The sequence below is a fragment of the Perna viridis genome, chromosome 13 (assembly GCF_037379345.1).
Source record: "Perna viridis isolate PV_CMFRI_1.1 ecotype Kerala chromosome 13, ASM3737934v1, whole genome shotgun sequence".
Classification (NCBI taxonomy): Eukaryota; Metazoa; Mollusca; class Bivalvia; order Mytilida; family Mytilidae; genus Perna; species Perna viridis.
In genome coordinates this window covers 11,808,192-11,880,280 of record NC_142457.1, presented here as the reverse complement: position 1 = coordinate 11,880,280, position 72,089 = coordinate 11,808,192, and the positions used below count along the sequence as shown (strand labels likewise).

General features: G+C 32.5%; 4 protein-coding genes and 2 pseudogenes across 10 annotated transcripts in view; 4 read left to right on the top strand and 2 right to left on the bottom strand.

Moving 5' to 3' along the window:
* The window catches only part of LOC148599594 (uncharacterized), a 2,809-nt gene extending 1,792 nt beyond the window's left edge, over window positions 1-1,017 (top strand). Inside the window, exon 3 of the mRNA XM_088558090.1 lies at window positions 846-1,017. Within this exon, the coding sequence (XP_088414216.1) occupies window positions 846-978 (133 nt within the window). The 3' untranslated portion in view covers window positions 979-1,017. The remainder of the gene's footprint in view (window positions 1-845) is intronic.
* A 4,699-nt stretch (window positions 1,018-5,716) lies between these two features.
* LOC148599593 (uncharacterized) lies at window positions 5,717-7,878 on the top strand (annotated as a pseudogene). Its single transcript, XR_015917866.1, has 2 exons — window positions 5,717-5,933; window positions 6,480-7,878. The product of XR_015917866.1 is annotated as an uncharacterized LOC148599593 (transcript).
* A 60-nt stretch (window positions 7,879-7,938) lies between these two features.
* LOC148599592 (uncharacterized) lies at window positions 7,939-9,942 on the bottom strand (annotated as a pseudogene). Its single transcript, XR_015917867.1, has 2 exons — window positions 9,470-9,942; window positions 7,939-8,991 (listed from the first exon to the last, which is right to left on the bottom strand). The product of XR_015917867.1 is annotated as an uncharacterized LOC148599592 (transcript).
* A 13,152-nt stretch (window positions 9,943-23,094) lies between these two features.
* On the bottom strand, window positions 23,095-38,635 carry LOC148599591 (cyclin-Y-like protein 1). Its single transcript, XM_088557564.1, has 8 exons — window positions 38,143-38,635; window positions 36,803-36,883; window positions 34,693-34,757; window positions 33,323-33,499; window positions 31,391-31,510; window positions 28,419-28,585; window positions 26,936-27,098; window positions 23,095-25,108 (listed from the first exon to the last, which is right to left on the bottom strand). The coding sequence occupies exons 1-8, from the start codon at window positions 38,336-38,338 to the stop codon at window positions 24,995-24,997; spliced, it is 1,083 nt and encodes a 360-aa protein (XP_088413690.1). The 5' UTR covers window positions 38,339-38,635; the 3' UTR covers window positions 23,095-24,994.
* A 714-nt stretch (window positions 38,636-39,349) lies between these two features.
* Window positions 39,350-50,219, top strand: LOC148599590 (uncharacterized). 5 transcript variants are annotated; one of them, XM_088559178.1, is made up of 4 exons: window positions 39,350-39,531; window positions 41,396-41,557; window positions 45,984-46,136; window positions 48,745-50,219. In XM_088559178.1, exons 2-4 carry the CDS (start codon window positions 41,509-41,511, stop codon window positions 50,217-50,219), a joined length of 1,677 nt encoding a protein of 558 aa, XP_088415304.1. In that variant the 5' UTR covers window positions 39,350-39,531; window positions 41,396-41,508. The 5 variants fall into 5 exon arrangements, with proteins under 5 accessions (XP_088415304.1, XP_088415305.1, XP_088415303.1 ...); XM_088559179.1 differs by lacking the exon at window positions 41,396-41,557; XM_088559177.1 differs by lacking the exon at window positions 39,350-39,531 and having other exon boundaries at window positions 41,396-43,578.
* Window positions 50,220-50,367: 148 nt separating this feature from the next.
* Window positions 50,368-67,190, top strand: LOC148599589 (uncharacterized). Its single transcript, XM_088557346.1, has 5 exons — window positions 50,368-51,857; window positions 52,129-52,187; window positions 52,531-52,638; window positions 60,975-62,156; window positions 63,898-67,190. The coding sequence occupies exons 1-5, from the start codon at window positions 50,368-50,370 to the stop codon at window positions 64,887-64,889; spliced, it is 3,831 nt and encodes a 1,276-aa protein (XP_088413472.1). The 3' UTR covers window positions 64,890-67,190.
* The last annotated feature ends 4,899 nt before the right edge of the window (window positions 67,191-72,089 follow it).

Sequence of the window (72,089 nt, the reverse complement as noted above, 5' to 3'; positions counted from 1 at the left end):
AAAGTTTAATTTCAAACGATAAAATATAGAATCATTTTTTTTTATAATAACGTAATGAACAAATATTGTTGCTCTTATAACCAAGGTGTATTGCTGGAGAGAAGGAGATGGGTCGATAAAGGGTCTTTTTGGTCTAAAATAAACTGAAATTAATTATAATCATGATTAAATTGCGGGTTTGCAGATTTGAATCCATCACAAATGAGAAAAAAAAGACTTCTGCATAGAAAGGACAGAACAATTGCTTGTTGAAGTTTACCAATTCTCAGATATTCTGTAAAATTTTGTACTTTTCAGTCACGTAATGGTCATATCTTTGGTAATGAAAATATGTTCACACCCAAAAACGACTTCATATTTAGTGAATACATTCACTATTTCATCGTTAATCATATCTAAAAATATCTTTCTTTGGTGTGGACGTACTTTTCTGGATGTAAATATATCCAATGAAAAACAATAAAAATTACAATGCTCACTTGTTTTTACAAAGATCATGTGCCACAAAATATCGTTTTTTTTCTTATATTTGTATATACTACTGCTGTGAACAACTTTTGTGTAATTACAATAAAGTTGATAGTTATTTGCAATATCCATAGCTTAATGCCCCTATACCTTTGGGTATAGAAGTAAATGCTTATTCTCTAAACAATAGGTATTCCCCAGAAAACAAAATAAAAAAAAAATGATTTCGTTTTTGTTTTTATAAGAGTAAAAGGAAAAAAATGAAAAATATGCTATCTTATTGAAAACTGAAATTATATCACCGTGATACAAGTAGTTCTTGTTATTGTGCATATGTTTTGAAAAAAATAATAAGCTCTAAAAAACAATGTTTTCAGAATTGGGCAAGTGATTCGACACATTGATCCGAGATGTGAAGTTGTTCAGCTGACAAGATGTTATCAAGCAGCAGTTCTAAAGCGTAGTAGAGGAAAGCCATGTCCCTATCCGTATGGAGGTGTGCCAAACTAAAGAGCTTGAACATTTCCTAATAAAACTAATTGTATTTGATACGAATTTAATTTATTATTCATCGATGATACAGAGTAACCCTTCCATCTGCAAATAAATTATATTCATGTCCAAGTGCACGTATGCCTGAAACCAGTTCCTATGTTCAATTTTGTGCATAGAGATCTTTTCAATTTTTCCAGGTTTTGCTAAATTTTTATGATCTGGCCCAAAAGGCTAGGTGAGTTATTGCCATCACGTGGCAACTCTCGTCGTCGTCCGTCGTCCGTCGTCGTTAATCATTGTTCAAAACTCTTCCCCTATGAAACTACTGGATCAATTAGAACTAGACTTGGTATGAATGTTTCCCAGGGTGTTTTGCATAGAACTTATTATATAGTTTTTGTTCTGTCGAAAAACATGGCCACCGTTACTAAAATAGAATATATGGGTCAGACAGAAGTATTTTGTATGTATCCCCAAACACGTTAGGTTTATTAAAATTCCGACATTGGGTAAAAGTGTTCAACATGACGAGATCTATCTAAGGTAAATTTTTGCGTAAATCTGTTAAGCCATATTGCAGTTTCTGCTCTTCATGGAAATTTTTTTATATTATTACTTTCAAAAACTTTCTCCTCCTTCGGAGGTTAAGTTTTGCTTTAACAAGCCAGGTGTACTAAAGAGCCTCTAATTTATATTTCAGCTTTCTTATGTCTTTTTCATGTTTTCCTAGGTCTACCTCTGGTTTTCATCTTAGTGTTTTTCCTGCAATGATCTGTGTAACTTTACGAATGACATATAAATTGTCTTGCTTCATTGTTTTAAAATGCTATTTTATTGTTCAATTTAGTAACTGCATGAAAGATGTAACACTCGTTTGTACTTTCTGTTCAGGTGATCTTTTTCAAAATCCTTGGGTTTTTCATGAAGCACGATAGGCTGATCAGAAATGTCATCTGAACAGAAAGTAAAATGTGAATAAGGAACTTTTCCCAGCAAATTCATTTCAATTATGAAACACTTAAACTCATTCTTATCTGTCTAAAGTCTTTCGTGAGACAGTTGTTTTTTGGCGGCATCCGGTAAGCCATGGAGTCTTGTGATTCAGAGATGTCATCTGAACAGCATCAAAAACCCATAGTTCAATGTGAGTCAGACATTAATGGACAGAAGATATGAGATCTATTCACAAATATTGCAACCCCAAACGTTAACGAATTACTGTAGAGGAAAGGAATGTAAAATCTATTGTAACGTGAATTGCTAAACAAGAAACAACATACACTTTCTTCAGATCTGATATGGTATGCAGAATGTTCTGAAGACAAAATAACCTTTCGACATGCAAACAAATGGTCATTGCAGCGACTTCAAGTTCCGAAAGAAATTGACAAAAGCTTCCAAGCAATATCCGAAAGGAGCAGTTAAACAAGGGAAGTCCATACAACAAATGACATATTCCAGGCAAAAGAGGAAAGATGGAAACAACAGCAATATCTCCGAGCTGGTTCATAAATTTTGCGTTACCCAGAATATATATTGCACGAAAACTACAGATTCTAATACTGTTCTCTGGTTCTCGTATATTGCAATATATACCGGTTGCAAAAAGTAGCCACTGGGGAAAATTGGTAAAAGCAGGAGTCAAATCTGTTCAGAGAAACAATATTGATTGTGATGTAAAACGTAATCGCCAGTAATCCTTGTGTTAGAACCATGAAACGTAGCAGGTAGACAAACAACGTTCACAGATGTACCTTTTACTCTGGACTTGCTACAAGTCCCTCTCTTTATATTGAAGAATATATGAAAAAGTTGTTGATTGTATGTATCCCTCTGATAGCAAATCTACTAATTATTACTTAAAAGAGGGTCTTATAAAGTCTGATTTTGATACTGTGGTGATAATAATTGAGATGGACAGTTCATGCTGATAATAAATCTGGCTGACTAGATTTTAATGTAATATGATATTAAAGTACCGTTAAACAAATTGATAACTCAAGCCATTCCCACATGTATGTTTTCATGTAATAGTCTGTGGTCGTTATAGTTATAAACAGCTTTTGATTGCTTTTGGCAGAATCTTCACCAAGAAAATTTTTTGCAGATTTATTAAATTGAAAATGTGACTATAGAATGAAACTGTTTCATGGATCTTTCAAAATTGACCTTTGTCATTTAATTGAAAATATTTGGATATAATTGTGACTGAGGACACACATACTGATACTTCTTGTAGAAAGTGCATAAGGGATTTGCAAAAGATTGACAATAAGTTAAGCTCTCTCAAACAAGGCTATCTGAGCACTTTATCCAAGTTAAAAGAAACACATGGATGTGAATCAGTGTCATTTAAAATACATTTTTATGATGACAGTCCTTCTACCAGCAGGAAAGCATTTTTTCTCTGATAGGTCTGAAAACAATTATGAAAGCGGTATTGATGACCTGGAAGAAGTGTACCAGTCATCATTAAAGGTAATGTATATATTCAGAGAACTTTTCAAACGATATATGTAGTCTTATTACAAAAACTAATATCTTTTTTTAAGACCAATACCTATAAATAAGATTTCTGTATAGTTTATAAATCTCTCATACAAACTTTTAGTATGAAGTACGTGTACTTATTCTGTATGTTAGTAGTTAATTCAGAACAAAATAACACTGTGAAATTCATTTTGGGTTACATGTATTTAGTGTGAAATATGTTGTACTGTCTGTTTAGATATGTTTCACTATATTTTCACTACATAGTAATTTTAGTGTTGAATTTTTCATATTGATATGAATTAAGTACCATTCTGTGTAAGAATCAGGCAATGGGTGGCACATCATATTTCTCAATTTGGTCTTTTGTGCCTCAAATACATTCAACACATCTAGAAAACAACTGAACAGCTATCTAAAATTATCCAGAAGCATCGGTGATGTAGATATTTTTTGACTGCTTATATAAGGAAAAGTTCGGGAAAATTTTCCCGCCATTTTTCCACAGTGCATTTCAACTAAATTTAACCTATCAATATCTTAACAAGGCAAACTTTCAAACACTTTGACAGTAATTTCTTGAGATTATGAGGTATAAGTACTATTTACAAGGATTATTCAATAAAATGTGTATTCCTTCTTCATGTGCCACACCTTATACACATTTGCGTGATTCTTAGACGGAGAAGTACTTAAATGTTTAGAAAACAATGTGTAAAGCTATACTGTATTGCTAACTGATAGGCAAAGAGAAAATTACAATTAATTTCAACCACGTAAAAATCAGTGATAAGATTCCTTATTTTTTTTTTCTCTCAACTTTTTTTCCATAATATTCATTATTTTTTTTACATTTTAACTACATATTTCTGTATTTACTTTATATAGGTTTCACCTATAGGAAATTTATCTGAAAAAGTATACTCTGTTCAGCTACAAAATACACCTTTAGTAGAAACTCTTGTGTTCAGTGACAATCGATTATTGGTGAAACATATTTGGAGTTTGCCTTAAATTAAAGAGTTGGTACAAAGGAAACTTTTAAATGATATTCAGGATGAAATACGGGTACTGTCACTGGGATCGACGAATTATGTTCTAAGGAAAACAAGTTTCGAAAATCTTGAATGTTTCTCCTATCAAGCAATTCGTGATGAAAGGAAAGAAAAAGCACCAAAATTTACATGTTTCTATTGACATGTTCTTCAAACCCATCCCAAAAAAGAAACATATGCAAAAAAGATGATGCTATCTTGCCAGGATTAAAATCAGCTGGTTCTAAGCTTCTTTCTGTACAACAAAGTTAAACATGTTCCAACACATTAACAGTCTGATAGTATGGAAAGGAGGGTTGAAGAAGTCAGCATTTTCGAGACTCAATTCCACCAACGATTGTTTGAGTTATAAGGCTACATTAACCATGGCAGACCAGACAGATGGGATGAAGAACTATTAGCGTGGCAAAATGATGTCATCATGGGTAGAGCACATGAAACTATTTAGTCAGCGAAATTATTTAGTCAGCGAAATTAACTCAATTAAAGATTCTATCAATTTGCTTGAAGCTGATCCAGTAGTAACATTTTATCTTAGAACGCATACCCTACCAGTGCACCTTGTCCGATCGTGCGTAATATTTACAAACCAAAACAAAGACCACCATATTGTATCAACTATGTGCTTATTTGAACAGAGACTGGAAATCATCTGCAAAATGAAAAACATAAGGCAGATATAACAACAACACCATTGTCTGGACTTATGCCAAGCATATCTGATAGAAAGAAGCTAGAAAGGGACTTTGCGTTCCTGGTTGGTTGCAAAAATCTGGACTAGATATATATACCCTCCCTAAGTGTTTTTGAAGCATGTCTACCTAATTTCATAAAGCATGACTACTTAAGTGAGATGAAACAAAAGAGCAAAAGGGTTCGTGTACATGTACCAATTATATAACTTAACTTAATTATGTAACTTTAATTAACAAATTATATATTTATTTCACCTTACTTTTATTTTATTTTAAGCTTTATTGCACATTTTAGTCCTTTTTGACCAACTTTAAGAACAATTCGTGACAAATGGCTAACAGTTATTGATTGCAATAGCATCACATAATACTTTTGATATATAAAAACTACCCATCACATATATGCAGTTGTTTGGTAGATACCTGTAGCTTACTGTCTACAGAGATTCTTAAAAGAGTTGATTTTTTTCAGAAATTCACACATTATAATGTTATGATACTTGTATTTGTAGATAAATGTTGGAGTACTAATAAATTTGTACCAGGTCATGATGAGACTGAGGATTGGAACAAAACGCCATGCACATGTTTGAGTGGTGGTGACTATCTGACCTTTGAAAGGGATAAACAAGCCCATTCATCAAAAAGAAATGGCCGCACACCAAGCAGACGTTTAGAAGGATTCAGTACGAAAATGGAAGAATTCCATAACCAAGGGGAGCTTTTAAATGTAAGATATGAAAAGTACATTGTGATATATATATCACCACCTTGGCAATCGTGCATATTTCTAGAAATTTGTGATCCACTGAAGTTCATGGTAATGATACCCATTTGAACTTTGGAATGGGGTAAGCATATTTTTTGATGGCAAAAAGGTTAATGTTTCATTGTTTTTCATCTGATAATTTATACCCTTTCTTTGTTTCACTATTCTTTTTAAGGATCTTTACGTTGGTGCATAGTATCAAACGGCATCCTTTGTAGCATTTTCATCTACATGCATGACATCATCTTGCATGTCATTTGACAGTAAAATGCCATTCATTTTAATCGAATGAATAAAGTGTCAATTTTGTTTTGTATTCCTTTTCCGCAGGATATAATCATTTCGACTTATCATTTTATAATAAACAAGGCATTTGTCAATTGTTGAAACTTGGTTACATGAAGCTTTTTTTCCCTCTGCACTTTATTTTAAGTAGATGCATTTGTTTCATTTAAAACATTTGATGCATTAAATGGCCAATCTTGAACAACTGTATATTCATTTCAGATCATTTGGCAGTTATTATACTCTACAAATTCATTTAGAGATATTGGAACACTCTATGCTGCTTGAAATGTGATTAATGCTATGAATGTTACTGAAGACCATGGTGATAATGTTTATGCAAGTTCCGATCTAATTGTGAAGACAACCATTGCGTACATTATAGTTGGGGCAATGAAAATATTTGGCATAAAAAATGTAAATGAAAATCCGAAGGAAAACATGTATTAAGGTGAATTATGTCATAGTGAAAAGATGAAAAATGATATATTGACACTGTCAAGGTCATTTCTCAGGGACTATTGTGTACACGAGTTGTCTGTCTTACCAAATTATGGACCCCAAAGCCTAAATTTAGCATGTCGCTACTGCCAAAAGCAATATAAACAAGTTGCTGTATTAAGGCGACATGAAGCTCAAAATCACAACCATTTGGACCCACTGTACTCTGAAATCACCGACAGTGCCATTAGTACAGCGACTCCCATAAGTAAAGATGGTGTTTTTTAACTATACGCGACTGTGTCTAACCATTGGTTTGCTGAGACTAACACCGCAAATAATATGGGAGATGATGCAAGAATAATGAGAATTAATAAGTTTCTTTTCTAGTACTATAAGTCATGTGCGTGTACAAAATATGCCTTTGGAATATTAGCAACAATTGCCCGGAGTAAGATACTTCTAACTCATCGCCAAGTCCATTGTCTCATTTGAAATAGAACAGTCAACCATAAAGGCAAGTTAGATTCTAATCATCCAAATGACTTAGACATTGAACATTGCAATAAGGTATTCAAAGACCAAGCCTACAGTTACAGGGGTGTTTTACAGAGAAAACTGTCAACAGAATGAGCAGAAGTGCTTTAAAATTTCATTCCATCACAAAGCAGTTTGACAAATCATGTAGTGTATCCATACCAACAGGACACCATACAGCAGCAAATTTTGAAAATGACATCAATGTTTTTGTGGAACAGTTTCAAAGAGAAAATTCGTTTGAAGAAATACCTAGGCGATTTCATACTGCTTTCCGAAAAATTAACCATGACCTGTTAGGAACCCTTGACATGGCATATATTCAAAACTGGATTTATTCTTCTCTAGAAAAGTATGGAAGAAAGCAATTCTACCCGAAATTATTCTTAATTTACCATTTAAATCGGCCAAGTGAGAATCATTAAAGTCTAGATAGTTTTCCTATTAACTTAATGTAAAATGTTTAAAAAAAAAAAAACAAAAAATCCCCTCACGACCTACCGTGTTTTCGTCTTGCTTATAACTGGAAACAAAATTATTACTTTTTCTGCCCTAAGTGTTTTGAAATGTTGTTTTGATCTTTTGTCCGCTTGTATCATGAACTTTTAAATTGGGGCATTAATAAAGTTTGAATCCAAGCTTTTTCTATTACTTTTTTTAAAATCGAAAACTAGTACATGTATTTGATACATGATATATTTCATATTTATTAAGTATCTACTAAAAATCATTATCAGAATAATAAACTACAACTGGTTTTCTTTTTAACAGTTTATCATCACTATCACTAGATGTGTCTGATGTAAGATTATCTCCAGATTCATATTCTACAATACTCTCCACAATACTTTGCACCAGTGTTTCACCTCTTACCGTACATAAACAATTGTTTTTGCAGGAACATAAACACTTACAGTGTTGTCTGCAAACATAACAACATAAATAAGACATTAAATTTGTTCCATGGTAAATCCAAGTTTATTCAAAAGGAGTTTTCTACGACCCTCTGACCCCCATGTATACTCTTTCATTGAACTTGATATGTTTTTACTTACTAAACATCTTTTATAACTTAATAAAACTGAATTGGATAATGAAGTATGGTCTCCTCCAGCGCATCCAGTCTCCTGTATATAGTCATCTATTTCGTTGGCCGGGCCATAATGAATAACAGTATTTACATCTTTGACGTCTAGTCCCATGCTGAAGGAAGTAGAGCATAAAACAACTCTTATGTTACCTTTAGGGTCTTGGTATGATGTATAAATGGTTTGTTTTACAACTTCATCTGTTTTCATATGAAACATTTTAAACAGTCTGTTCCGATCATCATTTAGTCCACCTTCTTTATAGTCAACATATGCGTCCTTACCAAGTGATGTTTCCAAGAGTTCGAAAAATTCGGCTATAAATTTTATTCGGCGAAAGAAAATCAGCATTCTTGGTGTTCCCTGTTTTTTTTTTTTTTTTTTTTTTTTTTTCTTTTGCTTAATAATATAACCAGCCAAAATCTTGATTCACATCATCGTTTATTACTTTTAGAACCCAATATGTTATATTAGATTTATTTGGATTTAACATTACTTCTTCACAATTTTCCATACTAAAATCTTTTATAATGTCACGCTTCGTTTCCTCAGAAGCTGTTGCAGTATCTGTTATCACTGGTATATTGTGACCAACAAGAGACCGTAACTCAGCTAGTCTTCCATAATATGGCCTAAATGCTTCCTTTGCCTTTAAATCGGGTTTTCCACTACAATTAAAAACATTCCATAAAGTATTAATAGAAGTACAAGATGTGATGATATTTTAAGAGTCTAAGATACTGTTTTGTTGGAGTTATTACTTCCACCTGGTGTGTTTGTGTTTACTACATATAAATGTAAATTAAATACCTAGACATACAGTGATGTGTGTTAGTAACACATGTACGTGCTTCTTTACATGTATATTTACATGTTCATTTGCAACAAAAAACGACATATACATGTACCTGATAGTCATCTGTACCCCTCAGCTATATACATGTACATGTAGAATTACTCATAACATTGTGTTTTTTATACCATGTTTAACCATTTTTTTTACTTGTGTTGTACAAGTACATTTGTATATGTATGTAATCTTGGGATAGTTTTGGATATAGTTCGACATTGTTATAATAGAATCTTTGTTTCAAATCCTGTCAAATCAGTTAAACTTGGTTTTCATTTATTTGTATGGAAATCGGCTTACTTTTCTTTATGCAGTGAGCTTCATCCACGAAAAGAGCTTGAATTAAATGTTTCGTTGAAAGATCCAGCAAGGATCGACTCAGGACTTCCAAAAATTATACTGACTTCTCCATGGTTTACTGCACTCAAGGAAAGAGACATGAAATTGTCCTCAAAATCAGATGCATTAGAAACATCTTTTAAATACACAGCTTTGATACTTCGTTTTGAAAGTCCATCAGTCTGACTTTTCATCAAAGATGACAAAGAAGACACCTGAATAACAGTACATTTCTCAATGTTTTTAACGTTTTGAAAGACAAATGGTGCAATCTCAAACACTAAGGATTATCCACTTCCAGTAGGTGCACAGAAAAAATATCTTTTTCGGACACATAACTTTCAACTATTTTTCTCTGATAATCTCTGATAACTGGATAGGACAATTTTTGTAAGGCATAACTTATAACATTGGAAATACTTTCATCCATCTTTTAATGTTTACACTATCATGTGTTGTGACCCCCAAAAATGCTATATATCTTTAATTTTGTAATTTAGTTGTTTTATGGGTCTAAAGTATGAAATATGTTGTTATTCATTTAAATATGTCTGTTTTTTTGGAGATAATCAACATTGAAAATCTAATAGATTCTACTGAATTCGAGTGTCATTTACCATGAAATCTCCCTGAATTTTAAAATCATGCATTCTATATAATTTTTATCTCTTAAGAACACGAGCTATATGAAAAACTGAGTGTTAGTTTCTGTTTACGATGGCGATTGAAAAAAAAATATCAAAAATAAAATTGTAGGCTTTTTACCCATGAATCACATTTTGAATGATTCATAGCTGGATAATTGCTTAATTTGGAAACTGTTCTTCCAAGACTACCAACTGTCCCATCCTTAGGCCTATAGTATATTCACACAATAACGATATTTCACCACAGATTATCAGTTATCATACATGAATTTGTGTCAGGATTTTGTTAACGTGTTCTTAATATGTTTCATAATTAAGTTATGTGATTCTATTCTTATATTAATAATGTTTCATTTTTTTAAAAACATTCGAAACGTTTATCATTCAAGAAACTTTCTGCAACTATAGGGTTTCGAGAGGACTAATTGGATCCTAATTTGGGGGAGTGAGTCTGATAAGCCTTATCGGTGTACCCTTTAACACACTCACATGTTGATGTTCACCGCAGGCGGACAGATAAAAAAAGGAGATATTTATAATGAAACGATTGAACCAGTTGAGCAGTGAAATCATATATACAAGATACATTATCCAATGAATAATAATAGGATAATTAATTGGAAAGAGTGAATAACCAAAATACCAGTGCCGAAGAACGCCTACATTTAACGAGTGTGCGGAACTTGTTCCGCGCACGAGTTTATATTAATCTTTATGCGTTCTTGGCACGAGTGATTATATATTTTGGTCATTCACGATAACCAATTGATTATATAGATTTCATCCATTATTCACTGCTACTTTCAATATGAATTTTATGTTTTGTTAACGGCGGATTGATATTCGCGTTGTGAAATTTTGCCGGGGAAAGTGCGAGAGTGAAATTACCGAATATATTTCACAGTGTGAAGTATCGATTTGTTTTACATTGGGAACATTCGTTAAATTGCTGATATTTATATAATAAAGTACTTTTCTACGTACATACAATGCTTTGTTTTCATTATCTATCCAAGAATACTAATATAAACGTTATGAAATACGCAAAAGAAAATTAACGCATACACAAATAAATGTAAGGTTACAGAAAAGATAATACTCCATGAATTACCTATTTAATGGGCTGAGCCTGAATTTTGTACAGACTGGAAATTAAACTGCATGACTTCGAGAAAATATTCAACACTTAGGGAAATAGGCAATAATTGGACTTTAAATTATTGATTCATTTAGTTTACTTTAATCTAAAAATAAAACGGTTTATTACGTAATGCAGAAAGGTTCGTCATTGATATGAAATTGTTGTTAAAGCAATAAAAGCACAAAATTGTAATAATTACCGAATCATTGCGGACAGTGGACTATCATATGTCTCAAAATTTCAATTGCCGTTTGTTTGTTCTGTGTACCGCATAAGAGTATTTATATTTGGTTATAAACGGTGCAGTCAAAAAATTATGGATAACTTTATTATTTTGAAAATGTTCACCTGAATAATGGCCGCCGTAAACTTAATATTGGTAAGTATGACAGGTACTATGATGAGATCATATTTTGGTTATAAAAAAAACGAATAAATATGCGTCTTGGTAAGATATTTTAAAATTGTTATAATATATGTAGTTCTCTAATATACATTACTTTACATCACAAATGTGAAAGCTTAGTTATTGATTGATTTGTGGTATCAAGTACAAGATCAAATTTTCAACGTAGTAAAAAAAAAAACAAATAAAAAACAAAAACAAAAACAAAAAACAAATTAATATTGGCGTATGTCGTATTGTGAATGTTTGCTATCGCCATCTAATTTTGCCAATTTCGAATATTTGTTCACTATAAAAACTGCAAAACCATTATGATATCCGATGTTTATACACTACATTATTGCTATTGCAATCGATCAACATCTCTATTCATGTCTAAATGTCACGCAAATTGTCTCTCAATAGAATTTAGAGCCATTATTTAATGCAATGTACGAAATATCTATTATTTTTTCTGTACTCCAAGTTGTTTCCTTTAATTAACATTTCGAAACATTTATTGTAAAAAATGAAAGTGTTGTTTTCAATTCAAAATTATTGCATAACTAAATATTAATAAACTATTTGTGCTTAATCACCATCATGCTAGTCAAGCACCAAAAATAATCACTACTTGACATTCTGAAAGAGTAATTTTGATATAAAAAGCATAATATCGTCGTTAGAGAAAAATATGCCTATAAAAAACTTATTCTCATCTTTCACAGATTGTTCCATTTTAGAAAACGCGAATTGAAAGAGTACAATATTGAAACTGAATAACAAATGATATTCTCAGCACAGTTAACTTGTAAAGCACAAAATTAATACAAAAATTTCTAATTGATTTTTTGTGAAAACAAGCGGCCTTCAATCAGGATTAAAATCGTTGCTTTTCGGTGATTATCTGTTGATTTTGACCACAAACATCAAGGTGTAAGTTAGGCTTATTGTATGAGTATTTTCCTTATCAGAAATCATATTGCTCAAGAGTATGCGTACACTTTATCAATATTGTTTTCGTAGACTTGCATACCACTTGCATTTATTCATGGCTATGCAATTTAAAAATTTACGGTCAGATTATCTATAGGTATGAAAATTTTGTTCAAGTAGTGAAAATAATTCTTTAAAGAATTCTTTTTGTAAAAAAAAACACGCAAACTGATACTTTACTGGTGATGATTATGTATGTTCAATCTTGAAGGTAAATAACTAGAATTAGAATGGGGACAACCTGGAAATTATAATCAATTGAATTATCTCTCGATTGAGGAAATTCAATGAGGAACTGCTCAAAGAATTCATAATTAGTAATAGTGTAAAATTGGTTTAATCTGGGTCATCCAAACAACATCACATGAACTCAAGATAAAATACATATCATTTGCTATAGTGGCAGTTTTCATTTTTTAATATTTAAAATAAAGATCATATTTGCATAAAAAAAATGAAAAAAAAAAAAATGAGGACATGTGCTAGTTTGACTAATAATTTAATTTTTCAAGTTTAACTTCTTGATTTTGAATTTGGTGCGTCTTTCCAACAAAGTTCAAGATCCTCAATTTTTAAAATGTTAAGATTCTGCTAAAAATTATATTTCTTCCACTAATCTTTAATTTCAAATGATTTCATTGGTCGAAATATGAATAAATGATAGGCGTTGTAAAAAACTCATTTTGGGATATTTTATGGACCAGGGTCCATGTTACCGTATATATACATTGTTTTTTACATTGATGCAGACGTATAATTCCTGTGTATTTTTATTGAATTTACTTACATTTTATATATGTAGCTAATCATGACGAATTTGTTTAGGCCATCGTATTTTTAGATAAGTGTACAATTGAGGGCACTTTCAAATAGTCAGTAGGTAAAGAAACGGAACGCAATATCTAATCGATCGTCATACTGGTGGAGTTCATGGTATACAATAGTCAACGAACTTAATCTGTTAAAAAACTACACGAAAAATGTTGATTCGTTTCAGAACATAAATGAACAATAATAATGTTTCTAGAAAAAAATGAAAATATAGTAGATAATCAAAAATTAAATCATAAACTTAATATCTAAATCATCTGAAAATAAACTTGCTGAAAATTTGTTAAATATAATTTCAGAATGAAAATGTCTGAATTTATAACCTTAGATGACAAGACATACTGAACTTCCATGCTCAATATTTCACATTCTAAAAACACCTGCGTACGAAATGGAAATGCAGTAACCAAGTAAGGAAAAGTACGGTGGCTTCCAACTTTCCTTGTTATTGCTAATTTTAATACGGACTTTTATATTTGCTTCGCTTACAGAGGCAAGATATTTACATTCTTGTGACATATTAACTAAATAATGACCTGCAATCAGAAGCTGCAAATTGATAACAATAGTTTATTACATGGCATTTTATTGATTAATCACTGAACACTAATGTCGAAACAAAAACGATTTAATGATTCCGATCCTATTCACTCCAACAAATATAAAATGTGTATGTCAGTCCCTCATGGAAAAGGATAGAATGCGTACATTAAAAAAGTCAAACTTACCAAATTGTTACAAAAATGTCAAAATTGATAGATTGATATGATTCAGAAGATGACCAATAGTTATAAAGGTTTAATATGGTGTGTAATAACATTAATCAGGTAGCCCTATTCAGTTTAATAACAGAGCATGTACTGCTTGGAATGTGTTTATATAAGATATAGTTCTTAGTGCATTGTTTTCTTCAACTGTATGACAAACGATCTGTAAATAGAAAAATACACAGTTTTGTTGTTTTTCGGTTAATTGACATGGACATTATTTGTTGACTTAATTATAATAAGTGGTTTAATGATGATTCTTTCAGCAAACATCAGTATTTGTTACGTAAATATGAATGAGGAACTATTGTATGTCGCCTCATACTGTCTATTTAAAGAAGTTTGCACAGAGAATTGTCAAAATAAATTGCCCTTTTAAAACCGAGTTGTACGAATATTTTGCCAAAACAAAATATTCGCCTGAAATAAAAAGGATTTACACACGACAGTATAGTACCAATATATATGACACAGCGAAGAACTGCGTAGCTTTTTAGAAAGTAATATTTGTTTACTTTTTCTTTTGACTAATGCTTAACGTACCTAGGTTGCTGTTTACAATCCTTATGTATATAAAATAATGCAAAGATTTTAGAAAGCTTGAATCGTTTTGCTGAATTGTGGATCATAAATGAAAAAGCCGTTGGACATACTTGTGTTGGGAAAAATATAAATGGATTCTAATTATTATTAAAAATTCATACTATGTAATAGTTCTTTTTGTTGCTGTGGTGTTATTAAATTTGGACGATTTTATAATTTTGAATAATGTGCAGGGCATCAGCTGTAGTAACAAGACAACAGGGATCCTTTTCATCTTTCCGTTTAAAGTATTTGCTTATGTTGATCGCATCTGCACCATTTTAGAATGTTGATATTCTCATAAACATGCTGTGATCTGACAAGGTTGAAAAGTCGGAGAGGAGCTGCAGCAAACTTGGTTGTCGTCAAAATTACTAGGATCTATGCCACTCTCCATTGTTCAATGAAAAGAATGTTTAAGGTCATTTACAGTGAGTATGTAGGTATCGGTATGAATTCATGTAATCCAAATTTGACGCAGGAGTTGACTGTGATGATTTTCGAGCATTATGTTACTAGTGTAGTTTTCGACTCTGAGACGTTAGTCTTTAGATGGGTTTTTAAAAGACCCATATTATAATCCTCACAAGTCATGACAGTGTTTTTATGTGATGTTATCATTGGCAGTAGGTAGCGATCAAATAGCTTTACCTTTCACTACAGAACCGTTTAAAAAGCGTTCGTATATTTTCCCGATGTCGCGTACTGTATTTACATCGACAAACACCGTTCATATCTGGGCGAGTTGAAATGATTTTGAAAGATTCTGTATTGTTAATCATAACGATATTCTTTTACTTTTACATTCGGCTGTGCAATGTTTGTTTGGTTTCACAACCTTATCAAATTCCACAGAGTGTACACTCTTTTCCGTAGTTGACGTTTTCCGATAATGCACAATCTATATTATCTAACAATTTAACATCAAATATTTTGCAAGATACTTTTAAATAATTTTAAATATCCGAAGATGTGATCGGCACGACAAAGGTTCTGTAAGTCTGTTTTACTTGTGTTATGTGTGATATTGCAAATGATCCATGGGAACATTCAATTGTTGAGCAGTTCTAAGAACATCTATCTAGTAGGATTCTGAATCTTTTTAAATGAAATTTCCCTCTGATTGGTTGTAAGTGTATCAAGAAAATTTAAAGCAAAATGCATAAACTTTAAATCCTTAAAGACAGGTTGGAACACTTAAGTACAATATCAAAGAGAATCTTCCACTCATGTTATAGTTTTGAAACCAGAAAATTGAAACATATCTACAAAAGCACAAAGAGGACGCTTACCTTACCGGTGCACCTGGTCCATGCTCCCAGTTTTTAGTGGTGTCCGAATTGCTCATTTGCTTTTGTTACTTCGTATGCATGATTTTAGTTACTTTATGTTCTTTGTTGTGTATGTCTGTTTTCATGTTCTATGTTTCTACCTAAATACTTCAGAACACCTGTGTGATCTTTTTGACACCGCTTTCTAAGTTTGAATAGTTGTCAATAATGATGACCTTAATCGCTAAAGGTCAAGTAAATACAACTCACTGAGACCATATAAATCATTGTGAAATTTTCTGTATTGGTGCATTTTCAAATTTATATTTCAGGGCATCTGATATACACAGTCACTGTAAAGCAAGGAAAAAAATGACACTAGTATTAACAAGTCTGAAAACAGACATACACAACAAAGAACATAAGATTTTATAGAATTAATTGACTTTTCTTTAAAGCTCTTAGGTCAATTCTTAACGCAATTCAGGACGAGGATAGTTGAACTATACTAGTCCTAGTCCTACACGCTAAACCGTTTTTTTTTATTGTAACAAGCATGCCACCTCACCTGGACATATTCCTCAGACACTGAGCCAACCAGTAGACACATCATTTCTCATCCTCAGTATGATTGACGCAGAAGACGTAAAAACATAAATACAAGAAAAACACTATAAAGAGAAGTGATTTACATATTTTATTGTTCTGACTCCTTGGTTCACTACATTGTAAAACATAAGTGTACAAATAAAATGAAATGATTTGTAACTTCACACGACCGATCATTCAGTCATGTGACTCAACATAGTAAATCACGTGATACGTTCATGAAATTGAAATGAGACAGATTGGGGATATACTGTTTTATAATGCTTTACGAAATCGCTAGAACATGTACATAATTATGAGTACCTGATATCAAATTGGACCGGTTATGAACACAACTGAATGTTGATATAGGGAACAATCGTTTAGGATATTTATTAAAGTATTAATCTTTTGTGAGCTTCGATATTCAAAAAGTTATATTCCTATTTTCTCTTATCCCTATTGATAGAATGATTTCAATAAAAATTTACTTTTAAACTGTATTTTCTAAAACTTTAACAGAATATAATAAAACCAAGCGAAAACAGTGATGCTTCACTAGCACAAAAGATGAATAAGGTTATCCGAGTACTTGCAAAATGATTTTTTTTCTTGAAAATTTTTCAGTTTTTTTTTTTTCATATTAAATTTAACAAAAGATACTGATACATGTTAGCATTTTCATAACACTTCAACAACACAGGCCGCATATGGTGATAACAATACTCGGGTAAACCGGAAATACAAGCTTCATTCTGGTTTTTAGAATCTCCCTAAAAAAAAGCTTATATATAGGTAAGGCAACATTCTATTCTGGTTATATATTTTCAAGGACAATTTAGAAGAATGTTTAGGCAACGATGTTCCAGAACTCCTAAGATGTCTGTAGATCTAGGTATAAATATTTCTAACAAAAAAGTTGACAATAACACTCTTCTTGGTTATACAGTCCAGCATATATTAACCAATCAAATATATCTTGAAAGTGCTATTCTCTGTAAGAATCAGGCAATATGTGAATCATGGTGGGAAAAAAACACACAAATCTTGTCCTGAAATTTTATTCAAAATGTTTTTGGAAATTTAGAAAATGGCATTCTTTTCTTTTAGTTAAGTGTCAGTAATTCTGGGTTTCAATTACATTTTGTATATGAAATGCATCTCGAAATGAGGAAACTCGTTTTTCCCTTATCATTCTCTTGCATTTCTGCATCCTCTGGCCACAAAAGTCTTTAACAGACCATCAACTGTGTCTACACTGTCAAATTAGTGTTTTTTCATGTTCCATTATTTTTGTTAAATTTTGCATGATTCTTACAGATTCCAGTACTTAATCTAGACTCACACAAAAGCAGAGCAGTAATTGTTTTCAAAAATAGCCTGTTTATTTTTCTTGTTTAACTTGCACAATTATAATCTTTGCATATAATATTAAAAGTTGCATGGAACAAATATATACATATTTTACAGAAATGTACTTTTGTCAGTAGTACCTGTTAAATTGACTGTGTATAATATTTTTTGTGCTATTATCATTGATGAAACAGCGCCAAATTATTTTATCTTATGAAATGAATAGGTTTACATAACTTCAACGTTGTACATGAGGCAAAGGTTTCACCTTGTAAACATGTCTCACTTGACAACATCATAGCATTTTACATGATTAGAATTTTTATTATAGCTAAGTAGATCCATCATCACCACTGCCACATATGGACTAAGCTTGACAACAAGCAATATTACCATGACAATACTTAGATGGCAACAGGTAATAATTCCACGGCAAAGGGAATTTTTTTCATGATATTTTGCAATATTCCCTTGACAGATTTTTTTATCATTTAACACAAGGAATGTGGAGCTGTTTGGAAAAACAAAATAATGGCAGCTCTATAGAGTCAATGTTAGTCTAGACACATTGGATCACAGGCATATCAAACTCTGGGTCCAATGTGTCCAGATGAAACGATATCCCTAAAACGCTGCTTTCACTGTGTCTCCCCCAAACAAATCTGCATTAATTGAGTTAGAATACTGGGGGTTGTTCAATGTACATGTATCACATACATTATAATGGAAAGAGCCAGAGGTAATTATTGCATAACTAATTATAAAAGAAGAACAGAAACATATTCCATACTATGGAATAACATATGATTCACATGAGATGTAATACAAATTATTTTAGACTAGATTCAGATTTGTTGGTTATTATGAAACATGCACAAAAACATTACAATAATATGCACAAAAATATTATCGTCAATGATATTAATACATACATCAATCTTACCGTTGATACTCAAACATAAAGAAGTATATACTAAATGAGTTTTAAAGTCGTGGAAAAGGACAAAGGCCAATTTCCTCCCCCCCCCCCAAAAAAAAAAAAGCAGTAAAAAATATTTTAAGTAACCTTTGAAGGGAGAACAGAAAGTTGGTCACATAAAACAGATGGTCTTAATATACAGGTTAATTTTACATAGAATGTCCAACAAATTACAGATACTGTAATCATAATCTAAACAAAGGTAATTGCTGAATGTCAGAGGTCATCAAGACTGGTTTGACTGTAAATGACCAACATTTTTCTTTAGTCCTAAAGACACTTCTACTTTATTTTACTTTTTCATCGTGACTAAAATTTGAATTTTAACATTTTTGAAGGTACCTGTAGTCATGACAACAGAATAAATGCTTTACAAACAACCTTTCTATAACACAAACTTTTAGTTATTACATCCATGGATGTATCTACAAAACATAAAAAATGTATTCTCCTTCTTCTTAAAACTTCCATAAAAAATGGTTTAAGCTCAACACAGTACAATTGGAAATCTCACTTTATCCGAAAACCTTATAATTAGTTACTAGGGCCAGTTTAACATGCATTTATATTTGTAACATACACATTAAAGTTAAAGGCTAAGCATTGTGAACCCAATTGTCATCCTTTGGAGTATTATATCAATGGTAAAAAACTAAAATTAAAAAAAATAAATTTTTCACGTAAAACCGTACAAAACCAGAAAAACTTAAATTATATACTGAAAACACACCCACGGTTACCACATACAGCAACCATGCACAACACACAGTAACGTGATAATCATGAGACATATAATATTCATTTACACATGCCATATGTACATAAATACTGTTACAAGCTATAAAGGCAGTAAAGCAGAATACATACACAAAATGTTGAAACTATAATGACAGTCCAAGGACATAGTATACATTTTAATCATCAAAGCAATCCATATAAAGAACATAACTTCAAAATTTCACTGAATTTAGGTTATGAAATTCTACATGGCATCATAATAAATAGAAACTGTATTGAAAACAAATATTTAACTTTGGACATGAGGAGATGGAGAAGCACTAACAATCCTGAAGCCATCATCTTGTCTTTAAGGGCTACAGGTTACAGTTGATTTGAATTATATTGATTATAACTAAGTGACAATGCACTACTGAGTTCATTAAACACCCATACCGTATCAAATGGTTACTATAGTTGAATCATTAATTAAAAATTTACTTCGAAATAAAGAAAGAGTTTTTGTATGAATTACATAATTTAAACCTTATCTAAAACATGAAAAAACACCATAAAATACATTCAATGCATAAACGAGATCATTCAAATAGGGATTTCATCCTTTCTTTACATCTTATTCATAGATAAGATAGTTATAACTCTACATAAATGAATGGAAGTTTGGTCGGTTTCTAAAAAAGTATGAGTTAACAATTTCATGTTGAACCAAAAAAAATTCTTTTGATCTTAAATTAATAAATGTTTGAAAATTGTGTACAAGAAGAACAAATAACGCCTGATTTAGCACTGATGGGCACAAATTAAACTGTCTCCTTGTCAACACCTGGGAAGATAAGGCTTCACATATTTAGAGTAAATTAGCAGAAAAATATTTATACTACATTTTTTCCCCTTTTTTAAAGGACACTTCTTAAAGTTTTAAACATAACTTGTTTAAAGACTAAACCTTTTTATTATATATATTTAGCAATGATTTACAAAATGTTTTGTGTGCAAAAAATTTAGTTTTAGTTAACTAAAAGGTCAGTTTAACCACACACTTTTGTTTTATTTCTCATTTACCAGGATTTTGTTTATAATTCTAGGTCTATGAAAAAATCCCTTCAATCACATGGTTCCATTAAATAACTGACATAGTACACACCGAATGCATTGAAAATTATATTGACTAAACTGAAAAAAATATTACAATTTTTTACAATTTAATGATTTTATCTGCAAATCATAAACATCACAATCACATGCTTCAGTTATGTCCATTAGCATGATAAATCAATGAAAGTCAATTTACGATTTTATTGTTCAGCACTTCATGTAGTTAACTGACAAATTATACTGAGCATCACATGTAACGCTACCAATAGACATTCAGTCAAAGGTAACAGACAGGCCTGCAGAAATGGATCAGGGAAGTGAAATCAAAGTGAAAGTAGCCTTTAACTTTGGTTTAAAATCAAAACATGCGATTCAATATAAAAAAAAAATAAATAAAAAAGAATTATTTACAGTATTTAGAACCAGTCAGATGAATTATTAAAAAAAAAAAATGAATGAGCATTTACCTATCCTATCTTGCTCCTTTCAGCTGGTGTTCCTTTTTTCAAAGATTTTACAAACATAAGTAAAATGTATAATTGAAATGCTCTGTTGTAGGCTGTGCCTAACTCATATTAAATTTTCAACCTCTATATCTTAGTAGGACATATCCAAATAACCAACCACTATATAATAAAAATTAACAATAATATCCATTGAGAAAGTCTTCACCAGTGGTAAAACAGAAGGTGGACTAATATAAGTGAAACAACCTATCTAATTTTCCCCCCTTAAGGATGTAGACCTACAGTAAGGGATTTAACTCATGAAATCAGTGATATGTTTGTATTATATTCATTTGTGCCAAAGCCAATCAAGCTTTCGTTTGAAACTGATTGAAATCCGTCCCAGTAATTTTGATGCTTACATAAGATCGATGTAAAATGCTGAATACAAACATTCAAGTGATTTGTAAGAGTTATGTCCCTTACCCTAGGTCTACTTCCTTAAATCATTACTGATGTTATCAAATTGTCGGTCAGATTCAGACTAATTACAAAACAAGTTCCATGATTTGTTATACAGTTCAAAAATGTTAAATGAATTCAAATACACTAAAAAAATGTTCTAACAATTCATACATACATCAGAAATGGTTATGAATTTAAAAAAAAAACAACTGTTAAATGTTCTATGAATTCAAGTATTTCATAATGTAATAAAAATGTAAAACATAAGTATCAAAAGCAACACAGGCTACTTACTGCATTCAAGTTATTTGAGTACAGCTAATTTCAAAATTCAGGCAGATTGTTAATCACAAAATTTATAAATTCTCATGATAATTCTGAAGAATTCCTCTATTCTCTAACAAAACAAATTTAAAAAAAGAAAATTTCACAAAAGGGTGTGTAATCAATATCATGTGACACTATGATCTACAACTGTTCAAGGTTGACTCGCATACCAAAAACATCACCTCAATACCTGCAAGCATTTAGAAAAAAAGTGTGGAAAACTTACATTTCGGTAATTTTTTCAAAGTTCAAGGGCCATAACTCTGGCAAAAATCAGCAGAGCTGACCGAAACGTAAACAGGATGTGGTAGTCTATAGAGAAGAGACTACAATATTATCAAGAGAAATCTCTTATGCATATACTTGGTCATTTTGATGTACCAAACTAAAGTAGCAAACTAGATACAAATAGGCAGTTAGTTTTGAATGCTTTAACAGTTTAAATTCACATTAAAAAAATGAGACTTTAAACCCTATAAAAACTAATATGAATCTCATTGTTCTAATATAATACTTTTCTTGATATTGCCAGAGAATATATATTACTAATTGAAAAAAAAAAACAATGCAACTTCTTACAATAGATATTAATCATTATGGGGTCCTTCTTCATGCATACCTTGCTTGACTTTTAAAACAGCTGTACTCTGAACTGGGCAACTGGGCATAATATCGATGGGAATACTGGGAATAAGGGCACTTAACATGGTCAACAAATGAGCAACTTAAAAAAAAAATTATACTTATATTTTTTTTGAGTGGGTTTATTCATGTGTCATCTTCTTGCAACAGCTTCATGGGTATCATGTACCAGTAATGAAATTCATGTGGAAAAAATTCATTTCTGAGTGAGAGGCAACTTCATTTGTCATATAAAAAGTCTTAACCTTTAAATTGACATCTTCAATAAAGACCTATGTCCATCAAATCTGATTAATAAGCCCTAAAGAAACAACATGTAACTAGTAGAAGACTAGAAATAAAAACAATAAACGGATGAAACTTAGAATTAGGGAAAACACGAAGCTGGGCCAAGCATGTTTTATTTCTACTTGTGCTGAATTTGTATATTGTTTTTATTTTCATTACTAGTTAATAAACTGGTGTTGTCTTGATACTGCAATCCTGCAAAGTTTATGTTTATAGGGTGTGTTTAATACATTTCTGTCCTAATGGTGGCTCCCATTGTGTTGCTGCAATTAACAGGTAGTTCATGCAAGAGTAGGAAAGTAGGTGGAGCTAAGTGGTATTTACTGTCAGTGAACAAATATGATCAATAAATATACTGTAAATGCATTTTGATTGCTCAAATAGGACTATTGCAGTATAAAATCCGAGAATATATCAACTATCAACACTTTGAAAATATCAAATGGACATAACTCTGTATCACTAGAAGGACAAAATGCATGTTAAATATAAAAAAAAACAAAACAAAATACAGAATTGTCTTAGTAAGTTCATCCATGTTTTTAAACTATATTTTTCATGCACCAACCACTTTACCCTCATTGTACATAAAAACTAAACAAAAATAATCTCATCAATTCATTAAGTTTTAAAAATAATACAGTACTTGTTACTAGTACGTATTGTGACCAATCAATACCAGAGAATAACAAGTCACATGTGATGGGGCAATTTACAATTGGAAAGTATGTTGAACAGTTAAAGATTAGTGACAACTAGCTCAATGCTTTAAAAGTACAATATGATATATTCATACCCCACACATTCATACATGTACCTCATTTTATGACAGTTTGAACCTTGAATATGATAATAATAAAATACAAATCCAGTATCATCATTTCTTGATCAAGCCCTGAATAATATTGTTAGAAAATAGCTCTAAAATGCTCAGCATCTTAAATAATACACTACATACTATCCTAATACATACATGTACATGTATGTTAGCACATTTCAACAATTATGATAGAGTGTAAATATTATTTACAATAAAATGATAATGTATAAATAAAAAATGAAAAGCAGCAAAAGAAATCACAATTGGTAAAATATGACTAAAAGTATGGTAAATGATTAACAAGTTAATTACATTTGCATACATTGCATGACTAATTGGTTAATAACAGAAGACAAGTAATCAGTTTTCAGGCTTAAACTTTATGAAATTTATGTTCTTCTCATAAAAATAAAGTTTTCAATGTTGTTTTTCTTAAAATGACCACTCATTTAAAAGATCAATCCAACAAAAATAAATGTGAAATTTTGACATTGATAAATGTGGCCTCTATAATAGGATATTGTTAGATTCTCAATGATCCGATTTTGGATTAATAGTATCATTAATGAATTAATTTGAATTAGATTAAAATTGAATTAATGTTTCTTTTTTAATCATCAGATACCACATATCATAACAGCTGCTTCAATCATGGCCCAGTTTCATAAAAAAAATATCTCAAAATTAGATTTTCATAAAACAAAAAAACTTCTTCAACTGAAATGCCATCCAATGAGATCACTTGAATTAAAAGATCAGAGGAGAAACTAAAGGATTTGAGATTGTTTAAGAAACCAAGGCAAGGCCTGGCAAACATTTTGAATATTACACAAAATTTACTACAAGATGCCAGGTATTTAAATTTTTAACAAAATTATTTTGCAAATTTTTTTGCAAACTCTAAACCTCAACCCTGGATTTTACATCAGTTGTTGAAAAAAAAATTCATGACGTATCATACCGGAGGAGATTTGATTTTTGATAACAGATTCATTTTGCCAGCTGTGTCAGATATATAGAAATCTCAATACACTTGGATCTTCTTTTGAGGTTATGTTTTACATTAGTTTAGCCTGCTTTTCCCTGATCACTGCCTGGTTCTACTAAAGGCTCATTATGGGTTATGATATTATGACTATACTTTGACGTGGATTACTCGTCATCCCATCGAGACTATTTGATCGGATCAATGAAGGTTTCTGTAACTTGGCAAGGGTTTCTTCTGTGGACATCGCCTAAAATGGAGAAAAAAGGTTAAATCTCATTATAATGGCAAGCATTTCTTTTGAAGACATCACCTTAAATGGAGGAAAGGTTAAAGGTCATGATGTTGTGGCAAGTATATTCTTCTGTAGACATTGCCTAATATAATAATTGGTCATTATCCCTAAAAAAGTTCCATTTAAAACCTCCAAAACCAACTCAAACATTCCTTTGGGGGTATAACACATTGTGTTACATTTTCAAAGTGATTCGTTCCATTTTACTCATGTTATCATCCAGAAATCAGAAAATAAATACTTGTTTCTAGCCCCTCAGTGGCCCTTTTTTCATACTTGACTCAAGTTACAATCCCAAAAATCAATCCAGTTCTTCCTTTTGAGGAATGGCAAGTTGTAGTAATATTCATGTAAGATTCGTTCATTCTTAGGCCAAAAAAAAATATGTGTTTCTAGCTACTTTACCTACAGTATCCTATTTTTTGTTCCTACCCTTAACATTTTATGGCTGTTTCGCTCAACCAGTCAAGTCTAGATTGTTTTCCCATTAACTCATTGTTAAAAGTTTTCGAAAAATAACATTATTTCACTATCTTCCTACTCTAATTTTTTCTTACTAGTAGTAGGAAACAAGACTATTCTTTTTATTGTCCTTACCCAAACTATTGTCCTTACATAAGGCAAATATTTGTTTCAGGCCTCTTGGTTCTTTTTCCAAAAAAGTTCAAGTTTAAACCCCGCCCCCCACCACCAATCAATCCCAGTTTTCCTTTTAGAGGTAAGGCAATTTGTAGTACATGTACCATTTCAGTGAGACCCATTAACTGCATTGTAATAGTCAAGTTTCGAAAAATAAAATAACTTCACTACCTCTATTTTTTTTTTTTGCTGGTAGCAAGAAACAAAACTAATATCAATTTTGGCCTTACTCCAAACTGTTGTTCTTACATTAGGCAAATGCTTGATTAAAGTCCCTTGTTGGTCCTACTTGAAAAAAAAAAAATCAAGTTTAAACCCCCAATCAATTCAAGTCTTCCTTTAGTGGTATAGCAGTACCATTTCAGTGAGATCTATAAACAACATTGTAATAGTGAAGTTAGTGTCTGGACTTAAGGAAAATGCATGTTTCTGCCCCCCTCCCCCAAGCTTGTTGGCCCTAATTTCCTAAATGTTCAAGTCTTAACCCCAAAAATCAATCCCAGTCTGACCATTGTAGTATAGAATATTGTGGAACAATGTTACAGACCTTCCTATCCTTTAACTGGAGTAAAATCTACATATTGCTTATTTTTGCCCCTTTTTTGGTCCCCAATTATAAAACCACTGGGGTGGTAATCCCCACAATCAATACCAATCTTTCTTAATTTTGTACTTTGGAACCTAGTCAAAATTTTTATAAAGATCAACCATTTAATATTCAAGTTATTGCATGAAAACTAAGTGTAAAACAGATAACGACAGGAATGATGCACAACATGGACGACAACAACACAGACAACAAGGACAGCAACATTATACACATACTGCCTGTAGTAGAGGGTGTTACGCTGTAGTATCACACAAGGTAAATATATCACACGAGATGAAGTTGAGGGTGATATATTTACAGTGTGTGATATGATGCGTAACAGGTGAAATATCTTGGTATTGTGGCAAGTATTTCTTTTATAAGCATGGCCTTAAATAAGGGAATAAGGTCCAGTGTCCTGATATAGTAAAAGGGTTTCTTCTATTCACATAGCTTAAGGGATAGAAATAAAGGTTAAGAGTCTAGGTGTTGAATTTTTTTTCCCAACTAATTAAACTACTTTTAGTCTAAAGGGAAGAATAACCGAATCTTACCTCTAATTTGATAGCCCTTTCCTTATTAAGGGGCTCTAGAGGGAAACTCAAATCATTGGCATCAGCTAACACTCTCAGATCAAAATAATATTTGGCATAAACACTAGCTGGTACATTTATATTGAAGTCTATCATTTCTAAAAACTTTCTTTCCAGATCATTTCTGTAACAGACAAATTATCAATTGAATAATCTATTCTTTAGTAATTTTATGTTTTTTGTTATGTATGTCTGTTTTCCCATGTCTGGTCTTTGTCCCCGGATTACATTCTTTTGATTACCGCTATAACCTTGGTTCCCTTCATTCTTTAAAACTCATCAGTATCTTTTTTCATGTACATGTGTATTTAGGTGCATTCTCATATGGAAACAGTTGTGTACCCCAGATTCACTACAAAAAGCTTCCAGTACTGATAACATGAGTATGTAATTTTAGAGACTTGATACACAAAGTCGTTGTTCTAACACTTGACCATGGTAACTGTATGTAATAATTTAATTAAATACCAGTCCATTCAAAATTCAAACACTGCCAATGGTAAAGTGATTCATGGTGTAGAAAGAACCACCAAACATATAAAGCTTTTGCAGTCTACATATGTTATACTTTTAAATAATGATAATCCTTTCTGTATTCTGTACTTTTGAGAAAATCACATTCACCTCCCACTATAATCAACCAAATCTAACCAAATTAAGAAGGATAACTCTTGCAAAGTACCAAATTAATGTGCAATATGTATGATTTGTTCTTGAAAGTGCAACAACCAAATGAAATAGTAAGACAGATTATGAGATCAGTAACAGTGTTGGAACAAGAAATAAAAGTAAGATTGGTGGGTTTTTACATGCATGAATCAATTTTTTGTTTGATTTTTATAAAGACCACTACTTAATAAGTAATAAGAAAATTACTAAAAAAGGAGCTAAAACTACTTGTCAAACTTTCAAGAAAATGGGATCAAATGTTTTTGAACTATACTCCCAAATTTGGTAGAAAAATCACCCTTTTTTATGAGTGAATTCCAATTTCTCCAAATCTTCAAAAAATGATCAGGGAGAAACAATTCACTTCAAGTTTCAAGAAAACTGATGGACAAATTTCAGCATTATTGTGCAAAGTGTGATCAATGAAAGGAAATTAGTATACAAAAATTTGCTCGTCTTAAAAGGTAATCAATCCGAATTTGACCTTTGAACTTAGCACTAAAAGGCTGATTTCAGTCTGACAGCAAGTTCACGTATAATACCAAGGGTAATACAAAGCAAGGATCTTTTGTAGTTTCGTATCTTTAACAATATTAAATGTTTATAGCTCGCGTCTAAAACTTTTGTTAAGTTATGGAAAAATAAATCCTAGTTGAATAAAACTGTAAAAGGCATTATTATTTTTATAAAAATGTCAATATATTCCAATTCGTCCTCTTAACTGGTTACACCCGCCTCATATCAATTTTTAAAATACAACACAGAAAATCCTTACATATCTTCCACAGCTATATCTTTAAGGATCTGACAATAATCCACATTCCATACAGCCTGATCATCCCAAACTTTGGATGCTAGTAATATAGCACCCAATACAATCCTCTGCCAATTAGCTGGCATAATATCAATTTCAGCATAATGTAAAAGTCTCTCTAAATATACCTGAAAACACAAAAAACGACATATAGATTACTATTCTGTTTTAACCAGGGTAAATCATTTCTTCACGTTAAATAAAATTGTGATTTTCAACATGCAAGCAAAATCCTAATTGTACTAATATGAGGAAAGTGAAACCTTAAATGCTCTAGGGGTTGAAAATTCCTAAAGCCTGATGCCCGTGACTAAAAAAATTGCACCTTGGACTTGCCGTTTTTCAATGAAATAAGTCCGTCACGCATGGCAAATCTAAAAAAATAAAAAATATTTTTTGAAAGATTTTGTTGTCATTATTTAGACCATATTTCTCGATCCATTCCCTGACCTATCAACTTTATTTTTAGAATGGGTATTCACTAGACCGATCTATTGATTAGTCATTCTCAAGTCTGAATCACAGCTGTGCTTGATCAGACACATTTTTTGACATACTACAAATTTTATTAATCAAGCGCTGGAATGATAAAGATCAAATTTCATTGATAAACTTTTGAGGAAAATATCGTTGCTCAATTACAATTTCATGGTTAAAAAAAACCCACAAAACAGAAAGCTGATGACAAGGCATCATCCCTGGAAACAGAATCAATTGACACTGTGTCTTCTTCCCTGTATACATAGAATTATACACAAGAATATCAGATAACAAAATTGCATTTATATTGATTGGGACTTGACACAACATTGTTCGTGCTTAGTGTACAAAAGATGAAAAAGTCCACGGCTCAGGTCTTCCCAAAAAAATTTTCAACCCCTGTGCTCCTGAAGAAACATAAAATTCAAACACATATAATTATTTTTGTCAGGCTTGTTATTAGTAACTTCCAAATTGGTAAAATTTGTTATGATATACATTATTTATTGTTGTAATGCATTCCTCTAATTGTCATGGTCTGAAATATATATTGGCTGAAATGTCCAGCATTTGTAGAGAACTATATGTTGTCATGGTCCTAAATATTTTTGGGTAGAATTGTCTAAAAAGCTAAAAAAACATCATTTACACTAATGTTTGGGTGCCATGTTTTGACCATCCCTATCTTGGAAAAAGCTAAGATTTGATTTGTATTTAGCTAAAAAGCTAGTTAATGTTTCCTAGACTGATTTGGTTCTCAGATGCATTTACCAAATACACGAGAATGGAGCTGCTGTAGTGCTATTTTTAAGCTCCCAATTTTACAAGCACAAACTGGATATTGATGCTTTTTCTCGCCATAAGTATACTAAACCCAGTTAATGATACAACCATTTACACTCCCTTTGGAAGTGTATAAAGAGTGCAAAAGTATAACAAGGCAAGATTTTACCAAAGGAGATCCTGGTTTACAATAGAAAACTTACTAAATATGAAAAAAGATTGGAAACCTTTCTCTTGAAATTTATTTCCTGTCAATTAAAATTCTTGTGCATATTTAACTACTTACTGAAAATACAAGGAAAAACAAGGTAAAATATCAACCTTTTATCTACAGGTACAATTTTTTAAAGTTTCTGCTTTGGAAGGAAAGAAGCCCTGATCTTAATTCGTTTGTAATTTGAGTTACCTCCCTTTTTCCATAAATCGCATATCAACATTGGAAGTGTCATAAATCAATGGTGTTCCAGGTAAGATTTTTTAAGTGCATCTTTGAAAATATAGTGTAGGTCGGTAGGGATTTTTGGACAAATATGTGAAAACAACCATGAAATTCAAGCCTCAACTGGGGGCATAGGTGTTCAGAATATTTTCAATCACTTATCTTGCATATATTTAATAAGTGGAAATAGTTAACTTGTTGAACCAATAAAATAATTGAAATATAAAATATGGTACAGTCATTACACAGTTAAAAAAATAAAACATTAATCAGACTTAACAAAGCCATTAAATGCGTCGGCTACCTTTTTTTTAAAGATATTACTTGGTTTTTATTACTATTACTTTTATATTCAGCCTATGAGATAAACAATCTGAATTTCACAGTACTTATTGAAAAATGGCAAAAAAAACCTCTAGGGTACAATTTATACATGTTTTTGTTGTCATGGGGTCAGTAGGGTATTAGGAAATACACATCCTTCTTTTATTGGGCCTGAATAGAATTAGTTTTACATAAATAATTGATTTTTTTTAAGTTATAGAAGCAGGATTTCCTTTAGAATCAAATTATTCCACAAAGGTACAAGTTAAAAATAATTTTTTTCTGAATTTACAGTTTTGTTCACCAATTATTCAGATCACATTATTTGGTTTTAAGAATTAAACTTGTTTCCATAATTCTATAAGGCGTCCTCCATTACTTACGCAGGACTTTTAACATGCTAAAAAACAATTCTTTATTGAGGACCTTCTGTTTTCATCAGCTGGATTTGTGAATTTATATCTACAAAAGCCCAGGTGTCAATTTAACAAAAAGTCATACGTGTAAAATTTGTTGTAATTAATGACATCAAGCAAACTTGAACCCCTGATTTTAAAATAGGGTTTGTAAGTCATGAGAATAGGTGCTCCTCTACCATTCAAATGCATGTAGATTCATCATTAACACTGCATTGAGCTTAATATAAAAAGCGAAATATCTGTCTGCGTAAAATACTGATAAAAATGATAATATCTTAGTTCTATAGAATAAATATGTTAAGAAAAGATTTTGCATTGTAATGCAGTGCTTTGATTTCCAGGTGATAAACAATAGAATGCAGATCGGTCCTCAGATTTCAATGTATTCTGCAATGGAAATTCCAGAAGGGAAACTGAAGCTAGAACGAGACTTACAAACCCTATTGTATTGACACAAAAGCCTGTGTTTCACAGTTTAATATACATACCAAAGTAACTATAGCACATTCAGCTGTCAACTGAGCAGCACTAAACAGGGTCCTTATAAACTTGTATATATGTTTGTGTGGTGGGTCCCTTTTATCATAATCATCTGGTACAGGTTCCTTCTGTCAAAATGAAAAACACATACAATGTTTTATGCACCAGTACATCTGGTCCATTCTCCCAGTTTTTAGTGGAGTCTGAGTCGCTTATTTACTTTTGTTACTTTGCATGTATTATTTTTGGTATTTTATGTTCTTTGTTGTGTTTGTCAGTTTAAAATCTTTGTTCTTTGTCCCTGGAATACACTGAAAGTACTATTGTTCTTGATGTACCAATTTTTGTGGTTTTCATGGGTACACTAAACCACAAAATTTGGTTCCCAACAAAAAGGAGATTTAATTGACATCTATCCGAAAAACCTCAAAACCATGAATTTCAGAATCCACCAACTTGGGTTTCTTCCATTACCAACGAAAATTGGTATCCATGAATTAAAGCACTTTTACAGCAGTTAAAATTGGGTAGGTCTTTGTTGGGGGTTGGAGTTGGTGAAAAAGTGTTCATACGATATACTATTTGATATTTTGTGTAAACCAAATCTAAATTGTGTTTTGGAATGATAAAAAAATGACTTAGACATGTTTATCATAACATGCATAACTGTTCAATTAATTTTCTTTCGACAAGTGTATGTTAATGCATGCAAATGTTCAAAGTTGCCCAAGCATACCAGTAATAAATTAAGATTCTGAATCACATAAAGGATTTTATAATTTAAGACTCCTAAATAGTATATATATATATTTTTTTTATCAAATTACAGGGGATAAGGACAAAAGCCCCCCATGAGAAATTATTTAATCAATTATGAATAATATTTCTATTAGTACTGAAAGAGTAAAATTTGAAATTTGATTTCTAAATTGTTATAATTCTAACTTCTTGTTTCTTTTTTAAGACAATATTTTATCAATAAAATGATAACAGTTGTCAAATATACACTCTTTATAAAGGAAATATGTTTAAAAACAGTCATTTTGTTTTTTTTTTAAAAAACTGTATTACTGGCAGCTTTTCTTATTTCACTGATGAAATTTCAAATGATTCTGGTAATAAGAAATATAACATCAAATATAAAATGAGTAAATCCTTGAAAAAAAATACACAGAAATTGAACCATTTTAATACAAACAAAAACTTCCTAAATACACTTAACAGAATTAAAAATTTTACACAAATAAAATGCAATACCAATATACCAAGGAACAGTCACAACAAAAGAAAAATAAAAAAATACCCAAAAAAAAACAAACATAAAAAAAACAACAATAAATAAATATTTTTACATTAACATTATGCTTATTATAAGATGGGGGGCTTTTGTCTGGGGGGCTTTTGTCTAAGGGGGCTTTTGACTGGGGGCTTATGTCCTAGACCCAAATTACAGAATGTAAATGATGCTCATCAATATATAACAGTCATTAAACCAAAACACTTATACATTGTACAATTCAAATTAAAAAAATGTTTACTCAATCTCATTACATCACATCGGAGTGACTAGATTTTTATTCAGGATCGTGACTACAAATCATAATTCTTATATTCCACGCTTCATGGCTCTTAAGACCACAGCCACAGTAAAAAAGTGATAAACACATAACCAACTTTTCATGCAACATACATGTAGGCTGTATCTGTTCAACAATATGAAGAGACTGGTCCTATTAATAGAATCAAAATAAATAACAGAAACTCCATTTTATCATTGTTTTACTATGGTCTGGCCATTTTTGTTGTTACTTAAACCTTCTCTACCCCTCAGGGTAAAACAATATGAAATAAATGGCCAGCCCATGGTAAAAAATGATAAAATGGAGTTTCTGTGATTCTTTCCTTAACAGTGTACATGTACTATAAATAATTATACAAACCGACAAAGGATGAAGTTTCTCATCAAATATTTCCAATGTCCTATCACTCTCTCGGTTCTTTATATGAAAGTAAACAGCAAATGCTACAGCTCGTATGGTATTCTTCAGATTGGGTTGACTGACTGTGGAGTCATCAATAAATATTGTCGAGCAAGAACTGTACTTTCTTAAAGCATTCTGAAAAAATATGGTATTAATGGTTGAGTACGATTTGGTAAACATTATTTAGGTAAACAACACACATTACAGCAAAAATCAATAAAATTAAAAGAAAATCATGACTCCTTTAAAACATTGTCAAAAGTTGCGCAACAGAAATACCGGAAATGTACAGGGTAGACAGGACTTTCATGTAGACATAATTTTAACATGTCTGCTTCTGGGCAGCTGGATACCACCTTGGAGGTTAACCCTGAATAGTTGTGGAGAGTATGGCCAAGATACACAGTGATATCATATGCCTTTTTTCAACAAAAATTCTTCAAAGAGTTATCTTTGCACAAAAAATTTAAACAGATACACAATAATGATGTGTTGGTATACATTGTAACTGGATAAGAAGAAAGATTCTTTCAATGTTACAAAATGTGTTAATGACTTTGTCTATAAGGGACAGAATTACATGTATTTCTACTAAAATCAAGACATTGTTGATGACCACTACCGGTTTGTATTGGGTGATGTATAAACCAATGGGAATATGTGAGGCTTCCAAAAGCCTGCATTTTAAAACCAGAATTACATACATATTTTCTGACAAAATGATTTTGAGCCACACACATTTTGGACCTCAACAAATCAAAAACATCACAAATGTGCATTCCCATTACTGTAATTTTAATTTAGTTGAAAGTAAATGACTTATCCACTATGTAAGCAAACATAAATTTTATGAAGCTAAATGGTTTTGTAAATGTACTATCTTTACACATACATGTATACAAATGTATCCCTTAACTATACATGTATTTAAAAGTAACTTAATCAATTTTCCATTGTCCTTACTGCATGATATGTTATACTATTAGGCTACTGCCATGATACTCAAACATGTTGGAAATTTCCAGTACACTAGAACGTAACATTGCCAATAAACAGAGTAATGTCAGTTTTAAATGTCTCAACTAAACGTTTACATGTACATATCACCCTGTCCAGCTCATTATGATATTTCCAGCCTTGACTTCATAACCCAGGCACGGATCCAAGGACTGGCATACACCCCCCCCCCCATATCGGTAAGAAAAAAATTTTCATCACAATTTTCACCCAATAATATTTTTTACCTTGCTTTGCATGGCATTTAATTAATTTAACCCCTCTTAAACTCGAATTGTGGATCTGCCCGTGTAACTCTTTAACATACTAACCTGCGATACCTGATCAGTATTTCTGTCTCTACACTCATAGTATGTATTTCTTCTGTTCTTATTATCTGTAATATCAACTTTCACATTGTAAATTTTGTAATACATTATATTTAGGTAAGCAGTCTTTGCAATTTTGCTTTTTCTTGTCCAGATACAAATATACATGTATATTCCTTTTCACCGACCCTAAGACCAAGAAGGCATAAATCTTGGAAAACACATTTAAAAATGTTAAGTGACATCTGTACATGTACATTATAAAACCACATGTAACATCCAAATGAAATACAAAAAGTACATGTACTTGTATTTCATAATTACATTACATTATCAATTAATGGGCAACTAACCGGTCCATATTTTTCAATTTGACTCAAATTATCATGAACTATTTGTTATATTTGTTTCAAACGTAGCTTACTCAGGAGTATTCTTGGGAAGAAAAGAGAAAATCTTTCATCACATATCAAATCATGATGCTACATTTTTAATTCGAAAGAAAGAATGTCCAATTAGTTTCATAGTGGTTTATATACCAACATTCTTAAGAAGTTAAAAAAAAAAAATCTTAAAATACAATATTAAATAATTGTAAAATCATATTTTTAATATTTTTATTTGTTCATCTTCTTACATGTAGATACATGTATATTTTTCGGTCTATAAAACCTGATATGTTATATGGACCGGCTTGCTTAAGAGTTTAAGATTCTGTGTACACTGCCATCAACCAAAATTTTAATTTCTCCACTATTCATAGTGGAGTCACTTATGTCCTCCATAGTGACTCCATCAAAGTAAGAAATTGGAATAAAATTGTTCCATTTAATTATATACTTTCAATATTTTATCTGCCCATAATTGAGAAATGTTATTGAACTTCTACAACCAAATGTACTTGGTATAAAAAAAGGTGTAGAAAACTACAAACATTTTTTTTAAATGATGACTCCACTCATAATACAAAAAGTATTTCCACCGCATAGAATGGAGAAATTTAATTTTGTTGACAGAAGTGTACTTTTTTTGTGCATGTTTTCTCTTTCTTTCCACACGAGTCATTTAGAGTTTACAATGTACAAAAAGTATAATATTGAAATCACTTCATGTTACTTTGGGTCAAATTGCAATATATAACCGGTTGGTCGCCCAAAAAATCCAATGGTCCTCAGTAACACTTCAGTCCACATAATTTTTTTGGGGACCACAAGTCCATCCGTATTTTGCCATACAAATACTACAGTGTATTAGCAAACTAATAGTGAAACTTCTCAAAACCAGACCCTCAGAAAACCAGTCTTCCCTTCAAACCTGACATTTTCAAAAGTCCCGGACGATACACCTTAAAACCTGTATGTTTTGTCTTCAATAGACCAGCCAACCCCTAAAACCGTACATTGGCCAGTTTTTCAGTTTTAGTTATATATTCCAAGTAAAAACAACCTCTCAATTCTGGCCACCGGATATTGTTCACCTGTTATAAATGTGTCAACAAAACTGTAAATGATTATGTAATATTACGTAATTAATAATTCATTCACTGACTGGTTTGCATTTCAACAGTGGACAGATGATAATTGAAGGGGACAGTAGTTTTAACAGCAAATTAAATCCAGACATCACATTTTGTCACTGGTTGGCTATTAATTGGTGTGTACACACATCAGGCAATCACGATCATTTAACAGTATGATCTTTAAACTGTCAATTAATGTGACCTGTACCCAAGCCAAAACAATAAAGGGTGAAATTATTAGACTTTGTTGATAGGTAATTAGAAAAACAATACAAATGATAATTACCATTAATAGCCTTCTGATCTTTAATACACTCTCTTTAAAACCTGTGAACATTATTTTGTCGGCAGTACTGTTTGTAAAATAAAATCATTCACAAATAATGCAAGCTTTGAAATGTTATAAAAGGCCATAAGTTTTGAATTGGAATTAAACATGTCTGCACCAACAAACTGACAAGGTGTAGGGTTATAGAACACATTAATGGAAACAACTCTTAGAATGAATTGCTATTTCTCACAAGACCGGCCACTCCTATAAACCAGCCATTTCCTCTTGTCCCGGGACGGTTTGGAGAAGTTTCCGTTACTTACTTTTAGCTATCTGTGTTTGAGAGTAACTTCTTGAAAATAATGTGCTGGCTGTTGGATGAATAGAAGGATCTGCTTCATTATCTGTAATAACATGGATAACAGAAATTAGTAATGACTATTATTGAGCAAAATTGCTGGTTTAAATGAAATATTTATAAAAAAAAATATAATATGAAAAAGTGACTTGAACTCCAGACAACTCTAGTGACAATTGGGAATTTTAGAGCATATCTCTCATTGAGAACAGAACTGAATTTGACCTAGAGTTGGGAAACCTGGATGTGACCATTAATAATATTTTTTAAGTCTAGCCAGTGCCAATAATGGGTTACTTGTAAATTTTGTTCTTTGCATCATGCTTTACTATTACATTTGACACCTGAGAAACTCATGACAAAGACAAAATGAGAATGGAAATGGTGAATATGTCAAAAAGGAAACAAACTAAAGGCACGAAAAAATAGGACGAGGTATAGAGTTTAGCAATAGGATTTGAATTGATCCAATCATGTTAAATATAATCAATGTGCTACATTATAATACATGTTGGTGTTACCCCTCCATTTTTTTGCAGAAGTCACCCGTAACTTTACCTTTTGACCCCCCCAAAAAATGTCCCATTGGGGAGGCATCAATCTCCCAGTTTCAAGAATCCTCCTGTAAAAAACCTCCCGTAACTGAATTTAACATTTTTATGTCAACAACCGCATAGGACATGAAAGTGCTTTATCCTCAAAACACTTGGAACAGCTGATCGACATACAAGTCTCTCAAGAATTATCTTGGTTCCTATCGATACATAGCATGATTAACAATTTCAAATGGCTAGTTATGTCAAGAAATGATCAAACTTCGAGGATGAACACAAGTTACCGTTCCTTTTAGTTGCACAACAAAATATGTCAAAAATGTCTTCACACAAAATCTCCTGCAATTTTATGATGGATTGCAGATCTCCCACAATTAGGTTAGACTTGTTAACAGGTATGAAATTATTGACCTTTGGAGTAGAAGTGCAGCGATGGCTTAAATACATGTGTCCAATTTAATTTTGTGCATTGTACTGTGTTACACTTGTAAATAATTGTAGGGTCACTTGTATAAACTGTAGGGTATGACGCTAACATTTTATTAACCTTAACCTATCAGGCAAGTTGTTGAAAATTCTACTAGCCCAAATTAAAATCTAGCTTGTCATTTAGCAAATGAATGTTGAAAAATGAATAAAATAAGTAATTCAACTTATACTTGTCACAGGCAATAGTAATCCCTTCTGGGATTAAGGCAATAGGTAAATGACAACCTTTAACATCATACCCTGAACTCTACTTTCAACTAACCTTCAGGAAGAACTTCTCTATCACTGATGTGTGGAACAGCTGACAGAGAAGGTGTACTACGATTGCTATGTTTTAATGTAACATGAATATCATCATTTTTATGGTTAGTCTGGGGTGCCGAAGATGGACGGTAGGCATCCTCTGGTCTCTTTGGTTTAGATCCACCAAAAGAACAACATGAATGTTTGTTTCCCATTGTTTATTCACTTATTACCGAAAACATTTCCATGCAATAATAGTTGGTCATTTAAAGCAGACTGAAATCAGCTGATCGGTGATACAGACTCAGTGCCCCTTACGAGGAGCCGGGTATGTTTAGGGTGTGAATCATCGGATATTTGAAATGCATGGTACAGAAAAAAAAAGGTTTAAGTTAAATGGAACATTTCCAGAATAATTTATAAGCTTAGTAAACTGTGTTGTTCTTGTTTTTCATAAAATTTAACACTTTCTTCATCCATTTATCACAATGACGGAAATGCCGGAAGTGATCAAGACAGCAGTTGTGAAGTAAATAGTATGTCAAATTTGATTAGTTAATTTTTACAATAATATTTTATAGCGGGAAATTCGAATATTATTTGCCAGCGTGCAATAGATTAGAAAAAAATAGATGCTCTTAATTTCCAATCAAGGCCCATTACAAGCTTAACATTTTTAATAATTACAGTGAATTAAATTCAATAAACACTCAGTTGGCAGTTGTTTGTATCCAAGAATAATATACTGGACTAAATACTGGGTTATCCGGTCGTCAAAATATTTAAATTGCTATAAAAGCCTTCGTCAAAAATTCAGAACAACTGCTTTTACAATTTCTAGTTTTATACGTGCAGCCTGGATATTCATCCAGTTAATTAAGAAAAACCTATCACGATCGTCAGTGACCTACCTACAGATGAATGAATTAAGACGACGGGACGACTATTTGAAGGGGTAGTCAGAGATTACTCTGACGTTCAATGGCTGAATTGCCAGACAATCTGCAACCGTTGGACATCATAGCTTGTCCTATATAAAAACACGAGATTTAGCGCATCAATCTTGAACAGTGATAAATAAATGGCTTGTGAGAAATAACTTTTTTTTTTTACCGCAAATCCATGTTGAAATTGTTTAAACAGATTTGCTTTCTATTGTATATAAATAATATCTACTATGCACTCAATTAGAAAGTTACCTGGCTGAAATCCAAGTAAGTATTCATTTAAATAATGCGTAATAGAAAAGGACGATCTTCAGTCCTACATACACAGAAGTCTACGTCATAGATTGTCGATTGGTGTATTTTCCTCACTGGGAATTATTGAATATATATGAATACTACCATGCATTTCTATTCAAAATTTTAGTAACAATAGACTTAGAATTACACAACGAAAAACTAAGGTAAGTTCATAAACAAATACAATCTAGTAACTCTAAAATATGTCAATTAATAACCAGCTATTATCAGCCAAACCATCCATTCCATTTTCAGTTTTGAAAAGAGTTATAGAAAGTTATCTTGCAATTTTACCTTGTGCATTTAATTACTTATAAATTACCCCTTTACTTTAATATTAACAAACAAATAGGTTAAGATTATTTATTGCCTTTTGTCATATCGTTGGACACCCCCCACTGTACCCCATTATTAAGCAGGAAGTATCTGTTAAGGTAATTTTTATTGGAAAATTAGTTTAGTTTAAACATATTTATCAATGTGACAAAACGAAAAAGAGATAATTCAAATAGACCACTGAGTAATCACAAGTAATTAGAAATCGTATAGAAAATGATATACATATGTATGTAATTATATTTCAATTATGCTGAATTTCTGCATTTGTATTACATATATGATGGATCCGTTTTCCGGATGTATGGTAGAGCCGTAAAACGTCAGTGGTCTTCAATTTCCGTAAACTATTCTATCTGTACGGGTGGTTTATTAAGACGTCCGTCACTATCATCCCAGTATACTTTTGGATCAATTACCCCCTATGCCAATATGGTTGCCTGGCATGTGGGAAAATGTCTGCAATACGTTGTTTTAGGACTAAAGATGGTCGAATACGCACGATATACATAATAAGTTTACAACATGAATCGTAATCTAACATAACGGTTTATCTGGGATAGGAATATGGACACGTTTATTCTTAAAACATACCAATACACAAAGTAAAATCTGTAACTACTCATGTTATATGTGCATGACTCCTGATCGAGGCATAAGTTAATTCCTCTGTTTGGCAGTTCGTCCGCCAATAAACACACGAAAATAAACACACTTTGTTTTGGTTTTATTTTTTAGAATAGTGTCTGCTTTTATCGATTATCAGTTTTCCAATGTCCTGACTTTATCGAGTATTGAAGATATCGTTCCATTTCTTTTTTTTTTTGCACGTTTAATTAATAATTTTTGATACGATTTTATAAAAAAAATATGGAGACCTCACATTAGGCAAATGTGTTATTATTCATTGAAAGTTGCAAGACTATAACATTAGAATATTGTTATGCGAGTTTTAGAGGCTTGAGCGGTTAAGAATTGCCAATGACCCAAACTGCATCACCTTCATTAGCCATAGTGTAACGTGACTGTTTGTGAATCTCAATTTCCAGACTTTTTAAAATCAATATAATCATTATTATAACGTGAACTATACAACGGGGAGTCACCATAGAACATTTTCGGTTGGCTTATTATCGGTCCGAAATGTGTACAAAAATGTGTGGATTTACCTGTACAATCAAATGTTTTGCGGAAATGTACTGCTTAGAGAAAACAGATAAAACTTTGTCTGGTGTTTTATTCTAAACGATTCTTTCACACATTTACCTGCACTGACTTGATTAAATTATAGATTAGCAAATTAAGATAGTATACATATAACTACAAGTGTCAAAAAAGTAGCATTTTCCATACATTAAATACAAAACCATTAAATCGAATTTTGAAAACGAAAGTTTTCTAACAAAAAATATCCTTTTCCTGTAAGACACGGCTACAGGACAGCGGTCTTATCGGGGTGTTTTTGTTACAATATTAAATATCTGAAGTAGTGCAAGTTAGCATTTTGTATAGTTACTTAGATGAAATTCAATTTAAAGTTAAAAGAAAGTCGCAGCAGAAAAATATTGTACTCTGTAAATTAATACTTAAGTTACACTGCCCTTCATAATGTTCAATTCATCTTCGTATAAAATGACTTTTTAAAAAAGTAACAATAATAATAACCATATTTGTTAACCGATTTCACTTCAGGTTTTTTGTACATTCGCCAAACCAATAGAATGTCCGGTAGAAGAACTTTTAGAAAAGGACAGGAATCATTACCATTGGGAGAAGGAATACGGAAAAAGATGACATAATTAACGATGAATAAGGAGACTATGGCAGGGTATTCAGGCAGTACCAAGGGAAACGGCGAGTTTATAACGAGCCTCTCAAAATGCTATAGCCAAAATACATGAATCCTATAAGAATAGCCATTCTACCCATTAAAACATTTTTTTCTAAAAGTGAAGCAAACTGCAAAGAATGAATAAACGTCCCACCAAGTTACTTTTCGACAATTTCACGCACTATATTACGGCGGACCAAATTCAAAAACTTGTCACCCTGACCTGACCTGAATGACTGATACGAAATACCCGTTCAATATATTTTAAATAATCCCATCGCTCACGGACAGTCTTTCTCTTTCACAAGCTTGGATGGTGGCTTGTGAGAAACATTGCCTTTTTTCATTTGACTTTGACATTTCGTCATACAAAAAAGTTTAGCCAAATCTCGTTGGTTGTTTTGTTTCTGATACTAAAAGAAATATTTTTCGTCAAAATGATATAAATACTACTTATATATTTATAGTAATATTGTAAGTTCTTTTATTCTGTTCACGTGCTGTAAGAGTTGACTAGTATTAGAACCATAGGTATAGGAAAATATATGTTGAAAATAATGAGCACTGAGAAATTCTTTCAAGTGCAATACAGGAAATAAAGGCTTTCAAATGACAAATAACTGTTGATTTTTTGTTCCCTTCCAACCGCTAACACACAGCAACTCATAAACAAGTATTTTTCTATTTTTTTTTTAAAATACATCCATCACCTTAAATTCGAAAACTTAATTGTAAATAGACAGTATTTGCCAGGTTTAAATAACAATTAAACAGTTATTGTCAACAGTCTGAAATGAAAGTCATCGACCCTGCCTTTTGTGAAATCTAAATTGCAAGTGTTATTTTTGATTTACTGTTTATTTCCTCCACAAAGTGATTGGTCCAATGATGATTCAGATAGATAGATATGTCTATCATCTTACTCTCCTGAGAACATATCGCAATATATCTGCTGTATATGACCTTCTATATTGCAGATAGGTCTCCCAGATTTGTTAAGGTGGAAAATAAGTATAATACCCTATACTACAAGTACTTTCTACATGATACACTACTATCTGGATCTGACAATCCGTGTTTCGCGAAAAACATGACCGCGTTACTAAGAATAGGCCATAGTGGCCAAATTGCAGAAATTTGCAAATAACTCAAAAGATGGTGTAGCTAAAATTTGACAGGGAATAGAGTTGTTCAACTTATGCCGCAAATTTCAAAAAGATCCGTTGACGAATGTTTGCAATATGGACCTTTAGATACATTTTTCCCAATTTTCCTACATAATCCTAAACAACTCGAAATTAAAGGGGTTTAGTTTAACTGTGACGTGAGTAAATTAATCAGTACGGTGGGACGGATCCGACATTTTCATAAACATCTGTTGACCGATATTGGAATTATTGACTTTTAAATGGAATTTTTGCAATTTTTTACATTCCAAACTCCTTTTCTGCTGGATAACTTTGTTGTTGTTTCTAAACGGGCCAAGTAAGATTCTTTGCATATAAATCCAAAATGTTTGGATGAAGTTAAAATTTGGCGGCAAGCAAATTTGATCAGCTAGTTGAGACGGACCTTTGCTGAAATTGTAAGACAGATCCGTCTACAACTGTTGGCGTTACGTTTGATTCTCTTGCCTTATTTAACATGTTTCATATATTTCTTTACGTTAATAGTTCACCTGGTCAGAGCATTTTTATGACAGATATATCTTTTATCTCTAGTAATTAAATGATTTTTATGACAATAGTATAGGAAGGGTCGGTCGAGAGTCCAATTCTAAGTTCCCTTAGAAGGCTTATCAATTATTTTGGACCTTGTAAGCGATTCAAGCTCTCTAGAGCCTTTAATTATAAGGGTTAACTATGTCGTTTAGAAAATGTTTTTACCTTAGTTTTCGACACTGACCATATCCTGGGAACGACGTTAAGATTTTCGGAAGATGAGTCATCATCGAGGGAGAAAAGTATGAAGACATCGATGTTTCACAATGTAAATTTAGATACGGAGGACTTGTTTGACATTTCACACCAAGAATGTGATAAAGGTGAGATCACAATGTTTTAGCGATTCTGCTTAATAATTAGTTCAAATATTATAACAATATAAGACTATACCATTGTGAAAGTTATAAATAGTCCAACCAGTTTGTCAAATGTTCATGAGAATCGTATAGTAAAAAAAATTAAATACTTTCATATCATATACAGGTTCTATGTTGGCCCAACGTTGGTCAAACGTTAGCCCTACTATATTTGAACAACCATTTCATTTTATATTTCTCCTTAAAAATTTGTTTTAGAAGCGAATTCTGCGTGAGAGTATTGTTAAATTTTGATTTTTTAAATCAAAATCATGATTACATGATTTGCATTATTCTATTCTACATCTGGTCAACCCAGACACAGTGAGCCAACACTGTATGTCGGTCTCAAGAAAGTAAAACTAGAAAGCGAAGCCGGTTGTATGAAACCAAATATTGTGTTGGATCTAAACTGCGATACTACGTTGGGCCAACGTTGAAACACCAATATATCTATATATATATATATATACAACGTCTCAGAATGTGACGACTCTATTCGTTACACTGCTCAATCGGATCAAATTGATACAGGGAAGATAACGTAAACTTATAGAAGGGTCTGAAAAATTCCCAACGATGTTAGAACTGTCAAATTTGCGAAGCAAATTTTTGGTCGTTCCCTCCGCGGGACTCGAACTCGTACCGCTGTGACATCTATGGCAACACCGCCTGCACTAAGTCCAGCGTCCTAGACCACTCGGCCAGCTAGGCTATATTAAAATATAGCTTTCGCTGGCCGGATCATTTCTCCTCGTAGGATTAATCTAGGGCTGTAACTTAGTACACATTGTATGGTAGTACGGGACAGTTCATCTAGGTGTTATTATGTAGGATAGAGGATCAAATTAATGATGCATGCCACAACAAATCAATATTATACAACGTCTCAGAATGTGACGACTCTATTCGTTACACTGCTCAATCGGATCAAATTGATACAGAGAAGATAACGTAAACTTATAGAAGGGTCTGAAAAATTCCCAACGATGTTAGAACTGTCAAATGTGCGAAGCAAATTTTTGGTCGTTCCCTCCGCGGGACTCGAACTCGTAACGCTGTGACAACTATGGCAACACCGCCTGCACTTAGTCCAGCGCCCTAGACCACTCGGCCAGCTAGGCTATATAAAAATATAGCTTTCGCTGGCCGGGTCATTTCTACTCGTAGGATTAATCTATGGCTGTAACTTAGTACACGATGTATGGTGGTACGGGACAGATGTCACAGCAGTACGAGTTCGAGTCCCGCGGAGGGAACGACCAAAAATTTGCATCGCAAATATGACAGTTCTAACATCGTTGGGAATTTTTCAGACCTCTCTATACGCTAATATATCTTCCCTGTATCAATTTGATCCGATGGAGCAGTGTAGTAAATAGAGTCGTCACATTCTGAGACGTTGTATATATATATATATATATATATATATATATATATATATATATAAAGGTCTCCTGATTTGTTAAGGTGGTAAATAAGTATAATACCCTATACTACAAGTACTTTCTAAATGATACACTACTATCTGGATCTGACAATCCGTGTTTCGCGAAAAACGTGACCGCCGTTACTAAGAATAGGCCATAGTGGCCAAATTTCAGAAATTTGCGAATAACTCAAAAGATGGTGTAGCTAATATTTGACAGGGAATAGAGATTTTCAACCTATGCCGCAATTTTTAAAAAGATCCGTTGACGAATGTTTGCAATATGGACCTTTAGATAGATTTTTTCCCCAAATTTCCTACATAATTCTAAATTACTCGAAATTAAAGGGGTTTAGTTTAACTGTGACGTGAGTATGTTAATCAGTACGGTGGGATGGACCTCTGCCGACATTTACATAAAGATATGTTGACCGATATTGGAATTATTGACTTTTAAATGGAATTTTTGCAATTTTTTACATTCCAAACTCCTTTTCTGATGGATAACATTGTTGATGTTTCTAAACGGGCCAAGTAAGATTCTTTGCAAATAAATCCAAAATGTTTGGATGAAGTTAAAATTTGGCGGCAAGCAAATTTGATCAGCTAGTTGAGACGGACCTTTGCTGAAATTGTAAGACAGATCCGTCTACAACTGTTGGCGTTATGTTTGATTCTCTTGCCTTATTTAACATGTTTCATATATTTCTTTACGTTAATAGTTCACCTGGTCAGAGCATTTCTATGACAGATATATCTTTTATCTCTAGTAATTAAATGATTTTTATGACAATAGTATAGGAAGGGTCGGTCGAGAGTCCAATTCTAAGTTCCCTTAGAAGGCTTATCAATTATTTTGGACCTTGTAAGCGATTCAAGCTCTCTAGAGCCTTTAATTATAAGGGTTAACTATGTCGTTTAGAAAATGTTTTTACCTTAGGTTTCGACACTGACCATATCCTGGGAACGACGTTAGGATTTTCGGAAGATGAGTCATCATCGAGGGAGAAAAGAATGAAGACATCGATGTTTCACAAAGTAAATTTAGATACGGAGAACTTGTTTGACATTTCATACCTTGAATATGATAATGGTGAGATCACAATGTTTTAGCGATTCTGTTTAATAATTAGTTCAAATATTATAACATTTAGTAAAATATAAGACTATACCATTGTGAAAGTTATAAATAGTCCAACCAGTTTGTCAAATGTTCATGAAAATCGTATAGTAAAAATATTTAAATACTTTTATATCATATACAGGTTCTATGTTGGCCCAACGTTAGTCAAACGTTGGCCCTACTATATTTGAACAACCATTTCATTTTATATTTCTCCTTAAAAATTTGTTTTAGAAGCGAATTCTGCGTGAAAGTATTGTTAAATTTTGATTTTTAGATCAAAACCATGATTACATGATTTGCATTATTCTACATCTGTTCAACCCAGAAACAGTGAGCCAACACTGTTTGTCGGTCTCAAGAAAGTAAAACTAGAAAGCAAATCTAGATGTATGAAACCAAATATTGTGTTGGATCTAAACTGCGATACTACGTTGGCCCAACGTTGGTCAAACGTTGGTCCTACTATATTTGAACAACCATTTCATTTTATATTTCTCTTTAAAAATTTGTTTTAGAAGCGAATTCTGCGTGAGAGTATTGTTAAATTCTGATTTTTAAATCAAAACCATGATTACATGATTTGCATTATTCTACATCTGTTCAACCCAGAAACAGTGAGCCAACACTGAACCAACATTGAACCAACGTCGAAACGACTTGGGTAACAAAAATGTTAAAAAAGACTAAATATTATTCTTGATGCAAAAATGTATGTCGGTCTCAAGAAAGTAAAACTAGAAAGGAAATCCGGTTGTATGAAACCAACTATTGTGTGGGATCTAAACTGCGATACTACGTTGGGCCAACGTTGAAACACCAATATATATAGGAAGGTCTGAAAAATTCTTAACGATGTTAGAACTGTCATATTTGCGATGCAAATTTTTGGTCGTTCCCTCCGCGGGACTCGAACTCGTACTGTTGTGACATCTATGGCAATATCTATGCCTGCACAAAGTCAATCTTCCCTGTATCAATTTGATCCGACGGAGCAGTGTAGCGAATAGAGTCGTAACATTTTGAGACGTTGTATAATATTGATTTGTTGTGACATGCATTATTAATTTGATCAACTTTCCAACAAAATGACACCTAGATGAACTGTCCCGTACTACCATACATCGTGTATTAAGTTACAGCCATAGATTAATCCTACGAGGAGGAATGACCCTGCCAGCGAAAGCTATATTTTTATATAGCCTTTCTGGCTGAGTGGTCTAGGGCGCTGGACTTTGTGCAGGAGGTGTTGCCATAGATGTCACAGCGGTACGAGTTCGAGTCTCGCGGAGGGAACGACCAAAAATTTGCTTCGCAAATTTGACAATTTTAACATCGTTGGAAATTTTTCAGACCCTTATATATATATATATGTGAGTGTGAGTGTGTGTGTGTGTGTGTGACGTATTACCGTTAAAAAATCCTAGTTTCGGGTATTTTTTTACATCGCAACTACCCAAAAGAACTTGAGATAGAGAATACTACAGGCACTGTGAAGTCAGCCTCATATATTGGCCTACACTTAGAGATTGATGGTAAAAGAAACTATTAAACAAACTATTCGATGAACACGATATCTTTTCATTCTGTATTGTCAACATTCCTTCCATCTGTAGCAACATCCCTAGAACAGGCCTAGGGTAATATTGATAGAAGATTGACGTCATCACTACAGAAGTTTAATAGTCGTCAAAATGAACTCATGGATTGATACGGTGTATTCATCTGCACCATGAGAACCGGTTTGTTTCATCGTTTTCCTTTTCCCTTTTGTGGACCCCAAACATGCATTTTCATGAGCATCATGTGCACCGGTAGGGTTAGCGTCCTCTGCTTTTCTAGAAATTATAGTGGGGGTGCATATAAAAAGTCAAGTCTGGGGTAGGCGAAACGTATGAGTTTGATGTGATACGCAGGTGCTGAAGGGGTGTTACAGCACTTGTATAAGAAAAGTTTCCCATTAAATTGTATTTGGGGAAAGGGGAATGGGAGATGGATAATGTAGAATGGAGACAAAGATGGTGTCGGGGAATGGAGATTTTCAAATAGTAGGATTGGAAAACTTTTTTTAACAATTTATTTATAATAATATATATTTAAATTTAGCTTAAAATATTTAGAATTTAGAAAAAAAATAAATTTAGTTTGATAATGAAAGTCTTCGATAAAAAAATATGCAGTGGGGAATTTAATGGGCAATGAAAATTTTTTAAAGGGTAATGGGGAAAGCGAAATGGGGAATGGGGTGGTGGTGGTATATCCTATAGGTGGGAAGTTCCATTCCATCATATGCCATTAAAGAGCTATACCATATATGAAAGGAATTTGATAATGTGAATATTTAAAAAAAAAGGCAATGGGACTTCTATTTTGGGATGGTGGTTTTTCTATGAGGAATGGGTAATTTTGGTGAAAACGGGGAATAAGGGATAGTATATGGTGTAAATGGGAATCCTGTACGTTTTAAGATCTGTAGAATAAGGTATAAGTACAACACATCTGCATACTTCAACGTCTAAAAACTAACTTTTACTTAAAGACAAATCCAATTTAATACAAACAAAATAATTAATTATAGATAATGGAGACATGCCTTTACATATTGCCTGTCGTAAAGGACAGATAAACAAAGTAAAATATTTACTGGACAAAAATGCGGATACATCATTGAGTAATAATATTGGACAAACGCCATTACATGTTGCTTGCCAGGCATGGAACGCGAACGATAAAATTGTAACCCTTTTACTGGACAAAGATGCTGATATTTCGTTGTGTGATAAATACGGACAAACGCCGTTACATCGTGCTTGCCAAACACGGAACGATAAAATTGTAACCCTTTTACTGGACAAAGATGCTGATATTTCGTTGTGTGATAAATACGGACAAACGCCGTTACATCATGCTTGCATGACAGGGAACGATAAAATTGTAACCCTTTTACTGGACAAAGATGCTGATATTTCGTTGTGTGATATATACGGACAAACGCCGTTACATCGTGCTTGCCAAACACGGAACGATAAAATTGTAACCCTTTTACTGGACAAAGATGCTGATATTTCGTTGTGTGATAACAACGGAAAAACGCCGTTACATCATGCTTGCATGACAGGGAAGGATGTAATTGTAGAACTTTTACTAGACAAAGATGTTGATATCTCATCGCGTGATCAAAAAGGACAAACGCCGTTACATCATGCTTGCATGACAGGGAAGGATGTAATTGTAAAACTTTTACTAGACAAAGATGTTGATATCTCATCGCGTGATCAAAAAGGACAAACGCCGTTACATCATGCTTGCCGGACATGGAACGATAAAATTGTAACCCTTTTACCGGACAAAGATGCTGATATTTCGTTGTGTGATAACAACGGACAAACGCCGTTACATCATGCTTGCATGACAGGGAAGGATGAAATTGTAAAACTTTTACTGGACAAAGATGCTGATATTTCGTTGTGTGATAACAACGGACAAACGCCGTTACATCATGCTTGCATGACAGGGAAGGATGTAATTGTAGAACTTTTACTAGACAAAGATGCTGATATCTCATCGCGTGATCAAAAAGGACAAACGCCGTTACATCTTGCTTGCCAGAAACGGAACGATAAAATTGTAACCCTTTTACTGGACAAAGATGCTGATATTTCGTTGTGTGATCAAAAAGGACAAACGCCGTTACATCATGTTGCAAGTCAGAAGAGTAGCGAAAAAATTGTAACTCTTTTACTGGACAAAGATGCTGATATTTCGTTGTGTGATAACAACGGACAAACGCCGTTACATCATGCTTGCCGGACATGGAACGATAAAATTGTAACCCTTTTACTGGACAAAGATGCTGATATTTCGTTGTGTGATAACAACGGACAAACGCCGTTACATTATGCTTGCCGGACAAGGAACGATATAATTGTAACCCTTTTACTGGACAAAGATGCTGATATTTCGTTGTGTGATAAATACGGACAAACGCCGTTACATCATGCTTGCATGACATCGAACGATAAAATTTACTCTTTTACTGGACAAAGATGCTGATATTTCGTTGTGTTATAAATACGGACAAACGCCGTTACATCATGCTTGCCGGACATGGAACGATAAAATTGTTACCCTTTTACTGGACAAAGATGCTGATATTTCGTTGTGTGATAACAACGGACAAACGCCGTTACATCATGCTTGCATGACAGGGAAGGATGTAATTGTAGAACTTTTACTAGACAAAGATGTTGATATCTCATCGCGTGATCAAAAAGGACAAACGCCGTTACATTATGCTTGCCGGACAAGGAACGATATAATTGTAACCCTTTTACTGGACAAAGATGCTGATATTTCGTTGTGTGATAACAACGGACAAACGCCGTTACATCATGCTTGCATGACAGGGAAGGATGAAATTGTAACCCTTTTACTGGACAAAGATGCTGATATTTCGTTGTGTGATAACAACGGACAAACGCCGTTACATCATGCTTGCATGACAGGGAAGGATGAAATTGTAACCCTTTTACTGGACAAAGATGCTGATATTTCGTTGTGTGATAACAACGGACAAACGCCGTTACATCATGCTTGCATGACAGGGAACGATAAAATTGTAACCCTTTTACTGGACAAAGATGCTGATATTTCGTTGTGTGATAAATACGGACAAACGCCGTTACATCATGCTTGCATGACAGGGAACGATGTACTTGTAAAACTTTTACTAGACAAAGATGTTGATATCTCATCGCGTGATCAAAAAGGACAAACGCCGTTACATCATGCTTGCCGGACATGGAAGGATGAAATTGTAAAACTTTTACTGGACAAAGATGCTGATATTTCGTTGTGTGATCAAAAAGGACAAACGCCGTTACATCTTGCTTGCCGGACATGGAACGATAAAATTGTAACCCTTTTACTGGACAAAGATGCTGATATTTCGTTGTGTGATAACAACGGACAAACGCCGTTACATCATGCTTGCATGACAGGGAACGGTGAAATTGTAAAACTTTTACTAGACAAAGATGCTGATATCTTATCGCGTGATCAAAAAGGACAAACGCCGTTACATGTTGCATGCCAGGAATATTTTGGGAACGAACGCACTGTTAAACTTTTACTGGACAAAGATGCTGATATTTCGTTGTGTGATAACAACGGACAAACGCCGTTACATCATGCTTGCCGGACATGGAACGATAAAATTGTAACCCTTTTACTGGACAAAGATGCTGATATTTCGTTGTGTGATAAATACGGACAAACGCCGTTACATCATGCTTGCCGGACATGGAACGATAAAATTGTAACCCTTTTACTGGACAAAGATGCTGATATTTCGTTGTGTGATAACAACGGACAAACGCCGTTACACGTTGCAAGTCAGAAGGGTAGCAAAAAAATTGTAACCCTTTTACTGGACAAAGATGCTGATATTTCGTTGTGTGATAAATACGGACAAACGCCGTTACATCATGCTTGCCAGACATTGAACGATGAAATTGTAAAACTTTTACTGGACAAAGATGCTGATATTTCCTTGTGTGATAACAACGGACAAACGCCGTTACAGGTTGCATGTGGAAGCAGTGCTAGAGAAGTGGTCAAAGTTTTGCTGAAAAAAACTGCGAACACCTCACCGCGTGACAAAAATGGAAAAAACACCGTTATATATTGCATGTGAGAAAGGTGACATATCATTAGTTGAAATTTTAATAAATTCTGGCGCTACACCGTGTGATAGGAAGAGACCATCAACGCTTTATGTTGCTTGCAAAGGGGGTAATCTAAATTTAGTGAAACTTGTATTCGAGGCAGATGAACGGCAATTTTGTAGTGGGGATGAACAATCATTTTTTTATGCTGCCTTTGAACAGGAAAAGTACGATGTAGCAAAGTATTTACTTTCGATTAACAAGAAAATATTCACAATCGAAGATCATGCATATAGAAAAACGGCTATCAGAAATGATGAGAAAAACTGGATTCCAACAGTAAATGCAGTACATGGTAAGAGGTTTGAAACAAAACACAAATTTATTCAATCTGTAAATTGTGGTTAACTAAATCTACACTGCAATATGAACACTTTTTTGTGTTGTTTTTTATCAATATGCTTTAAATGAGAATCTACATTATACGTCAACCTGGAATTGCACATTGTTCCTCATTTAGAATACAAAAACGTTTACATAATCTTTCTATTAATTGTACGTATTCCATATAATTGTTACATATACATTACCACTTTATTAAGTTTTAGCAGCCATTTAGATTCAGTATAAACCAGTTTTACGTATTAAGCAAATATCAAAGAGAAACGCTCACTACCTCTAACTGTATAATTGTACAGGGACACAAATGATGACGGCAAAAATTGCTGGTGATATTGCATTACCCCTTACTGATTATGAACCCATTCAGAGAATCTGCAAAACGCAGTCTCCACGCCCTCTTAGAGGTAAAAGTAGAATTGAATTGCATGAGTTTAAATCCATGAACACGTTATATAATGGTAACTGGTAGGCAAGAATCACGTTTTAAGTCTTATTTACCGTAGTGTTAATTCTTCTATATTCAAAATATTTATATAATCAGATGTTAACAGGATGGTTTGTTGGTGAAATTGTTTCATTTAATTTCTAAAACATTACTTCAACAAACACATTTATTAGATTTACTAATGCCATTTAGCTTCGAATTAAGTTTTTATGAGGCCTACTGACGGATTTCCAAATATTTGGGATCTGCTTTATAATGTAAAATATATTGTTAAGTGGTTATAGTGTATATGAATAATCTCGAACTTTTTTGAAGTATAAAATGACTTGCTTTTAAGTGTTTAATTTTTACCAAAAAAAAGAGTTTCTTTTATGCCTACTGAAGGATATCTAGTAAATATGTTTTGAAATAAGAAATGCACGAATCACGAATCAAAAGCTTAAGCCTGGTTTTAAAGTAGAGTCTGCACTTAATTACAAAAAAAAAAAAAAAAAACAGATTCTAGAAAATGTTAGATTCCATTGAAAAGTTCAGTTGTCAGGCTGGTGAATGAGGGTGAAGTTAATGTTTTTTTTAATACTGCCAAATGTCAAGAATTACTTTTTTGCAGACATGCTTAGTTTTAAAATGTGGTGTTATTGGACTGAAGTCTATCTGTTTGCCTGAAGCGTTGAATCTTTAGGTGCAGTTGTGTGAACGACACCCCTCTTTATTTTAAGCAATATGGGGACAGAATGTTAGAAAATTAGATCAGTAGGTAGTTCTGAGGTATAAGGCGTTTGAACTTTTTTTTTTAATTTTATTTTTCAAAACTTTCCTTCAGCACCTGCATATGGATTGTTCATATCAAAACTCATACGTTATGCCAGAGCTTGCTGAAAATACGTGCTAATGTATCGCGCTAGATTAGGCTTTTAGAACAGGGTTATGTTGCTACAAGATTGAAGTCATCACTACAGAAGTTTTGTGGTCGTCATCATAAACTCGTGGGTCGTTACGGTGTATCCATCAGAGGACGCCTACCCTGCAGGGCAGCTGTTCCATGCTCCCAGATTTCAGTGGAGTCCCAGTTACTCATTTGATTTGCTTTTATTACTTTGTATATATGATTATAGTTACTTCATGTTCTTTGTTGTGCATGTCTTTTTTCCATGTCTAGTCTTTGTCCCTGGATCGCAATATTTTGATAACCGCTTGAATCCCGGTAACCTTCATTACAAACGAGTAAAACTAAGGCTCACGTATATAAAATTGGCAACAAAAGACGGCCAATAAACTTATCCTTTACGTAAATGTTAAATTAAGTTACGTACGATTTGAAATATGTATGCCATTCATTTTAAACCGGCTTGTTGGATAATATGGGTTCATCTTTTTTTTTTGGTCTATATATTTATATTTTGAAAAGTAAACAAAACATTAAATATTCTGGTATATCCTTTCAAGAACATTTTAAAGGTCAAAACAAAACAAAACAAAAAAAAAAAAAAAAAAAACTTTGAATGGTTTTGTTTTTTTATCGGTATTTATTTTCACCTTATGAATTAATTTTGAACGTTTCCTTATGAGGGGTTAAAATTATATATGCTATTTGTGCAATTATTGTTACATAAATATATCCAAAACATTGTAATAAAACATTTAACTTATAAATTTCTAAACATCAACTTTTAGTCTCATTCTGTGTAAGAATCAGGCAATGGTTGGCACTTTGTAATTCCGAATTTGTTTTTTTGTGTCTCAAATATTTCAATTCATCTAGTAAACAAATTAAAATCCATTTAATTTGTACTGAAGTTTCTGAAATTTTTACTCATATAAGGAAATAGTGCAGGAAAATTTTCCCACGTTTTTATAATTTTTCATGCATTTCAACTAAATTTGAGGGATCAACATATCTTAAAAATTTTTTTGGTTTTCGTTGGTAGAGTGAAACCAACAAATTAAGAACTCAGTGTACAATTATCTGCGTCAAATCGACTAAAAATGTTTCAAATTTCGGCATTACAAGTGTCATCAGACAGTTTGTATTATTAACAGTCCCTGGTGTCTTGAAAGGGGAATTCACATAGAGTAGTCGACATCATACAATATATCACTATTTTATTGTTTAATAAAAGGTTCATCAATGATTATAGGCTCTTATTCGCTTTGCGGCTAGTTGAATTTAATATAAATGTTTGTTATTATCGTCGAAAATCGAAAGTCAATAGTCATACATCAACTATCGTGGGCACCATTTAAAGCCTAAATGAAGACCAATCCAATAAAAGGAAGAATTAAGGAAATCAAAATTACAGAACAAATTATTATCTTACCTCTTAGAATTTAAACTTGGTTTATACTATTAAACAATCTAAAATTGCATATTCTAACAAACTCTATCGTAAGTAAGAGGAACAGAGGTACCTAAGAACAATTTGTGAATTAATTCATTAAAAAGATGTGACCGGTGAACCGCCTTTGATGTAAAACTACTAAGGAAAACGCTTGAAGTATGGGAATGGCTCGTCAAAATTTGATCTTCAACATAGAAAATCCATACAAAATTGCTAATTACTAGTCATAATAACGTTGTAAGACCTTACCATAGCTTTTTTCAATATCATTCCTAAATTGGCCAAAACAGATATGAACATTAAAAATAGTAAAAACAATAAAATTTTTACACAATTCAAATTACGTAATTGGTTTTAGATGAAATGTAATGTACGCAATAAAAGGTTCAATAAATATTAAAATATCGTACGTTTTGACGTGCTGCTGATCGACTGAAAGTTAAACACTTATCGAAACTAATATACTAAAATTGAAGCACTTTACCCCCTTTTTTGTTAACATTTTTATACTTTGTAGTAATTGCTAAATGGCAAACAACTAAATTATGAACGTAAAAATATTTTAGTAGCATAAAATCATAGCTCCATAAATTCCGCAAAGGGGAGGTCAGTATTTCTCTATTGCCCATGAACTCAAACAGTGGGTTGAACAACACTGCGAAATTTAAACTAGGTTTAAAAAACTGGTGTAATTTTGGATGTTGTATTTTCAGACACACTAATGACAAATCCACTAGTGCTGCATCGCTATGCTATAGACTGTATCGTTAATGCTAAACAGGGGCGGTATACACTACACAAAGAAAAAATCAAAGACAGAAGGTAATTACATAATGCTGAAATATTTCTTATCAATATCAATATCTTTATAAAGCTGTGTTACAGATAGCTTTCTTTTTTTAAATTATTGTCATTTACAAACATTAATAGCAGATTATTGAAAGTAACCAAATATTTCAAGGCGTTTCTTGTTAGTAAATTTCCCAGACTGACTTCACTTTATGTTAAACACTTAATCACGAAAAACCGGAAGTCCTAGTGATTGCAACTGCAATTGATGTAACTCAAACGATTGACCAATGATGACACACAATTATTAAAAATAATATAAACGGTATTAAGTCTTGGTAACATTGACAATTTATTTTGATAAATAAACTGACAGATTGTATTTATTGGCGGTAGACAATATATGGTGAAATGTCTGTTTCACCATTTCTACCTTTATTATATTAAATCCGACAAATAAGTGAATAAGGCTAACATCAAATTACTGGCCATTTATCCGATCCATAATCAAGTCAACCCCAAAATATATCTGTCAAAATATATATTACATCACGGTATAGCTGGTACCACAAAGGTCTTCACTGGTCGGGTATTTCAAACAACATTTTGAGATAAGTCTAGGTTTTACCTCGTGCCAAACCACCCTCTTCCAATTCGCCATAAATATAGTGGATGTGACTAAATGGAATTTACATAACAGTGGTCATATCAGTACAACGAATAACTTACAAAAAAATCAATCATTACTCATTGTTTAAAAGGATGACTTTTTCAACCACGGATTGATATCTGAAAAAGAATTTGGTAAGTGGCCTTTCGAGAATCATTTCCTTATAACCCTGATACAAAACTAAAATCTTTTTTTTTTGACAAATTATAGTTTTCCTTTTATTTATATAGCGGAATATTTCATAATCATTTGTGTACATCCTGTAAATAGGAACACAGAGAAAACATGTTCTGTTGCACTTATTATTGTACTCTGGATTACTGGTGCATCCTATAAGTTACCGCCTAAATTTAAGATAAGACGTTCCGGTTCATTAATGTACTACTTTTTGTTAGGGTAGATTATACATATTACATAAAGCATAAAATAAAGATTAATTTGAAGTCTGTTTTACATACAATACAACAAAAGCTCTGTAGAGCTTTTATCCGACATACATATATGACAAGCACAATACTTAAAACACATAAAACAGTAAGCACATGATGCAAAGCACAGCAATTTGTAAGCAAAATTAAAGCATATAAAACAAACATAAAATGCAGATAAACTAACATTCATGCAATAGTTTAAATATAAAGCGCTAAAACATGTAAAAGTAATTCAAGCATTTACAACACAAACAAAAACGTTACGCATCAAAATATAAAAGCCAGAGTATACAAGATAAATAAATAAATGATCTACAACTCACTGAGATCTGCAGGAGGAACCCTGACACGAACTGCCCTCCCAATTACCAACCAAATTTTTTAACTGACCCAAGGGCATTTCTTCCCTCATCTTATTCGACAGTTCGTTCCAGAGTTTGGCTCCTCCATATCTGAAAGGGTGCGCTCCATGGGTAGTTGTCCTTACCCTGGGAACATCTGCTATGTAGTTTTTTTCTAAAAAAGTAATTATTATTTAATTATTTCAATAAGTTCATGAAAATATATTACACGGTGCATTCATTTCTGTCATCTTGCAAAATCGTAAAGTCGAATATATTTTCAATTTACTTATACGTGCAGTGTTTAATAATGTAAAAATAAAATGTTTAAATCATTTTTAAAAGGTTTCTTTTGAAGAAAGAAATTTGTATAATTAAATTACAAACACTAATTGAAAAAAGCATTTGTCAAGGGGAGACAATAAGGAGAAAATATCAAATGGAAATTGAATGGAAATTTCTCTGTGTATTTAAAAAAAATAAACAAAGAGGAACAAAAAAAAGTCAGTCAACCTCAAATTCTTTTATAAAATACTAAAATATATTATTTAAGTAAGTTATATAAAACATTCTACCAAGTTTTTTTTATAATTAGGGAAATAGTGAAAATTCATTAGAGAATGCATTCAAAATATGATAAAATATTGCCTCTTTCTAGTCTAAATTTTCTCAAAATCAATTTTGAAACCTATGCTTTTTTTACATTAAAACTATGTTCAATCAATGTCACCTTTGAGAAAAAGTAGGAAAATCTGTTTACTAAAAATATCAGGCATGATCTAACTTGTTATAGAATTTTGATTGGTGTATTTTATCCATCGACAAATACTTAAGGCTATATAATCACCAATAAAATATCAATGCCCTATAGTCTAAATAATGCCACGCTTGTAAATAATTAGACAAATGACAATTTACATGCAGTATTTAAACCAAAGGATTAATTATCAGACTCTCAACAATATGTTATATATTTGACTACAACGATGACGAACCACATTGTACCATATCAAAATGTTCTATTAAAAATTGCAAAACATGCAACATTCTTATAACCGACCCTTACTTCTCCAGTTCCTTTAGAAACAAAACCTTCCATACAGGAAGTCACGATGACATAAGTTGCAAATCAACAAACTTAATATATGGATTAGAATGCAACTTATGTGGTTAAATATATGTCGGAAGAACGATTAAATAAAAGATTGTGCGGTCATCGTTCGGGAATTAACCACCAACTTCCCGACAGTTTAATAACACTTTAATCAACAAGATCATTCAATCCTCTCCATGAAAGTTCGTATTTTAGAAAAAAAATACCATCCTACGAACAGTCCCGTTCTAAGTAAAAACTATCGTTGGGAAAGAGAGGAGTACTGGATACGCATACCAGGTACTGCAATACCTTACGGATGCAATGACAACATCAAAAGTATAGGAAACCTTTCAAGCCAATACAACAATAGCATGAATGTGATTAATTTGTTTGACAAAAATCCAAGACGGGAAAGTAGTCATGGCCATCGCCACTATACCTCACCTAAGTTACATGATGTCTCCATAGATGATCTCCTTCCTTTCATATAAAAACCTCTTGGACTTCATCACATTAGAACCAAACTTCATTCTATACCCCTCACTCTACTTCACTCCCTTTACAAAACAAGTCTTGACACCCCTGTTTCTGACCCCACCTCATCATTATACAGACTTGTTGCCATCATTTTAGATATTGGTTTCTAAAGACTCTTTTAACCAGTTTCTGTGAAAAGTCAAGATGAAGAAAAACGATCATTTCTTCCACTACCGTTTGTCAACAAAGGTATAGATGCAATTAATTTGGCTAACATCCTCCATCACAAAAACGTTACCAACAAAAGTCCCCCATATTTCAAAGACAAATCCATACCAATTATTTCATATTCCTATACTTCATCCATTGCATCCAAAATTTTCAATTATAAAAGGCTATTGCAGAACCTCGAGATTGAGAACTTCAAGGCTAAACCACCTGACTGTTCTTGCAAAACCTCTCCATTCAAATATGGTCCTTCTGGTCACGTCGTTACCGGAGATTTCACCATTATCGAAAACGAATCTCTGCGTAATATCCTCTCTAAAGGTCCCAAGTACCGTGAACCACGCTCCATAAATTGGAATTATAATATTAAAGTTCTTATGGATGCCGTCGAGGACTATGCAAGAAAATGGATAAAACGAGAACAAGAAGACATTGATTCTCTGTCATAGTGGTTAAAGGCCGTGAGGTCTTTAATTTTGAAACGAATGAAAGTTTTAAGTAGGTCAATATACTCACAACTGTCAAAGAGGGTCTGCAGTCCTACCACAACACTTGTTATTCCCGTAGTGGTATTAATTCAATGTGGATCCTGACAAATTCGAAATATCTTTTGGAGACAATCAGTTCAACACTATTATCTGAATATAATAGCATCAAAATCTATGATTTTTTCCAACACTGTATACTTCTATTCCCCATAATCGGTTAAAATCCCGACATAAAAACATTATACATCGTTGCTTTTTCCAAAAAAGATGGTACAACTGGATACAAATATATAGTTCTTGGTAAACTTTCCTCATACTTTGTAAGAAATAATTCCAAATCATCTTCCAAATATACAGAGGAAGATGTTTACAAAATGCTGAAATTTTTAATCGACAACATATTTGTCCAGTGAGGTGGACGTGTTTTTCAACAAACGGTCGGCATTCCAATGGGAATAAACTGTGCTCCTTTACTTGCTGACCTATTTCTTCACTCTTATGAGGCTGACGTTATAGTTTATTTGATCAGAAAGAAAGAATATTGTTTGGCTAAATCCCTCAATATCAGTTTCCGCTATATAGATGACGTATTATCTTTAAACAGTCCTAATTTCGGGGATTTGATACATCGCATCTACCCAAAAGAACTTGAGATAAAGGATACTACAGACACTGTGAAGTTAACCTCATATCTTGACCTACACTAAGAAATCGATGGTAAAGGAAAACTATTGACCAAACTTTACGACAAACGTGATTACTTTTCATTTAGAATTGTCAACTTTCCTTTCATCTGTGGCAACATCTCTTCGGCTCCTGCGTATGGAGTGTTCATATCACAACTCATACGTTACGCCAGAGCTTGCCGAAACTACGTAGATAAACAAATAGGCTTCTGGAACAGGGTTATGTTGCTACTAGATTGAAGTCATCACTACAGAAGTTTTATGGTCGTCATCATGAATTCGTGGATCGTTATGATGTATCCATCAGCACCATGAAAACTGATTTATTCAACGGGTCATAGTTTTCCTTTCCTCGTTTGTCTATCCCGGACGACTTTTTATGAGCAACTCGGCGGGTGTTTCTAGAAAAGCAGAGGACGCTTACCCTACCGGTGCACTTGGTCCATGCTCCCTGTTTTTAGTGGAGTCCGAGTTGCTCATTTACTTTTGTTACTTTGTATGTATGATTTTAATTACTTTATGTTCTTTGTTGTGTATGTCTGTTTTCCATGTCTGGTTTTTGTCCCTGGATTACATTCTTTTGATTACTCTATAACCTTGGTTCCCTTGATCACTCTTTCAATAGGGAGATGAACTTTTAAACACCCTTAAACCATTTGCAATTACGACATAAGAGATACGTATTACTCAGAATTTATTTCAGTCATGCAATTACACTTTCATATTCATATCAAAAATATCTCTTTGTAGAGATTGACATCCAGTCAACATTGCAGAACTTTGAAGGAGAAGAATTTGAATTAATATCTCTCTTTGGAAGTGTGATAGATTGTATAAAATCTACGAACCTTGACATTTATCAATTATTGAAATCTGTTGTGGAAATGAAACAAGCAATGCTTTGTCGGTTTATTCTCTATAGTGTAGACCACAGAGTCCATGCGACCTTATTTCATCAAATAATTAAACATAGTATTGACAAAGGCGCAACAGATTGTTGCAAAGTCATTGCATGGTTTATAACTAGACAGTTTTACAGAATGAACAAAGATTTTCTTAGAGATCTAGTTGATATTTGGCCCGCATTCATATGCAAATGTACAGCAATTGAAACACAAAAGTCCATGTGTTCTTCTGATGTTCGAGTAATAGTTGAGCATGCCAATAGCAGAAAAATTCCGGATAGTATGAACACATTCCATGGGATTTCAATTAAGCATGTTTCTGCAATTAAAAGCAAAGAGAGTGAGGCAATTCATGACAAAATACAATCAAATGAAGGAAAACTTCATTTTCCATCTAACACTTGTGTAGATACTAAGGCAGCTGAGAAACTCTTTGATAGCCATTCAAAATTAACTATGATTTCACCATCCTCTTACAAATCCAAGGGATTTGGAACACGAAAAGAATGGACGATTGAGAAAACGAGATGCCTGCATTTATATTCTCGACTGAAAGGCTTCGTTCCCGTCGGAGAAAGTCACTTTCCACGTCACTATGAGGGACTTCCTGTCGATGTCATAGAAGGTAGCCATGAATTATGTGCTAATATCAAAGTAGGCAGTACTGTTGGAGGAGACTCTATGAAAGGTACTCTAGGTGGTTTTGTGAAAATAATGGGAGATACTACCTATCTCACTTGTGCACATGCAATTTTGAGTACAGAAAAGCTAGCTTTTCCTGATATGGGTATCAACCACTTGGAGGATATGTTTGTTGATATCATATGTCCTTTTACTTTTGGGGAAAAGGAAGTACGGTTTCGAAGTGGAAAAATCCGTGATGTTTGCTTCAGGACCGATTCTAATTACAAAACGAGTGTCGATGCAGCTGTAGTAAGGTTGGAGGAAAACCTTACTACGTTTCATCCGAATGACTACGTTTCTGACACCTGTAATTTGGATGCAAAGTACGATTTCCATCGTCTTGGTAAGTGTAGAAATCATTCATAAGCTAGTTTTTTTCTATCAAAAAGAGTACGCAAGATAAGTTCACTCAACAGATATAACCTATTTACGTTTAGAAGATAATAATTACATAATGACTACATTTTGTTACAACAACGAACCAATTAAGATACAACAGATGCGTAGGAATCAGGCAAAATGGTAAAAATCGTCATTATATACATTGTATGTCAAAAACTCAACGATCTGATAATATTATTTCTCTCATGGATGCATCCTCCATTTAAGAAGACTATTATTTGATCTCTGCGTAATTGGATTTCCTCAGAAATGTTTTAATTTAATGTTTAATAAATGAGGTTTTTGACAGAGGTATCTGCCTTTGTATTGTTCATTGTTTAGTGCATTCCAATGAAAATATGACTCAATTTAACAAAGTGATATGGAAAAAAACATGCCCATTCCCTTGGTTCTAATGGTGCAAATAGTCAATTTAAACTTCCGCATGGTGGGGTTTTCCGTACCATGTTTCACGTACTGCTTGATACTTAGAGAGATTAAACTTAACAAGCCATGCTAAATAAAGAATAATGTATTTTTAATAACATACAAAAGTGGTTTCAAATTATGAAAAATAGTGTTTTGTATCCGTGACTGGCATTTTTACTTTTAAAAAAGCATATTACAATCAAATGTAATTGTCGTTTATTCAGGTAATTCCACAACCTGAAACTTAAAGTGGATACAAAACAAACCATACACAATTAACTATAGCTTCATATCAACACATTATCTATGCAGGAAACTATCAGTTATAAATTGTTCACTACATGTCAATATAAAAATGCTACACATTGCTTTGCATGCTCAACGTTTGCGTTTTGGCACAATCTGTTTTTTTTTTTTTGGATGTTGTTGCAGATAGAAAAGGAACGATTGCGAACAATCATCTGCTTTGATCCTACAATACTACAAATTGTACTTTTTGCCCCATAGGTATAATGCACAGTAATAACTCAATGACTATGTTTTGAAGATTATGTATCACTTTTCTATGACCCAGTATACGGTCTGATGGGTACGCCTACAATGAGATCGGATATTTGTTCAATAAAGACCAAACGAATGATGGAAAAAGCAATACAACTTTTACGTCTCAAATATGTACATTCGTTCGTATAGTAGAGATTCTTTTATGCATAAAACGTTTAATAGTCGAATTATTCCACTAAAATACTGTCGGGGCTCAACTTGTTTTAAAATGACTAATTTTGATGAGTTAATATGATTATAAATACATGTATATATTAATTAACATTTGCGAACTAGTTCTCATGTTTCAATAAGTACAATCGTGTAAACAGCATGTAATATCTGAGCCAACTGATGCAGAATGTGGATCTTTTTTTTACTATTGAGATACAGAAATTCAAAACAATTAGAGGCATTGAAATAAAAAAAAATGCACCTTTGTGATAACAATATATTTGTTACAATCTATATGGAAAACTAACTATTGTCATGGGTGAAAATGTTCTTGTTAATGAACGAAAGATCATTTTAAACGTTGGTTTTGATTTATTTATTTATTTATTTTATTCGAAACCACAAAATATATATGGTGTCCTCAAACAAAGTTAAAAATTCACAATAATAGTACACCTTTTGTTTTGGACTAATAGCAATATTTTTATGGCTAAATATTTTTCATAATAAGATTAAGGGTCTTCTCCCGAGTATATTTATATTTGTCTATTTTACAGGAATGAAGTCACCATACTTAAACGACAGTTGTATTGATTACAAAAGACTGTGTTACCAAGAACCTAAACCTACGGTGAAAACAATCTGTGTTGGAGCAGTGTCGGGGATGTTGTCAGAAGATTCCGATTTAAAAGAACCAAGACAAGACTTTGACACAATTTTCTTAGAATACATATCTGATAGCTTTTGGAATATAATGCAGAATGATATAAAGTTGACGGCAGAACAAATAATTCGTTACATACACAATGGAAATCCTCCAACAAATTCACAGATCGCTGCAATCTTTGATACCCTTGGCAAAGAATATAATCCTTTTATTTCCTTCAAAAACATAGTTTGTGACGTAGTGTCTGAATATTTAAGACAAAAGAATCAAAGTGGAAATGATTTTGATCATGATAGAACGCTTAAGGAGACGCTATGTCAAAACTTGGAATCATACATATCTCGTAGTATTCCTTGTGTCAGGGACAATATAAAAGACATGGTCGTGCAATTGATTGAAAATTTACAAGGTGTCGTTGGCATTGCAAGTAATCAAAACATTTCTCAAACATTTGATAAAATCTGCCAGCATATCGACCCCTCCACGATTTTTAAAAATGCCGTTTGTGATGTAGTTGCAGAATATTTTAACATAGAACAGAACAGCAATGAATCTTATGAATCAATCCTTGGAAGAGCGACCTGTCTTCAAACAAGAATAAATTACTCAGCAATCATAAACAATGTCCATATTCATGATCATTTCTTGCGACGCTGTGAAGACAGACAAATGGTCTGTAGGACAAGTAGAAGAATGTTTGGTCAACTTCATATCACAAATATCCCTTCTAAACCTGGAGATTCTGGAGCATGCATTTATGCCACTCACCCAAAAAGTGGATGCATAGGGATGTTGATTGGCGTTCATGCGGATCGGAGAGGGTGTATTGCTACGCCAATTACTGAAGTTCTAGAATCTTTTAACATAAAGCTTACATTGTAAACATTGATCATATATTCGTCTGTTGAAAAACGTAAAATAGTATAGTAAGACAAAGACAAGTATGCTGTAAAAGATTGATCATTTTTCATTCTTATTAAAATACCTTTTTTATGTACATGACATTCCTGCGTCATAAATCATTGAGTAGGACGAGCAAAAGATGGAGATTTTACAAACACATGCAAAGAAAAGATACACATGTAATTTGTTTTTTTACTTCGTACAATGTAGAAATATGAAAGAAGATGTTCCGAAGTATCTGTGTTTAATATATTGGTATTTTGATATTATTATGTCATTTTATCATATGTCGATAGAACTTAAATAATTATTGTATTTCGTTATTATGGATATTGTCTTCTTCAAGTTTTATTCATTCCACTCATTGAAAGAAGTAAGTTTCTGACTCCCTCGTTTCGATTTTTTATGGAAATCAGAACGCAAATCCTTGTTTTTATTTCTGTTGTGTGGAAATATCATATGCTGACTTATGTTTAAGCCAGTTTTATCGTTCTGCCAATAAGACAAGTGCTCAAAAACATAGAAAAGCAACGGTAGTGGGAATTTGAACGACTTTTGTGAATATAACTTATATCAATATGATAGTATTTGTGTCGTATGTACAATATGATAGTATTAGGGTCGTATGTACAATATGATAGTATTATTGTTGTATGTACAATATGATAGTATTAGGGTCGTATGTACAATATGATAATATTAGGGTCGTATGTACAATATGCAAATACAAATATATTTGGGCAGTTAACTTTAATCTAACTGTGTATGACTATAGTGGCTAAAAAGCAAAAATTCAATATTTAATTGTGGAATTTTTATTTTTTATGATACGTTTGAATATGAAACGTAAACTTTACGTCAAATTATTATTTCAACATTTCCTTTATTCCTTAGAAAATGTAGACGGCCGATGCTCTTACAATATCTAAAATGTTATGATATCAATAACACAGCTGAAATACAGTTGTATGATGAAATAAACATATATATATATATATATGTTTGCATGCAGTTAAAGTAGTTTTATCTTGATTTTTCTGTTGCAGCAATACCGAGCAGTAAGCGTATATTTCATTTTCATATGCAATTAATAAAACGCCATAATCCAACTGAATGCAAATTTAGAATAATTGCACATTCATATTTTACTAGGTTCTATTTCTGGACAGTAATTCATACTATGACTTATTGCACTTGTAACATATAGGAACATATGACATATATACATGTATATATACGACAAACAGAGGAACGTTATTCCCCAAAGTTGTTTTTATTTATTTGTTTGTTTGTTTGATTTATGTTTTTGTTTTTGGTGATGTTTATTTTTGTATCATAATGCGTACAATTATGTCTTTTTGTTATTCATGTCATGCTATATTGCTTAGCAAAATTATTGCAAAATGGGTACAAATATATTTTTGCAGTATTTATAAATGTACCCTACATTATAACCATTATATCTACTGACCATATAAAGATAAACGTTTCCTCGATGTTATTATATATTTATATACTTTAATTTGTCATTTCTTTTAGAAGAAGAGGAATCGTGGGAAAAACTTGTTGTGGAGGAATAATTATACTATTATACTAAGTGACTATTATGACTACAAACACACCTGTGTACATAAATGTATCTAGAAAAAATTCTTGTATCAAAAAGCGATCTGCTGCGTTGCTACCATCAATGTTTTTTTTTCTAGATACACATTGGGTAATCAGAGGGAATGTGTATTGAAAATGAGCAAGGTAATGGTAACCTTAGATAGGGACGATTTTGACATGTGTCACAGATATGCATATTTAATTAGACATTATCATACTTTCATCACTAACTTGCTTAAATTTTGCAATTAAAGGAAGAAAACATATGAAAGGTTTCGATATGTAGCCTCACAATCACAGATTTGTAAGGGAAACACAGAACTTTATTAAAACAGATAAAACTATTCTAATATTGACGTTTTGTACTTTACACTAGCTTCGACTGTGGCTCGATGAATATAGAACGATGATAGTAAATGTGAGCACTTAACCCCTTTAGATTCCAAAACACTTTTATGTACAAAATACGAACAAATATTTGTTTAAATGTTGTTATGTATAACCCCTTGCTTTTTGGGGTTTTTTTTTTGTATTTTGTTTTTGTTTTTGTTTTTTGTGGGGGAGGAGGGAGTATCATCTTTTGTTTCAATTTAAATAATCTGCATGATGTATAGTGTTAATGTGAAGCGTCAGACATTGTGATATAATAATAAAAAATGTATCATATTGTAATTCAGTATACTAAAATGATTTAAAAGAGTAATCAAGGGAACCAAGGTTATAGCGGTAATCAACAGAATGTAATCCAGGGACAAAGACCAGACATGGAAAACAGACATACACAACAAAGAACATGAAGTAACTAAAATCATACATACAAAGTAACAAAAGTAAATGAGTAACTCGGACTCCACTAAAAACTGGGAGCATGAAAATAAAAAATAAATTAGTGATTTAAATAGATGAACATGAAGGTAATTTGCAACACTAAGCTGTAGCCTTTATTACTAAGCAATACATCCAACACCTAAAAAAGAAATGAATCCGAAACTTCTTTACTCCTGTTAATCTTTGCTGTTTCATCGACAACAGAATTGTGAAGAAAATATAAAAAAAACCTGTCTTTTAATTCAGAGTTCAATTCTACAAATATATAAAGTGTTCTGTAAATAACTGAATTTTTAATACTTTTTTATACTTGGTATATGAAAAGGATCTAGTGTTGATCCCTCTATGGGCACTCTTAAAAAAGGAAGGGTGGCTGTTTGAATGGTTGTCCTCTATGGTCACGGATCAGTGTGTAAAAAAGAAATTTGTCGGGGTTTTGACCGTTCCCTGAAAGTATTTGTAAGTAGCGACCAAACTGAAATACATCACCTTTACTGAAGAGAAAATAGTTGGGTGTATTCGAAACCCACTCTGATAATACAGTTGCGATCATGTATAACCACTCTTCGAATATTTCAGGAATTGTTGTCATAGATCAGTTCTAAACTGTCAGAAACTGTCCTGACCCGCGACAAACCTTGTCGGGATATTTAATAATCTGTCATCTGTAATAATCTTGCATGGATCGTGACACTCTTTGCCAGGAATGTTCTAGATACTAATAAAACTATTCTGTTTGACGTCATTCTGGATAGCTTTTTCTAGCCAATCACAGAAATTGAATTCACTTCTGAATAACCTGGATTAGAATAGTTCCTGACAGATTTTGACAGTCATTAGATAGGAAATACTTTTCCTTGAATACTTGCACGTAATTAAATAATAGGTCACTTTTAAGAATTTTGACCGAAATTTATGCGCTACGCATGACATGAATAATGATATATTTTTACATTTTTACTGAATATTTTAATACCTCTATGAAAATCAAAAGTGCAGCAATCATACAAGAAAATATATGTGTCTAAGTGACCGTTATGATACAATGAACTGATATTCATCATTGTAACATTTTATACAATAACTTAAGACTCTCATGGAAATTAAACGAATTAAAAGATTTAGCAAAAATATATCATTTTTTCATGACTTTGATTTTTGATTGAGATATACACGTGTCGTAGTTACCGACATGAAATTCATATTAAAAGAAAATATCATTTTATTCTATAATTTTAGACCGTTATGGAAATTGAATTTCTTGCACTCACATACTTTGCAAGAATATGTAATATCTAAAGAATTTTGTCTGAAATATATGTGTCCTACTTACCAGTAGTTACCAAAATGTCAATTTTTAGAATTTATATTGAAATATATGTGTCGCAGTTACCCACATGATTGTTACAATGTCACTTGAATATAATTCATTTCTGACTTTTCCTCCTCATTGCATTGCATTATTTTTTAGTGCTAAATTATTGTTACCTGTTCTGTACGATTAGTTGTTGTCTTATCATCATCAATGAGTAAACTCTCGAATGCACTCTTAATTTTTACCAAAGATTTATCAAAAAACAATATTTGGTAACTAGATATTTTTTAACGTTCCCTTACAAACCCATTCTACAAAACGTTTTCCCATAACATAATTTTTATGCTTTATATCTGCGTAATAACCCGAATGTTCAGTACCTTATCCATTATTTAACCTATTTCGATAACATTGTCTTGATCTACACAATACACGACTTTTAAACCGAACTAGATATATATGTTCGTGTCTAAAGCAATATGATATAGCTTCTTAGTTCGACAAAGTAACTAAATGCTAATTAAAATTTAATATATCAGATCAGACCTTTAAATATTAGAGGACACAATAGAGATTGGCAAAAATTAAAGAAATTAAAAATTAAAAAAAAAGAACAAAATTAATACACTAAATAAATGCAATTAACATTTATCTCTTTACCAATGAATGTTTAAATCAGGCCAAACACAATACAACAGAAAAATGTTGGCATTTATATATTTTCAATTGAGGTTTTGACCTCACCATTGATCTGCATGATTTATATTATACTCAAAATTGGCGCGTACATTCATAGTTTACCTCCACATGTTTTTTTTTTCTCTATACCAATTGCGTTATAGTATATTTAAGGGTTTGAAATGTGACAACTATATTTTGGAAGGAATATCAAATGTTCGAAAAGTATATTCTAGTACTGCAAATAGCAAATATTATTAATAGGTGATTTTGACATTAATTGTTTGCCATATTGGATCAACTAAATCCGTCATGTTCTGTTTATGGTTTGAGAATATATATTTCACCGGCATCGCCGCTTAGTCATAGCTTAGTACACTCGCGTCGCTTCTGTTCTATACGTCTGTATAATAAAGCTATTTTGATGTCCTGTTATTTTACGTCCGTGATTATAATACATTTATTTATACATACACCATGTAAAACATTCACGATGTAGAACGAATAGTTCTTATTTACTTCTATATACTCCGTAGATTAAATTTTGAAACAGAGATTATGTGTTTTAATAAGTTTTCATTATAGTAAGGAGAGAATGGGGAATTAAAAGTCATATCCTCATTTGAATACATGTCGGGCGTAAGTCGACTTGAGATGAGAAGTTACAAAATTACATTCAAGATTCACTTAAACCATTTCTACGCACATAGATTCAATTAATCTGTCTTAAGAAATAATGTTGGTTTTGAGTAGTAGGTACATACATGTATATGAAGTTGAGGTTTTAGCCTGTTTTCATTTGTCGTTTGTGTTTGTATCTGGTCAGACCTAAAGAGGTTCCGAAATTTCTCATTTCCGAAACAAGAGGTTTTTTCTTATTAAAAACGTGTGTTCCTAAGCAAGAACTCGTTTTTTTGGAGTTGTGTTCCACTTAACATTTAATTTTAATTTGTAAAATTTAATTTTGAAAAACTCCTATCATTTAGGATGAGTCCTCAACTATTTCGATATCTAGACCATGTCTTGCTTTCATTTTGATGTCTTGGTTTAGCTTTAGTACATGTTCGCATTAGTTTTAAATAATAAAAAAAAACCAACAGCTTTAATTTCGTTGTTGTAACATTCACCTTTTTGTTTCACAGTACCCGGTAGAACACATTTCAAATATATCACCTTAAAGTTTATCGTGACCTAATACATTGATTGGTCATAAAGATGAGGCTGGATCTTCCGTCACAAGTAAGCGAGAAACTTATCACATGCTTTTCTTATCATACTGTTGTACCGAAATGTGATTTGAATGTATGTTCAAGTCTTTAAATGTCATTTGAAGATACATGTGTTTTTTTTAAGAATTTGCGGATACCCTTTAATATTATAAATGTATTGTCTTTACTCAAACGTTGTGTATAGCATTCACAAATAATGATATCTCCTTTACAAATGAAATTCATGTTTTTATTTTAAATCAGCCTGTAAATAATGTTAACATGTAGAATATCTGAAATGGTGTCGTCAGAAATGCAGATCAGATACCAGAGTTTTCACTGTACAATGAAATATTGATCGTAAACTAGGGTGTCAGTTAAATGAATAGCGCAAATAAGATAGTGTTTAAATTTATTTTGAAAACTTAAATTCAAATCACCATTTATATATCATTCTTATTTTACCTGTCTTTATAAGTAACATGCAAATATTGAATGATAGGATTTATAGTGAAAATGTCCCATTCAGCAGTCCTTAGTTGGAAAGAATAATCAAGGGAACCAAACTTATATCAGTAATCAAAATAATGTAATACATGGACAAAAACCAGACATGGAAAACGGACATACGGAATAAAGAACGTAAAGCAACTAAAATCATACATGCAAGGTAACAAAAACAAATGGCATGGATAGATACAACATAACGATCCACGAGATCATGATGACGACCATAAAACTTCTGTAGTATTGACTTCAATCTTGTAGTAACATAATCTTGTTCCAGTAACAATGTGTTAGAATTCTAGCCCGATACAAAAAATCTGCGTAGGTTCGGCAAGCTTTGGCATAACGTATGAATTGTGATATGAACACTCCGAGTCCAAGTTATTTTCCACACCAACAGAATCACAAGGGAGATGTGACCTGTGAGTATATTGAACCTTGAAAGAATTACCTATAAGTCGAATATCTATGGTGTCAACAAAAATATGAAGGTACTAAATCGTAATGTTTTTATTTTTCTATATAAAACAAAATGAAAAAAGAGATAATTCAAGTAGACCACTGAGTTATCACAAGTAATTAGAAATCGCATAGAAAATGATATACATATGTATGTAATTATATTTCAATTATGCTGAAGTTCTGCATTTGTATTACATATATGATGAATCCGTTTTCCGGATGTATGGTAGAGCCGTAAAAAGTCAGTGGTTTTCAATTTCCGTAAACTATTCTATCTGTACGGGTGGTTCATTAAGACGTTCGTCACTATTATCCCAGTGTACTTTTGGATCAATTACCCCTTATGCCAATATGGTTGCCTGGCATGTGGGAAAATGTCTGCAATACGTTATTTTGGGACTAAAGATGGTCGAATACGCACGATATACAAATAAGTTTACAACATGAATCGTAATCTAACATAACGGTTTATCTGGGATAGGAATATGGACACGTTTATTCTTAAAACATACCATTACACAATGTAAAATCTGTAACTTCTCATGTTATATGTGCATGACTCCTGATCGAGGC

Excerpts from the sequence above, each read along its gene's own strand:
- LOC148599591 (XM_088557564.1), bottom strand. The coding sequence starts at position 38,338 with ATGGGAAACAAACATTCATGTTGTTCTTTTGGTGGATCTAAACCAAAG. Across the intron at positions 27,099-28,418 it reads GATATAGCTGTGGAAGATAT|AAATGATCTGGAAAGAAAGT; the intron begins GTAAGGATTTTC and ends TGTCTGTTACAG. Across the intron at positions 25,109-26,935 it reads AAAGGGCTATCAAATTAGAG|GCGATGTCCACAGAAGAAAC; the intron begins GTAAGATTCGGT and ends TCTCCATTTTAG.
- LOC148599590 (XM_088559177.1), top strand. The coding sequence starts at position 43,500 with ATGAAGACATCGATGTTTCACAATGTAAATTTAGATACGGAGGACTTG. Across the intron at positions 43,579-45,983 it reads ACACCAAGAATGTGATAAAG|GTTTCGACACTGACCATATC; the intron begins GTGAGATCACAA and ends TTTTTACCTTAG. Across the intron at positions 46,137-48,744 it reads ATACCTTGAATATGATAATG|ATAATGGAGACATGCCTTTA; the intron begins GTGAGATCACAA and ends AATTAATTATAG.
- LOC148599589 (XM_088557346.1), top strand. The coding sequence starts at position 50,368 with ATGACAGGGAAGGATGTAATTGTAGAACTTTTACTAGACAAAGATGTT. Across the intron at positions 52,188-52,530 it reads AACAGTAAATGCAGTACATG|GGACACAAATGATGACGGCA; the intron begins GTAAGAGGTTTG and ends ATAATTGTACAG. Across the intron at positions 52,639-60,974 it reads GTCTCCACGCCCTCTTAGAG|AGATTGACATCCAGTCAACA; the intron begins GTAAAAGTAGAA and ends ATCTCTTTGTAG.